Genomic DNA, 72089 nt, shown 5'->3' on the forward strand with positions numbered 1-72089 from the left:
TGAACTTTTGAGCAAGGAATTTTGCAAGAAGATAGGTAGGCCAGCCTATTGTGCTGACAATATGTCTTAAGGGGGCTCCATGCTTATGAATCTTCGACAGGCAATTGAGATTGAGAGGCATGCCAAAAACCTTAATAGGGATGATGGCTTGAAATTAAGTCAAAGCTGGATTTCGTCTCTCTCCTCTTGACTTTTCCTCCCTTCCCTCTCCTTTCTCCTCTTCGTTCTTTCGTTCCTTCTAGTCTCTCCCTTTTCGCCCTCGCACCCCCTCCCTTCTTCCCCCTTTTTTCTGGATTAACCTCCAAATTGTTAGCTTAGCTAATCTTGATTCTTATCTCGTTTTCCTTCAATTTTATTTCTCTTCTAAATTTTTTTATTCCAATTGAGTCCATTCATTCAGTTCCCCCCTTGTATCTATATTAACATTTAAATTCATCTTTGATTGATAGGTTTTCCTCTAATATTTTTATTTTAATTTATAATAATATTAAAACATTTTTAATCTATATTACTCCAAACATTGTGCCTTTAGCCTAATTTATTCGTTCCTAACAAATCACATCTCATAAATTTATTATGATATCAAAACTATTTTTATTTTTATTTTTTTCTGATAATATTTAAATAATCAATTGATGATACATAACGGCTAGTATTCTCTAAATATTAAACCATTAGATTAGTTAAACCCTAACAAGCAATAAGAATTAATTTTTCTAGATAATATAAAATTTGATATTGTTTAATAATAAATTTAAATTATTATGTAATAAATAATAAATATTTAACTACTATATAACAGCTAGTTTCTAAATAAATTATTAAACAATTCAACTAATTAACGGCTAACCCCTAGCAATGATGCATCCCTGTTATTTATTCATTGATTTCTCACCTTGCCCTGAGGATGAACCACATTAATTGGTTTGTCGACCAGCGATGTGATTAATCCAAAAGACTCATATCTACATTATGGATCACAAAAATCTTAAATCTAATAATATTTTATTTTCTTGCCTATTTATTTTTTATTATAACATATTCATTTTTATTATTATAACTACACTATTATACCTTTACTCATTGAGTTTTGCATTGATTAATCATTATTTTCAAAAATAAAAATAAAAAACTTAACTAAAATTTAACATTATAAAGTAAAATTTAATATTTTTAAATAATATTCAAATTTATTTATTCTAACTTCTTATTTTCCCATAATGATAAGAAAATTTAATGTATTGTATTTTCACAACAGATCAATTTTGTATATAAGACATTTTTTAATTTTATTTTTAATGAAATTCAATCTAGTGACGAATCATAAGTTTTTTTAAAGTCTTAGTACAGTCCCATTTTAATGAGATTCAATGTGCGGATTGACACGTAAGTGTTTTTAAAAAGTCGTACCAAGTTCCACCGGCAAATGGTATTAGCCATTCCATCAATTTTAACTTAATTTATTTAGTAAGCTCTATAAGATTCGTTTGTGTTAGCTTTTTTATCAATTTTAACTTAATTTACATAGTAAGCCATATAAGATTTGTTTGTATTAGCTTTTTTATCAATTTTAACTTAATTTATTTAGTAAGCTCTATAAAATTTGTTTGATGAGCCTCTCTTATAATAGTTTTTATTTATTTTGATTAAATTTTATCAGGACGTTACGGAAAATATATAAAGTAAAAAATATATATGAGTTGTTTTTAGTGAGATTTTTTGGAAGTTTTTCTCGAGGGTTTTTTCTTCTATTTTTTTTTAAATTCGACAGGAATTTATTGAAATCACAAGTTTGATGGTGTAACATCAAAACTTTACAAAAACCGAAATATACATAGTAAAAAAATAAATTATTTATGCTTCGCACTATCCCTAATCTGTTCATTAATAATTCTGCGTACATACAATATTTCATATGTTTAATGGCTTGTAATCTCGAGGGATATTCCATTTGCCTGTTGTACTTATCATTGAATGTAATTAAAGGTTACCACCACGGCAGGTCTATGTGCACATGGATTTACACGCGGTCATGTTGTGCTGGTCATGGTCTGTGCCTCCACGTGGTTCTTGTACATGTCGAGGGCCAAGACCGAGTTGTACATCTGTTGTGATCTCCACCCTCGATCTACGGTCCTTGATCCAACGGTCGAGATGGGTTTGCAAATTACCCTAACCACTTGCCCGCATCGATGCTGGCTCTCATTGTTTCAGGCTTACTCCGGCTTCGTGCTTGTCTGCAAGGTTTTCGGTTGTGGCTTTTGGCGAAGCTCTGCCAATGGCGCTCCACCAGGATTAAGGGCAAGAGGGTTTGTCCGTCATACCCAACAAGGTAAGTCTTTCTCTACTGTCTCAAAAGTCTTGTTTGCTCAAGGTTCACTGCTTGGGAATAACTGATTATAAATAGGAAAGAAATGAGGGTTTGGTTTTTGCCGATGTACAGAGATGACTGGAACGATTCCAAGGATGGACGAAGTCGACAAACCCCCCATCTCATTTGCCTTTGGTAAGTTGTTAACATCTGGTGAATGTTTGATTGGTTGCCCTCGTTTCATACCCATTCTAAGGTTTATGCTCCTACTAGATTGGCCTTCTGGTTGCTAACACAAAGCTCTCATTTCCTTTGCAGGTGGGCGACTTTACCGAAAGCGTGCTTCTATCTTAGGTAAACCTATTTCTATATCTTTTGTTATCTAGGTTATTAGAGATGATCCGTCGGTTTTAACCCTACAGGCCGGCCTAATCTTACCTTCTGTTGGCTTGCAGGTATGCAATACTCCGATGGTTATTGAATTCGATCCTTCGGCTTTTAAGTACCCAGACTCTTACATTGTGACCTCGGCGTTTCAGGTTGGAGCTAGACTCTGTCATAAGATTTAAAAAGGTTGGTTTTCTTTTTATTCGTGAATGAAGGAGTTGCATGTCTAGTCATGGTCTCTCGTGACAATCTGCATTTTTGGTTGAATGTACTGGTCTGGTTCCGATGGACTGTAACTGTAAATAACTTTTAACAGACTTTTGTGTGGTTAATCATGTTAGGGTTTTGTATGTAAAACTGAATTTTAAACCCTAAGGGCAGTACTATTGCTCAGCGGTTTGAGGTTTATCTTAGTACTCGTTATTGTATTTCCATTCACCGAACCGAATTAATTATATTTATATGAAGTTTGTAAGCAGTTTGGTCACCTGATCTTGCACATAATTTCTTCTAAATGTGAATAATTGGGTTATACTGTAGCAGTACTATAATGGGGTTTCGTATCTTACTGTTGGTTTTCGATCTTTTGATATACATATGTTTAGAACATTCTTGAGGCTATGAATTTCGATTGGCTTGCGATAGCTATGCTTTGGCTTTCTGTGGGTTCAATGGCTAAAATAAAGAATATATATATATATATATATATATATATATATATATATATATATATATATATATATATATATATATATATATATATATATATATATATACATATACATAGATATATATATATATATATATATTGCATCATGATTTTACCTTCAGGATTCTTCCAAAATTACAGTTATGATTGTTTAGCATATTCAGAGATTTTGACAAAATCCGAACTTTTCCTAACTCTGTTCCAGATGATAGTTTATGTTCCATATTAATTTAATCTTGTGACCGCTAACAGAGGGTCTGTATTCTGGGGACTTTCCCGAAACATGCAAACTGTTTAATAAGATAGTTTATGATTGTAATCACTTTCCTGTGCATTCCATGTTAATAGCTACAGTCTAGTATAAGTAATTGATTGCATATACATTAGTAGTTACTGTGAAAGTTATAATTACAGTTTGACAGTGATACTTTTGATAGCTTCTTGTTCTGTTTTCTAATTAACCTAGTAAACAGATATTAATGACTACTGCATATAATACTATTTATGATTCGACATTAAGTCTATTATGAAACTTGCTACCTCAGTTTGACCGTTAACCTATAAAAACAATGTTTTCTGAAAGGTCTCTCCTCCCAGCCGCGAGTCTGGCAATCACGTCCAGACTCTCCCCCGAGCACCTTCAATCTTTTCAATGTTGGATCTAGTCCAGTTATAGTTTGTACTAAGGCCTCAGGACTATGGTCCAACCTCCAATTGTACTCTTTGCTGACTGTATTGAGCAAGTTTCTCCCACTGGTTTATTCCACCCAGCTCTAGGAGCCTTTTCTGCTCCTTGCCCCTCTCTATATTACCTCTCTCAGGCAGAGGGTAACTACTTCTTGGCAACTATTCTTTTAAATGAACAAACAATTTTATTTAAAATATTACCAACTATAATTTAGGTAATTACCACATGTGTTTCTTGGCTTTTTCCAATAATAATTCCTATTCTTTATCAAATTTAATAACATTTAAAATATATTTTTAGTAAAAACAAACATAATAATCTTCGTGGAACTTTATGCAACTTGGGGGTGTTACATCTTCCCCCCATCGTGCGGAACATCGTCCCTGGTGTTCTCTTCCTCTTCAGGAAATAATGCGGGATAGGCCTTTCGCATGAATTCCTCCTCTTCCCAAGTAGCCTCTTCTGCACTAAAGTTCTTCCATTGCACTTTAACTTGGGTGATGGCTTGCTTCCGCAAGTTGGTTTCCCGCCGATCGAGTATATGAAGAGGTTCGGCCAGGAACTCTCCTTCTGATTTCACCTGCGCCAAAAAAAAATTAAAAAAAAATCTTAGTTATATTAAAAAAGAATGTATACATATATATGTCCAGTCTTTATCCCTTAATTGCTTTACCTAAAAATTACCCTAATCAATAATGTTCTGAGGGTTATACACATATTTCTTTAGTAAGGATACATGAAATAAATTTTGGACCCGAATGTGACTTGGTAGCGCAAGCTTATAGGCCACCGGTCCAATTCTTTCTAAGACCTGAAAGGGTCCGCAGTATCGGGGCGCTAATTTGGCACAACCCTGCCACTGCAAAGAACTTTTCTGAGGCTTCACCCTCAGGTAGACATGATCCCCTGGTTGAAATTCCCTGTAAGTTCTTTTTTTATCCGCATACATCTTCTGTCTATCTTGAGTTGCCCCTAGATTTTGTCGGACTTTCTTAACAACCTCCTCCATTTCTGCTAGCATGTCAGGACCTAGTGCTAGCTTATTTACTGGGTTATTCCAGTCTATGGGTACTCGACACTTCCTTCCATACAACACCTCGAAAGGGCTCATGCTTAGTGATTCGTGATGTCCGTTGTTATATGCAAATTCCACTAGATGGAGGTAATCCTCCCACTTGTGTGGTTGTTGCATCATGAACATCCGTAACATGTCTTCTAACAACTGATTTACTCGTTCAGTCTGTCCATCCGTTTGAGGATGGTAGGCAGTACTAAACTGGACTTGAGTACCTAGTCCTGCAAAAAGAGTCTTATAGAAGGTGGATGTGAATTTTACATCTCTATCTGAAATCACTACCTTGGGTATCCCATGCAAGCAAAATATCTCCTTCATAAATATTTCTGCAATTTCTATTGTTTTAAAAGTGGATTTCAAGGGTATGATGTGGGCTGTTTTACTCAACTTGTCTACCACGACCATAATAGAATCATGTTGCTTCCTTTTGCGGGGCAAACCAATAATGAAATCTAAGGATATAGTCTCTCATTTCCATTCCGGAATGGGTAATGGCTGTAACAATCCAGTGGGATGTTGGTGTTCTGTTTTAACTAGTTGACACTCCAAACATTTGGATAAGTATTTTGCAATATCCTTCCTCAATCTGGGCCAAAAATACCCCCTCTTAATTGCTGAAAACATTTTCTGATAGCCTGGGTGACCAGCACAAGGTTTCTTATGAAACTCATCCAAAATTAACAGTTTAATCGAGGTCTGATTTGGAATATAAATTCTGTTTTTAAAAGTGAGAAGATTATCGGAATTTATTCCAAGTTCCGATTTTTCCTCTTTCCATAATGCTTATTTTGTTTGTTGCCAAAGGAAAGTATATTCTGGATCCCTATTAGCTGCCTCCTTTATGATTTCAGGAGTATTTGAGATTTCTTGGCATATTCGGATCTCATATATACAATGCAATTTTCTGCTTACTGCGTCAGCCACACGATTTTCTTCCCCTTTAAATGTTTCATTTCAAAGTCGAATTTGCTTAAGAAATCCGTCCATCTAGTCTGTCTGGCATTTAGGCTAGATTGATTGAAGAAATTGGTAAGGCTACTATGATCGGTTAGCAGCAAAAATTTCTTCCCCAAAAGGTAATGCCTCCACATTTTGAGTGCATGTACAACTACTGTCAATTCAAGGTCATAAGCTGAATATCGTTTCTCGTACTCCTTCAACTTTTGAGATTCATAAGCAATCACTTTTCCCTCCTATGTCAACACCCCACCAACACCTTCCTTGCTTGCATCCGTGCAAACTAGGAAGGACTTTTCCAGATCTACTACTTTTAATACTGATGCGGTAGTAAGCAAATGTTTTAACTTTTCAAAGCTTTGTTGACAAGCTGTTGTCCATTGGAAATCACGTCCCTTTTTCTGCAAAGATGTCATTGGAAAAGCGATCTTTGAAAACCCCTCGATGAATCTATGATAATATCCGGCTAATCCCAAGAATGATCTGATATCAGCGACATTCTTAGGGGTTGTCCATTCCATGATTGTTTTGATCTTTTATGGGTCTACTGCAATGCCTTCCACAGATATGGCATGACCCAAACACTGAATTTGATCCTTGAAGAAGTCACACTTGCTAAACTTGGCGTACAACTGGTTTTCCCTTAATGTCTGTAGTACTATTCTCAAGTGTTCTTTGTGTTCCTCCTGATTCTTCGAATATATTAAGATATCATCTATGAAAATCAACACAAACTTATCCAGGTAAGGCTGGAAAATACCATTCATTAGACTCATAAAGGTAGCTGGAGCGTTTGTGAGGCCAAACGGAAATACCACAAACTCATAATGACCATAACGAGCACGAAAAGTTGCTTTGTAAATGTATTCATCTTTTATTCTTATCTGGTGGTACTCGGATCTCAAATCGATTTTCGAGAATACCTTAGCTCCTTGTACCAAATGAAATAAATCATCAATGTGTGGTAAAGGATACTTATTTTTGATAGTTAGCTTGTTCAATTGTTGATAATCAATGCACAATTTGAGGGTTCCATTCTTTTTCCGTACAAATAATATGGGAGCTCCACAAGGGGACACGCTGGGGCGAATATATTTTTTCATCTAGAAGCTCTTGTAACTGCATTTTGAGCTCTGTCAATTCAGGTATGCTCATGCGATAAGGAGGTCTAGATATGGGGGCTGCACCTAGAATTAACTCAATGGTGAACTCAATATATCGCTTGGGTGGTAAGCCAAGAATATTTTCCGGAAATACATCTATAAAATCCTGAATTACAGGAATATTCTCTAGCGAGGTCATTTTATTTTTATAGTTTGTAAACCCCACTTGCATGGCGTAAATTTGAAACCCTTTTGTAAACATTTTCCCAATTGGTTGGTAGTAATAGGACGGAGCTTGGTGTTGGTTTTTATTCCTTGTAATCCCCTCTTTGACCTGATTCTGAAACAAAACTTACAGTTTCTGTTTACAGTCTACCAGAGACCAACATTTTTCCAACCAGTCCATCTCGATTAGTATGTCATAAGAGCCCAAGGGTAATATATTAAGATCAACATAAATAGGCTGCCCAAAAATGGTTATGGGACAACGTTCTGTCTTGGCATTAACTTTCCTCTTTGTGCCAGTGGCTAGTTGTACTAGCCAAGGTTTTGAAATTTTTCTACTTACTAACATTTTTCAACCACTTTAGGACTGACATAGCTTAAGCTACCACCTGGGTCAAATAAAAAAGAAACAGGTTGCTTAGCAATCATACCTTCACATTCGATCATTGTGGGCTGGAATTTGGCTTGATGATTGTCAAGGCAGCATTAATTCTTGGTATGCTCCTTGCCACTTCATCAACTATGGATGCTTCTTGCATGTTTGATAACTGCTCTATTCTAGCTCTTTGTGGAAAATTTTTGTAATAATGGGGTTCTCCGCAACCCCAACATTTTAGTGGTGGTTTTGATTGCTGATCATTGGCAGATTTTGTGACCCCTTCAGTTGGCCTATTCTCAGAATATGCAGTTCTAGGTGGATTTCTGGCTGAAAACCTGTTGAACGCCTTTTGCTATGTATTCTTATGATTAACAAATTTCAGGTGTCCGCTTGGGATCGGATTTCTACCCTTCTTACTTGATCCCCCTTTTGGCCCTTCATTCCTTTGTTTCATTCGCTGATAGAAAATGCGAGCCTTCCTCACAGCATCATCCATTGTCTTAGGGTAGTCAAATTCTAGTTTCTCCTTCATAAAATTTGGTAAGCTACTAATAAAACGCTGAATTTTGGCCTTCTCCTCTTGCATATAAGGAACATAGCGGAGCAAGGATGTGAATCTGGTCACGTATTCATCCATAGTTAAGGTTCCCAATCTTAGCTCATGGAATTCATTCACTTTCTCATCATAATAGTGTTAATTTAGATATTTATCTTTGAAATATTTTTGAAATTAATTCCATGTGACTTGTTCTTCATCAATTTTCCTTACTGCCTTAATTTCTTCCCACCAGAGAGTCGCTTTCCCCCTCAGCTGGTAAACTGCCAATCGTGCCTTCAATTTTTCAGTATATTCATAAATCTGGAAGTATTTGCCCATATCGATTAACCAGGCTTCCACAGCTTCTTCAGATTCTCCCTCAAAAAGGGAAGGCTTAATTTTCTTAAACTCTCCTTGTAATTATGTCTGTGGTTCTGGCTTTTGTTTCTTATTTTATGTTGGTCAGATACATTATCTGAGTGCCCCTCATCCTCTTCTCTATTTCTTTCAGCAGATACAACGTTTTCTTCCCTATGTTGAGTGGTTGGGGTCTTTTCCCGATCCTCTACGCTGGGGTCTGGATGGTGCTGATTTTGTTGGTTGGAAAAAGTTCTTAAGATTCTTTCCTGTTCTACATGCAGACATTCATTATCTGTTCTCAAACTAGTCATTTCCGCACGCAACTGCTGCATTGTTTCGAGTAATACTGCATTGGCTTGTCAGGATTCCTCACCCAGCTAAATCCAAATATCCAGGTTAGCATTTACATAAGCTGCCCCGAGCGATTCAGGTGGTCCTGAGTTCCTCTGCATGTTGTACTTTTTGCTGGAGTGATTTTTTTCCTGTTATTTGTATTCACACATAAGTAGTTTTAATTAAAAGTTTTTAATCAAAAATTCAAGCACACAGTTCCTATACATAGCTTCTCCCAAAGGGCCTCGGTGTACGAACTTGGCTCTGATACCATTTGTAACATCAAAACTTTACAAAAACCGAAATATACATAGTAAAAAAAAAAATCTTTATGCTTCGCACTATCCCTAATATGTTCATTAATAATTATGCATACATACAATATTTCATATGTTTAATGGCTTGTAATCCTGAGGGATATGCCATCTGCCTGTTGTACTTATCATTGAATGTAATTAAAGGTTACCACCATGGCAGGTCTGCGTGCACATGGCTTTACACGCGTTCATGGTGTGTTGGCCATGGTCTGTGCCTCCATGCGGTTCTTGTACATGCCAAGGGCCAAGACCGAGTTGTGCACCTGCCATATGTTGTGATCTCCACCCTCGATCTACGGTCCTCGATCCAACAGTCAGGATGGGTTTGCAAATTACCCTAACCACTTGCCCACACCGGCGCTGGCTCTCCTCATTGTTTCAGGCTTACTCGGCCTTCGCGCTGCTCTGCAAGGTTTTCGGTTGTGGCTTTTGGTGAAGCTCTGCCAATGGCGCTCCGCCAGGATTAAGGGCAGGAGGGATTGTCCGTCATACCCAGCAAGGTAACTCTTTCTCTATTGTCTCGAAAGTCTTGTTTTCTCAAGGTTCACTGCTTGGGAATAATTGATTATAAATAGGAAAGAAATGAGGGTTCGTTTTTTTCCATTGTAGAGAGATGACTGGAACGATTCCAAGGATGGAAGAAGTCGACAGACCCCCCATCTCATCTACCTTTGGTAAGTTGTTAACATCCGGTGAATGTTTGATTGGTTGCTCTCATTTCATACCCATTCTAAGGTTTACGCTCCTCCTGGATTGGCCTTCTGGTTGCTAACACAGAGCTCTCATTTCCTTTGCAGGTGGGCGACTTTACTGGAAGCATGCTTCTATATCAGGTAAACCTATTTCTATATCTTTTGTTATTTGGTTATTAGAGATGATCTGCCGGTTTTAACCCTACAGGACGGCCTAATCTTACCTTATGTTGGCTTGCAGGTATGCAATACTCTGCCAGTTATTGAATTCGATCCTTCGACTTTTAAGTACCCAGACTCTTACATTGTGACCTTGGTGTTTCAGGTTGGAGCTAGTCTCTGTCATAAGATTTAAAAAGGTCGGTTTTCTTTTTATTCGTGAATGAATGAGTTACATGTCTCGTCATGGTCTCTCGTGATAGTTTGCGTTTTGGTTGAATGTACTGGTCCGGTTCTGATGGACTGTAATTGTAAAGAACGCTTAACAAACTTTTGTGTCGTTAATCATGTTAGGATTCTGTATGTAAAACTGAATTTTAAACCCTGAGGGCGGTGTTTAGTCAATTTAGTGTTCCTAAATTGATGTCATTAATTGTCAACCCGGGGCTCGTAAGCTGATGAAGTGAGGGTGTACTATATGTACTTAAGTAACTTTCTTAGAGCTTTTGTCGTTTTTGGGGGTGTTGTTTATGGTTAACTTATCTTTGATGGAGTGATGGTTATAAACAGATGAGTGCAAGTGTGTGAAAAGTGAGTTGTAGATGAGTGAAAGTGTGTGTGAGTGAAGGTGATTTCTAATTACTTGCTGAATTTGTAAAGAAAATAACTTGAAAGAAATGAGTAAATTAAAATGACTTGAAAGTAAATGACCACGTTCTAATGGCATTAGTCTCTATCCATACTGCTGCAAATAAAAGAAACAAGAAAATCACTTCAAGGATTGATGTTAATGATTATCTCCTCCTAACTCCCTGCTTCTACCACTTAGTACTGCGTAAAACACGATTAGGAGGTAGCTGAAAACAAATCCAAGAATTGATAAAAACTCTAATCTACTCTAATTGACAAATTGTAACACTACTAAGCCTTTTCCAACATACTGCTTCCTACATATGTGATTATGTGTAACAAGTGGAAAAAGTATTAGTATCACAAGCCAAGACTACTCAAATACAAGCTGCAATTAATTAGTGTTTTGTTCTCTTGAAATATAAGCCATTCATGATAAAGAGAGCATAAATGAATTAGCATCCAACTTGTAAAACTAAGCTAAAACTAGTCTAGAAAAACAGAGTCAAAAGGGCAGCATCATGAACAAGACAACTGCAACTACCATTAGAGTTTAAAGCAAACACAACACACTTAATCCCGGGTGAAAACCTGCAAAGAAGTAAACCTGATCAGTGAAAATAAAGGCTGCAGCAACAAAGAGAAATCAAGCTGTACATAACTCAAGAAAAGAAATCCTGTTTGTAAAATAAAGGAATTGCAGAAATATGAACATGAAAATACTTTACAAGGCTAATACGAACAGGGGCCCTCCATCCATATTATCCACAGAAAACTCAGATGCTCTTAAGACTTCAAAACAGCGTTTCCATTACTTTATATGCAAAGATACATAATCCAAAAGTGCTGGAACAGCTCTTATAAAAACAGAGTTTGAAAACGTGCCAAAATTCTCACAAATACATACACTACGGCATCTGAAAAGGTAACCTTAGCGTACGCAGACGCAATTATATATAGGCACCTGTAAGATGGCCTAATACGTAAACATAAAAACAGAAAATGAACTAACTGTCATGCGTATTAAAGATGCAATTAACACGTCATAGGCTTCGTGGTCAAGCTGGAGGTCTTGGTCGATATGGGCAATGAATCTAACATTAGATCATGTCCCCCACGGCTTTCAAAACATGGACAGGTCACCTTTTCCACCGACGTGATCAAACAGCTTACGTATCCACATTGAGCTGTCTTTATTTGACCGAAACTTGACCCCCTTTGACCGGAGGTACAAATGACGTGGCCGGCTGAACTGATGGCACAGGAACCTCGAGCATGTATATTCCAACATGCCCACGTGGCTCATTCTGCAAAATAGCACGTGGATCTTTGAGAACAACAAAATGGCTGCGGGATCATCAGATGGCTGCGGAATCAGCAGATGGCTGCAGAATCAGCAGAAAGCTGCGGAATACCTGCAAGTATGTCAAAAACTAAACAAAACAATTATCCATTAGCAAAGCTCACTTGATCATGTTTAATGACAACTAATGTAATGATCTGGGTGGAAAATGAGGTAAAAGAGAGAGGAAAGTGATGAAAACAGTAGGTAATGATAGAGGATAAGGTGTAAAGTAGGGACTCTACATACCCCCACTACGAGGGCATTGCATGTCCTCATGCAAAAACACTGATCAATCAACCTGCTGTGATGCCTTTGCCAAGACATCCAATCTCCTCTTCTTTCTCTGTGTAGACACATTCACCCTTGGCTTCTTTACTAAGCATCTGAACTTTAGGTTGATCAAGGCTCTGTTGAGCTTGTTGCATCTCTTCCTTAACTTCTTGTTATTTCTTTGCCACAGGCCCAAATGTAACATGGTGTTATCATGAATCATCTTATCCAATTTGGCTTGCTCTTTCAACTTCTCATTTTCTTGCGTGATATGTCGATTTAGAACCTCAATCTCAAAAAGTTCCTGTTTTAAGGAGTGGACTTGTTGTTCTAAAGGCTAAACATTACTAGGGCCAGCAGCTGCTTGCTCCAATGTTTCCAGATAATTATACACTTTTTGCTGCTCCGGGTCCACTTCAGGTGACTTTTTGGGACTTGGTTCATAATCAAATTCAGATCCATGTTCATGCTCAAGTTCATGTTCAAACGGACTTTCCTCACGTGGAGGAGAAGTCTCAATGTGCTCAGCGTGTGGAGGACTTGCAGTACCTTTTTGAGGTGAACTTAAGTCAATGAAGAATGACTGTTTACCCTTTGTGGCCCCTACTTTTCTATTTTGCAATCTGCTGCTCCTTCTTACAGAGGTGGCACTCTGTTTTTCTTTTGGTACCTTCTGCTGTTTTTCTCTTGGTACTTTTTGCTTCTGTTTTGTCTCCTTTTTGGAAAGAGCAGTTTTGTGAAGTTTGGCCATTCTCTGAGCTAAGGGTTGAGTGTCTTCCTCACTAGTATCTTCAGGGATGAGGGAAGTTTCTTGGACTACAGATTTACCCTTATCTTGCTTACGTTTCTTCTTCCCTTCTTTCCTTTTCTGAGCAAGTTCTGAAAGGGTTTCAGAGATAATTCCTTGGATTGCTTGGTTATCATCTTCAGCAAATCCAGGATCAATATCCTGTCCAGAATGTTGTATATCAGTTTCCTCATCAAACTGGTCTTGAACTGTTTCCTCTTGGGCAGTTGTTTCAGGCATAGTAGTATCAGGAACAATGGTTTCTGTTTGGGCAATGGTTTCTTGGTTAACCCCCTCTCCTCTTTTCCTTCTACTTCTTTTTGGCACTTGAGGGGATCCTCCAGAAGTTTCTCCTAACTCTTGAAAATGGTTTCTTATGAGAAACCTCTCCCATGAGTCTCTTTTTGATTTTAATTGTTCCTCTACCAGCAATTTCACAAGACCGTGATGACATAAATGTGCTTCAGCATTTCTAGGGTTCTTTTGGACCATTGCACACATTTTCTTAAGACTTGAAAAGAGAAAGTAAGGGAGATTAATGTCATCACCTAGAAAATGCATCATAACCTTTGCATGATAAACATACAAGACCCCAAATCTGCCTTCACAAGTGAAAAATTTCTGCACTAACAAGAGTAAAGTGGTCCACTCTTCTTTAACATAAGAAACCGGAATCCCTTTGGTAAAGATACTTGTGTCCATACCTGGGTTTTTCAAAATTCGTTTCCACTGCTGATCTTGGACTGCCCGGTTCTTAAACCACCTTTCTCCTGTCTGTGTAAGTGAGGTAGCTTGAGCTATGCTGCTTTCATTGACTGTGAATTGTAAGTCTCCTATCTCCACGTGACCATCTTTTTCTCTGAAGGACCTTGCAAAGGCCTTTGTCACCTCCTTATGGTAGCCTTTGAACTTCTGTACACATTGTAGCCAATTTGCCTTTTGTAGAGCCTCCTTGACCTGAGGATAACCTTCCAAAAACTTTGAACCTTCCGGTTCTGCCCTCAAGAGCTTTCCCATTTGCTTTTACGGCTCTGTTCTATTTGAAACACGGCTTTAAAAGGCTTCACACAGTCAATTCACGGCTTTGGTTTCAGGACACAGCTTCAACAAGGGTTTTACACAATAAATTCACAACTCTGTTCTGGAACACGGCTTCAACAAGGGTATTATACAGTGAATTCACGGCTCTGTTTTGGAGCTTGGATTTAAAATGGCCTTACATAGTGAATTTACGGCCTCAACACAGAGGAATATGGGTTCAACTTTGAATACAGCCATAACAGACCTCTACTGGTGTTTCGAATTAGCGGAGAGGGAAAAAAAACAGAGTATGGTGAATGGCAGCGTAGTGAGCCCAGCATAACAGAGTGTGGTAGCAGCGTAGATGGAATGAAACATGCGAGTGGAAATGGGAGTGAAATGATATGAGCGTAAGAGGGTAGAAGGGTTAATGAATAAACAACGGCTATGTCCTTAGATCTCGGCTTCGAAATTACACTTGGCTGCGTGAGTGGAGACGTAGTACATTAGGTTACGTCACCTAAGTACGAGATCTTAATGGAAGAAGCAGCCGGCAGTGGGATTTAAAATCATGGTAATCAAGGACTGATAGTCGTGGATGATACGTGGATATATGTTCTCATGGCTAGGCAATCATTACACTTAGTGGCAAGAAACATAATTTAGAGAAATTTACATAATGAAATAACTGTTAGCTTAGGATTTGAAACATACCTCAGATTCCCGCTTAGTTTTGTCTCTGATAACTTGCCACTTAACCCTTCACTGATTTTTGCATGACTATTATTGATGACTACTGCTGTAGAGAAATTTCAAACAGACTGTGTTTTTTATTTGTGCAGGTACAGAGAGCTGCAGAATCATTAGATGGCTGCAGAATCCTCAGATGGCTGCGGAATCTGCAGTAGTGGCCTCCAACTGCACAAAAGCACTTTAGTTGTAAAAAAAAATGACTTTATTGATGAGATGGAGTGTAGTGGGTGGATGGATGAATGAAAACAAATGAGGTGGAGTGGAAAATGGATGAAATGGTGGGTGAAATGGTGGTGATGATGAAATGAAATGAAATAAGGGAAGAAAGGGAATTTTTTTCTTTAGAAAACATGAGGTGTCAGGTGACCCTGATTTTCACCTCAAGTTTTCTGTATGAGACTGCCAATCAGAGATTGGTTTTCAGGCTCATACATTTATTCTTTTTTTTTTTTTTTTCAAAAACCAAAGCTTTAGGCTGATGGAGGAGAAGAATCCTTCTCCACCAGCCTGATTGCAGAATCTCCTTTGAACAATTTGACAAACTCTTCTTTTGAGAATGGCTTCTGATAGATTTTCAAGCGGTGGCCATTCACAATAAGAGGAGTATGGAATTCATCGATAGTTTTTACTCGAACTGCTCCATTGTTAAAGACTTCATCAATCTCATATGGCCCAAGCCAATGAGTTTGAAACTTTCCTTTGAAGTCTTTTAATTTTGAATCAAACAATAGAGCCCAATCTCCTTTCTGAAACTTTCTTTCTTTGATATGACGATCATGCCATTTAGATCTTTGGTGCTGAACTAGATCGGTCCTTAGAATTGCATCTTGTCTCATTTCATCTAGCTCATTTAGCTGGTCCATTCTGTGTCTTTGAGCTTCTGAGAGGCTCATTCCCAATTGGACTGCCATCTTGAAGGTCTTGATTTGGAACTCAATAGGAAGCAGGACTTCCTTCCCATAAACAAGTTCATAAGGGGAATGTCCTGTTGTGTTCTTCCATGTGGTCCTATAGGCCCATAAGGCTTCAGGGAGCCTTTCCGCCCAATCTCTTCTATGAAGATGAACAGTCTTGGTGATAATGCCTTCAAGAACTTTATTGGTAGATTCCACTTGACCATTAGATTGCGGATGGTAGGGAGTAGATGTTCTGTGCTTGATCTTATATTCCTCCATCATCTTTTCCATCAAATTAGATGTAAACCGGCTGCCTTGATCTGTCACAATTTCCCTTGGGACACCAAAACGAGTGAAGATATCCTCAAAAAGAAATTGAGCAACTGAATTTTCAGTGGCAGAAGGCAATGCTTTTGCTTCTACCCAGTTAGTAACATAATCAGTACAAACCAGTATATATTTCTTTTGCTTTGATGGTGGATTAATTGGTCCAACAAAATCTAGAGCCCATTTCTCAAAGGGTTCGATGCATACCTGAGGCTGTAGAGGCATTTCATTTGAAGGAGTTGGTTTCCCAACTCTTTGGCAGCTGTCACACCTTTTAACATACTGCTTTGCATCTTTAAAGAGAGAAGGCCAATAATATCCTAGAGAAAGGATTTTATAGGCTGTCCTCTTGTCCGCAAAGTGCCCGCCGCATGGTTCATCATGACATGCCTTAAGGATGTTAGGCCTTTCATCTTCCCGCACACATCTTCTGATTATACAATCTGGCCCTGTTTTGAACAATTCATTAGAAATCCAAGCATAATGTGAACTCTCCCGAATGATTTTCTTTTTCTCATTAGGAAATAAGTGTAGAGGAAGTTTCCCTGTAACAAGATAATTAGCCATATCTGCATACCAAGGTGTCTTGGTAGTCACTGCAAACAAGTATTCATCTGGGAACTTATCTTCTATTGGAGAATCCTCATTAGTGTTTTGGATTCTAGACAAGAAATCAGCTACTGTGTTTTGCTTTCCAGGTCTATCTAACACAGTAATGTTGAATTCTTGCAAGAGTAAAAGCCATCTTGTAACTCTACCATTAGTGACAGGTTTGTTCATTAAATATCTTATGGCAGAGTGATCAGTATGGACAAAGGTTTCATAGCCGGTTATGTAATGTCTAAACTTGTTGATTGCATGTACCACAGCTAAGAACTCTTTTTCTGTAACAGCATAATTTAACTCAGTAGGAGTCAAATTCTTACTTCTGTAATAAATGGCATAAGGGATCAAATCCTTTTGTCCCAAAACAGCTCCTAGAGCTGTATCTGAAGCATCAGTAGAGATGTGGAAAGGGAGTTTCCAATTTGGCCCCCTTAAGATGGGTGCTTCAGATATTCTAGACTTTAAAGCTTCAAAGGCAGATTGACATTCAGGATCCCACTTAAACTCACAGTCCTTGGTAAGCAATTTGAAAAGAGGGGACGCTATCCTAGTGAAGTTTTCAATAAATCTTATGTAATACCCAGTAAACCCAAGAAAACTTCTAACATCCTTTTGGCAATTTGGAACAGGTAACTTAGAGATGACTTCAACTTTGGATTTATCAACCTTGATCCCATCTTCTGAAATATGATGTCCTAAAACAATCCCTTCAGTAAACATCATAAAACACTTTTCATGACTTAAAGAAAGATTTGTTTCCTTACATCTTACCAGTACTTTTTCCAAATTTTCCAAAGCTTCTTCAAATGTATTACCATAAACTGTGAAATCGTCCATGTATACCTCTACACAATCATGAATCAGATATGAAAAGATTCCTAATACAGCCCTTTGAAATGTAGCAGGTGCATTGCACAATCCAAAAGGGAGTACTCGGTAGGCAAAAGTTCCCCAAGGACAAGTAAATGTGGTTTTTTCTTGATCTTCAGGTGCTACCTGAATTTGATTGTACCCACTAAAACCATCCAAGAATGAGAAATACTTTTTACCTGCTAAAGTGTCTAGTACCTGATCAATAAAAGGTAAAGGAAAATGATCCTTTAAGGTTGCCTTGTTCAATTCTCGATAATCAATGCAAACTCTCCATTTACCATTCTTTTTGGGCACTATAACCAAGGGAGAAACCCATTGGCTATCTGAGATGGGGTAAATGAAGTTTACCTTGAGCAATTTCTGCAGTTCTTCTTTCACAATTTCCCTAAGATTTGGATTCATCCTTCTTTGTGGTTGCCTAATAGGTCTGCTATTCTCTTCAATTTAGATGTGATGAATACAAGTCTTAGGATCGATTCCTTTCATGTCAGTGTATTCCCATGCAAAGGCGGTGGAATGTTTTTGCAACAGTTTAGTTAATTCTTCTCGTTGTGGTCTTCCCAAGTTTTTGTTAATGTTTAATGTTTTTCCTGGGAGGATTTCAACTGTAGAACTACCAAACTCTTCCATTGAGAAGAGAGACATTTGTCTAGAGGAGAGATATTCGATGTCTGCATCTATCTGAAAATGTTCAGAGTCATATTCTAAAGATACTTCAAAATTTTCTAATGTATTTAGAATTTGACTATCCTCACTGATCTCAGAGATGGTTAGAACTGGTTGTATAGTATCTTCATCCTCTACCCATTCATCTTCTCCTATTTCTGTTATGGCTTTTGTTGGGGGATACAAGTTGAATTTCTTGGTGGAATTACCATCTGATATATACATGTCTCCAGACCTACAGCTTATGAAAGCATCAGTTGTGGCCAGCCAAGGTCTTCCTAAAATAAGAGGATGTCCTCCTAGATTGTTCTTGGGAGTTAAAATCATAAAATCAACAGGATATTCCCAAGAATCTAGAGAGACTGGAATGTCTTCCAATACACCATCAAGTTTAATGATTGATCTATCTGCAAGCTGCAGTAGAGTGGGTGTAAAGAGAAGGTTAGGAAGCTTTAACTAATCCATGGTCTGTCTACTCATGATGTTGATCGCGGCCCCTAAGTCAATAAGAGTATTTGGGATTTCAACCCCATTAATATGAGTTTTGACAATAGGGCTACCGGGATCTACATACTTTTGCATGGTAATCTTACCCATCATTATGTCTGCAATTTTTCCAACTAGATGTATCCTTTTAGTATCTCTGGTTCTTTTTACTGTTTTCTTCAAACTCAACTCCTTTATTGTCTTCGCTAGAATGGGAATTTCCTTAATGGCCTGTAACAAGGGAATCTTGATACATACATTTTTCAATTCATCTAGGAAGTTATAGTCAGGAACCCATATCTGCTTTTCTACCCCTTTATCAATTTGCAATCTTTCAGGAAAGGGAGGTGTAGCTGTAGGTGTAGGTTGCTCAACTAGGGGAGTTGTCGAGATTGATTCTTTTTCTTTTTCTTTTTGGATATTTTGGGTTTGAAGTGATACTTCAGAACCTTTATTGACTTTGAGAGATTCTTCCTCAGAAATGCTTGGTTGTTGAACACTTGTGGAAGGTTGATCTAGGATTCTACCTGATCTAAGTTGTACTTCATTAAGAGGAACAACCATGTAGGTAGGGAATGGTTGACCTTCCATCATATAATCATTTTGAGGGTTCCTATTATTTGGATTCGGTAATGGCTGAGAGGGAAGTTGGTTAGATTTCTGCTGGGATTGAAGTGCTACTTAAGAATTTTGATTTTGTGGAGGAGTTTGTTGTTGTTGAGGGTATGGCAATGATAGTTGTTGACCTTGGTTTGGAAGTTGTGGAGCTTGTTGATTCTGAAATGATGAAGGATATTGATAGAATTGTGCAAATCTCCCATAAGGATTTTGCATGCTTTGCATCCATGCTTGGAAAGCATTTTGAGGTTGAGGCCAAGGTTGTTGCCAAGGATTCCAACTTGGTTGGGATTGAGAATTCATAGAGTTGTTAAACCCTTGATTCTGTTGTCCTTGCCAAGGTCTCCTTGCAATAAAACAGAGAGATTCGAGTGTATCTGGATCCTCTTGAAAGACTGCTTTGAGGCCAGGGATTGAAGGACAATCCTTGGTCTCATGAGTTTCTGAGAAAATTAGACATGTTTCTACAACGTGCGCATCTAAGGGACATTCCCTTAAAGCATGTTTCTTTCTACATTTCGGGCAAAAGATAGCCAAAGCTTCGGCTTCTGCTTTTTGTTTATTGTGAATCTTAAGGGTATCAAGTTGTTCACTAAGACTCCCTAAGATGTCAGTTTTAAACTCATCAAGCATACTGCCGATTTCAGCCCTACTCACTGATCCTGTTGCAGATTTATTTGCCCTAAGGAGAGAAGGATCTCTAGGCCCTTTTTGAGTTTTTGATTTGCCCCTTGAGAGATGGATACAAAGTTCGGCTATGTCATTGAGAGAAAGTTGAGAAATATCCCCTTTCCCCATCATGTTTAAGATGTCTATCCATTCATCCCTGATGGCTTTTAATAAGAGGGCTTTTAAGGTCTCTTCATCCAAGGTGTTCATTTTTGCTCTTTTCAAGTTATATTGAAACCTTTCAAGTAAATCTTCTAGACTTTCATCCTCTTTTTGTATCATTTTAAAAACCTCGTCCTTGTGATTAGTAGGCATGCAATAGTCTAAATACCTATCCAAAAATGTCTGTTTCATCTCATCCCAAGTCCTAATGGATTGAGTGAGTAACCCCATAAACCATTTCAAGGCTTGATCCTTCAGTGTTGAAGGGAACAACTTGAGTTTCTGAGAGTCATCCAGGTAGTCATAAGTTCGACACACCACTTCAAACTCAAATAAGAATGTTTCAGGGTCCTCAGTCCTTAACCCATGGAAGTTAGGGAGGACAGATGGTGATATGTTTTTCATAGTGGCTCGGGAATCCTCATTAACAATGGGAAACCCAAATGAATTATCCCCATTTCTATTTCCTCCTCCTATGGGACCTCTACCTCCATTATTGTTATTTTTGTTTCCTCCTCCTCCTCTACCCCTACCTCTACCTCCTCCTTCTTCCTCTGCCATGATGATTCTCCTAGGGATTTCAAAATCTTCTGGTTCCTCTACAAAAGGTGAATGAGAAGGGATTTCTCCTTCTTCTTCAGATGATTCCAATTCCTCAATTACAATTGGTCTTCCTGTAGGAGAAAGAGAAGAGTCTCCTCCTGGTTCAAACTCAATAGAAGGTGTAGGAGAGTCAACTCTTGGCTCTTGAATTTCAGGAATTCTAGGACTAGGAGTTTCGGTTGGAGATAAGGGGGGTGTCTCTTGTCTATCCCTTGAAGCAGATGGACTTGTAAAAATTGAACTTCGAGCTCTAGCTAAAAACCGTCCTCTAGAATCTCTAGCTCTATGCATGTCATTTTTTATTTTTTCTTCAAGTCAAGTTAATAGTTCTTTTTCTGATCTTCCAGTTCACTCTAGGTGCAAGAAGAGAGCATACTCAAGAGACTACTAAATCAATAACTTTCTCCTTTCTGATCCTCCAGATCACTTTAAAGTGCAAGAGGAGAGCATACTTGGATAGATTATTAACTTCTTTCCTTGAATTTTTTTTTATGTTTTTTTTTCTCTAAGTATGGCTACTTAATTTCACTTCCCCGGCAACGGCGCCAAAATGTTTAGTCAATTTAGTGTTCCTAAATTGATGTCATTAATTGTCAACCCGGGGCTCGTAAGCTGATGAAGTGAGGGTGTACTATATGTACTTAAGTAACTTTCTTAGAGCTTTTGTCGTTTTTGGGGGTGTTGTTTATGGTTAACTTATCTTTGATGGAGTGATGGTTATAAACAGATGAGTGCAAGTGTGTGAAAAGTGAGTTCTAGATGAGTGAAAGTGTGTGTGAGTGAAGGTGATTTCTAATTACTTGCTGAATTTGTAAAGAAAAGAACTTGAAAGAAATGAGTAAATTAAAATGACTTGAAAGTAAATGACCACGTTCTAATGGCATTAGTCTCTATCCATACTGCTGCAAATAAAAGAAACAAGAAAATCACTTCAAGGATTGATGTTAATGATTATCTCCTCCTAACTCCCTGCTTCTACCACTTAGTACTGCGTAAAACACGATTAGGAGGTAGCTGAAAACAAATCCAAGAGTTGATAAAAACTCTAATCTACTCTAATTGACAAATTGTAACACTACTAAGCCTTTTCCAACATACTGCTTCCTACATATGTGATTATGTGTAACAAGTGGAAAAAGTATTAGTATCACAAGCCAAGACTACTCAAATACAAGCTGCAATTAATTAGTGTTTTGTTCTCTTGAAATATAAGCCATTCATGATAAAGAGAGCATAAATGAATTAGCATCCAACTTGTAAAACTAAGCTAAAACTAGTCTAGAAAAACAGAGTAAAAAGGGCAGCATCATGAACAAGACAACTGCAACTACCATTAGAGTTTAAAGCAAACACAACACACTTAATCCCGGGTGAAAACCTGCAAAGAAGTAAACCTGATCAGTGAAAATAAAGGCTGCAGCAACAAAGAGAAATCAAGCTGTACATAACTCAAGAAAAGAAATCCTGTTTGTAAAATAAAGGAATTGCAGAAATATGAACATGAAAATACTTTACAAGGCTAATACGAACAGGGGCCCTCCATCCATATTATCCACAGAAAACTCAGATGCTCTTAAGACTTCAAAACAGCGTTTCCATTACTTTATATGCAAAGATACATAATCCAAAAGTGCTGGAACAGCTCTTATAAAAACAGAGTTTGAAAACGTGCCAAAATTCTCACAAATACATACACTACAGCATCTGAAAAGGTAACCTTAGCATACGCAGACGCAAGTATATATAGGCACCTGTAAGATGGCCTAATACGTAAACATAAAAACAGAAAATGAACTAACTGTCATGCGTATTAAAGATGCAATTAACACGTCATAGGCTTCGTGGTCAAGCTGGAGGTCTTGGTCGATATGGGCAATGAATCTAACATTAGATCATGTCCCCCACAGCTTTCAAAACATGGACAGGTCACCTTTTCCACCGACGTGATCAAACAGCTTACGTATCCACATTGAGCTGTCTTTATTTGACCGAAACTTGACCCCCTTTGACCGGAGGTACAAATGACGTGGCCGGCTGAACTGATGGCACAGGAACCTCGAGCATGTATATTCCAACATGCCCACGTGGCTCATTCTGTAAAATAGCACGTGGATCCTTGAGAACAACAAAATGGCTGCGGGATCATCAGATGGCTGCGGAATCAGCAGATGGCTGCGGAATCAGCAGAAAGCTGCGGAATACCTGCAAGTATGTCAAAAACTAAACAAAACAATTATCCATTAGCAAAGCTCACTTGATCATGTTTAATGACAACTAATGTAATGATCTGGGTGGAAAATGAGGTAAAAGAGAGAGGAAAGTGTTGAAAACAGTAGGTAATGATAGAGGATAAGGTGTAAAGTAGGGACTCTACAGGCGGTACTATTGCTCGACGGTTTGAGGTTTATCTCAGTACTCGTTATTGTATTTCCATTCACCTAACCGAATTAATTATATTTATATGCAGTTTGTAAGCAGTTTGATCACCTGATCTTGCACGTAATTTCTTCTAAATGTGAATAACTAGGTTATACTATAGCAGTACTATAATGGGGTTTCGTATCTTACTATTGATTTTCAATCTTTTGATATACATATGTTTAGAACATTCTTGAGGCTATGAATTTCGATTGGCTTGCAATAGCTATGCTTCGGCTTTCTGTGGGTTTCAATGGCTAAAATAAAGAATATATATATATATATATATATATATATATATATATTGCATCACGATTTTACCTTCAGGCTTCTTCCGAAATTACAGTTATGATTGTTTAGCATATTCAGATATTTTGATAGAATCCGAACTTTTCCTAACTCTGTTCCAAATGATAGTTTATGTTCCATATTAATTTAATCTTGTGACCACTAATAGAGGGCTTGTATTCCAGGGACTTTCCCGAAACATGCAAACTGTTTAATAAGATAGTTTATGATTGTAATCACTTTCCTGTGCATTCGATGTTAATAGCTACAGTCTAGTATAAGTAATTGATTTCATATACATTAGTAGTTACTGTGAAAGTTATAATTACAGTTTGATAGTGATACTTTTGATAGCTTCTTGTTCTGTTTTCTAATTAACCTGGTAAACAGATATTAATGACTACTGCATATAATACTATTTATGACTCAACATTAAGTCTATTATGAAACTTGCTATCTCAGTTTGAATGTTAACCTGTAAAAACAATGTTTTCCGAAAGGTCTCTCCTCCCAGCCACGAATCTAGCAATCACGTCCAGACTCTCCCCTGAGCACCTTCAATATTTTCAATGCTGGATCTATTCCAGTTACCTTCAATCTTTTCAATGCTGGATCTATTCTAGTTATAGTCTGTACTAAGGCCTCAGGACTACGGTCCACCCTTCAATTGTACTCTTTTTTGACTGTATTGAGCAAGTTTCTCCCACTGGTTTATTCCACCCAGCTCTAGGAGCCTTTTATGCTCCTTGCCCCTCTCTATATTACCTCTCGCACGCAGAGGGTAACTACTTCTTGGCAACTTTTCTTTTAAATGAACAAACATTTTTATTTAAAATATTACCACTTATAATTTAGGTTATTACCACATGTGTTTCTTGGCTTTTTCCAATAATAGTTCCTATTCTTTATCAAATTTAATAACATTTAAAATATCTTTTTAGTAAAAACAAACATAATGATCTTCATGGAACTTTATGCAACTTGGGGGTGTTACAGATGGGTAACCCTGCACAATCCAATTGCCCTAGGGATTTTTCATGGTGCTGAATCTATATCTACAATTAAAAAACTAATTTGAAAAACACAAATCAAGATTTTACCTCAAAATTTTCGGCTCATTCCAGCACGGGAAAGTCCAAAAAGTCGCACTAAAGACAACATACATACATATATATATAACTTTAATATGAGTAGAATTTCATAATGTTATTTATATAGTAGGCCACTTCAATTTTCATGGGAAAAATTTTAATGTACTTATTTTGACATAAACTACTAAGGGATAAAAATAATTTAATTAATGGAGTGCTATAACTTATGATGCTTGATATAAACAACAAAGGAACTGAAAACCTTATATGTAATTATATATTTGCAATATTTTATGTATTCTATTTTATTTTAACGATAAAGTAATTTAGCTAAAGCTAACTAATAATAACACACTATTCTTAATTAAAAACATGACAGAAAAAACAAAAACAACACACTTACAACAGTAAAAGAAAATGTTAAAATTTAACTTAAACAAAGAGAACTTAGCTAACATAATGTAATAAAACAAGTGCAACTATATCACATATCAAAAACACTAAAGTAACATAACGTAATAAAACAAGTGCAACTATATCACATATCAAAAACACTAGAAATTAAAAAATATAATTAAATTCCCAATGAATAGAATATTAAATATAGCAAATATCTAAAAACTCAAATTGAATAACTAAATTACATCATCAAATTTTAGAATATACATCGATTATATCAAATATTTAACTATATATAACTATACAAAATATTAAACAATTTTAATTGGTATATTATTATATCATATAATTTTAGGTAAAAACAATATGCAACATTTTGATATATATATATATATATATATATAAAAGCTATAACTTTTATTTTTGTTATTATAAAATTTTATAATAAAATTTTATTCTTATTCTTATAAATTTTCCTAAAATATTAAGCATTCATAAATTGTATTTTTATAGACATCTGTCTACTCTTTAAAATATATCTATTTATACTTTACATGAAAATGTAAAAACTTCTAAATGATCTTTTCAACAAAAACATTATCACTATAATATAAGACATTATTATTTGGTTGGGTAAAATTGGATTAACAAAATACCTCAATTTACCAATCAGTGAAAGCCTAAATTGACTAAGTTCCAAACCTAAAAACTAACTTGAATTATTAATTTTTACTTTAATTTAACTATGTTTATACTAAATAGCAGGTACTAGCTACTATGTAGCACTTGTTTTTCTATTTAAAACATAATTTATTTATTATTATTATTATAGCCAACATTATTTTTCTCTTTAGAGTATAATTTATTTATTTTTATTTTAAAAGTGACAAATAAACAAACTTACACATCCCCTCTTAACTCAAAAAAATAATTTTAAGATTAAAATAAAATTAAACATATTTAAATATTAAAATAATTTACCAAAATAAAATATTATAACAATATTTAATATTTAAAAATATATATATAATTTCATATAAAATTAAACTCTCTCTCCCTATATAATTAATTAATTAATTTCAAAACTGTAAAAACATTTTTTATGATTTATGACATAATGTTTATTCCTAACTATAATAAAAATGAAAAAAAAAAAAAAATCATTTTATTGATATTTAAATAAAAATTAAAAATTCATTAACCAGAAAACTTAAGTATGATCAAAATAATTTTAATCGAAAAACTTTGATTTAAAGAAAATGATTTTTGCTTTAAATTATTATTATTATTATTAAATACAACCTCCGAACTTTTACTGGAAGTAATTAATACATTAAAAATAAATAGAAAAAGAAGATGAAGACGACTTCCCTCATTCACGGTTATCTACAAGCAATTGCACTATATGTTGCAAAGAAAACGATGTAAGGCATAAATTCGAGGGTTGTGAAATGTGGAAATAGAAGCATTGAACAAGGTATGGCAAAATTTTGGCCTGAAATTGAAATGTTGTCTAAGCTTTGCCACTGTCCTCTAGTTTCTCTTATTGGATATTGCGAGGAGAATTATGAGATGATTTTGGTTTATGAATGCATGGTCAATGGACCTCTTAGGATCCATTTGTATGGATCAGATCTTCCTCCTACGTCATGGATGCAGAGACTTGATATATGCATATGGGGCTACCATGGGCCTGTACTACCTTCACACAGGCACAGAGCAAGGAATCATTCACCGTGATGTAAAGACAATGAACATTTTGTTGGATGAGAATTTTGTGGCAAAGGTGGCAGACTTTGAGCTTTCAAAGACTAGACCTGCTCTAGATGAAACCCATGCGAGTACTGCAGTCAAAGGTTGCTTTGGATATATTGACCCCGAGTACTTCAAAAGGCAGCAGTTGATAGAAAAATCTAATGTCTACTCCTTTGGAGTAGTGCTAATGAAGGTGCTATGTGGAAGGTCAACCATCAATCCTTCTGTTCCCAAAGAGAAATTCAATATAGCAGAGTGGGCAATGCATTGGCAAAGGAGAGTCATGCTTGGCCAAATTATTGATCATCATCTTGTAAATACAATCAATCCTAACTCCCTGGGAAATCTTGGGGAGACAACTGAAAAGTGTTTGGTTGACTAGGGTATTGACATGCCCACTATGGGTGATGTGCTGTGGAACTTAGAATATGCCCTTCAACTTCATAAAACTTCCATGCTAGATGATCAAATGAAAGCAGTGCTAATCACCTTTCAGAGATTCCCTTAAAATTTTCTGAGGAAGTGAATTTTGGTGATAGTACTATTGAGACGGGTAATGATGTTGTAATTGAAGAAGGTTCACAATATGCGACTGCAAGTACAATATTTTCACAATTAGTTAATCCTCATGGAAGGTGATCACATAAATTTTCTTTGTGGTAATTCATCCACAAACTTATGTGAGCTGGCCATTGTGATACAAATTAATAATCACCTTTAGAAAATCTTAATGTTTCATTGGTCTTCACTCCTAAGACTAAATCTTCAGTTTCTTTTTAAAAGCACTTGCTTCCTAGCTCACTGTCATCCAAGGTAAGTCCCATATGGATTAATTTTGCTAGATTTCCATCCTTATTTTAAGGTTTGAAATTCTACCTTACAAATATGTACTATTCAATGGCATTTCTTGTGTACTAGAATACTTTGGCGTTTTCAATTATTAGAAGCTTCCATTGGCTTAAGATTAAGATTCTTTTATTAGATTATGCATTGTGCAAGGGGAGATATCACTAGGAACCATCTTGAACTTTTCCCGAAGATATCAACGCCTTTATTGTACTTATCTAGTCAAATGGGTATGAAGTCCTCCTCCACTAAGGGCAAAGCACAGGCTGAAATAAATTTGAAGCATAATCAAGCCAAAATCCATACACAAAGAAATAATGCATTAGAGAAGATAATTTGTCCATTTAAAGAAAAGAATGCCTCGATCCAAAGAAAAGAATGTGTCACCTTAAATCGGTTATCTATGAAGTTAACCTTCTAATTCTGTGTAACTTGGGTTTATTCTAGGTGATTAGGAGGAATGATTGGGACCCTCCCCACACAGTTTCAATTCACTGATTTTATGGTTGTCCTATTATAAATTGATTTTGTTGTTGTCACATTAAAATTATACCTCTGAACAACATAGAAGAAACTTGTTGATTATTTGTTACTGCCTTATACACTACAGTTCCATAGTGGCTCTAATGTTGATTTCTCATTGTGATGTATTATTTAACAGATTCCTGCAATGATGTTTGCATAGAAGATTGTTGCATCAACACCAGTAATGATTCAATTGCAATAAAGAGTGGCTGGGATGAGTATGGTATTGCTTTTGGCCATCCTAGTTTCAACATTATTATCTGCCACATAGTCAGTCAAAGTCATACAAGTGCAGGACTTGCATTGGGCGGTGAAATGTTTGGAGGGATCACAAATACTCATGTAGAAGATATTCTTGTAATCAACACAGAAACAACTATCAGTGTAAAGATGTCTGCATGCAGAGGAGGTTATGTGAAGGGCATCTTTATATCTAACGTGACCATGAACAATTTGAAGTGTGTCATTGGTTTTACTAGGTTTTATGTTGATCATCTTGATGATCATTATAATCTTGATGCCTTCTTTGTTGTAGATAAGATCATCTTTAAGGACATTGTGGGTGAGAATATCACTATTGCGGGTGACTTTAATGGGATCCAGAAAGCTCCCTTCAGTAATATTTGTATGTTAAACATTTTCTTCAATGTCACCTCAGAAGCTGCATGGATTTGTTCAAATGTGAAAGGCTTTTCAGACTTAGTTTATCCTCAGGCTTGTGCAGATCTTCAACATCGTATCTCCAATGAGTCCTCAGTTTGTTCATTTTCACTTGTGAGAAATTCATTCAAAGACCTCTAGGATGAAGCCAATTGTTCAAATTACTTGTTATTGAGTTCAACCTTGGTTATTGCTACGTTAATGCAAGTTCCCATTTTTCAAGCATTTTTTGGAGATTACAATATCACTATCCTCGAGATAGTGGTTCATGTGCAATTCTTGGTAATGTCAAATGACTACCTTACTATTCATCTCTTTCCACATTTATTTGTATCCCTGCAGTATTCGCCCCCTAAGGCCTGATCCAAATTTTGCGAGATGGTTGGTCCAAACTTTCCCCATTTCTTTTTATCAGTGCAGTATTTCTCCCTCTATGGCATGATCCAAATTTTGCGATATGGCTGGTCCAAACTTTCTACATTTATTTTTATCCCTACAATATTCACCTTCGATGGCCTGATCCAAATTTTGCGAGATGGCTCGTCCAATGGAAAGTTGAACCATAATTACCCCTTACATGCAGTAGAAGGACTATTACTGATTGATTTCTAAACCTCAGGGTCTTTCGCTCATTCATTTGTTTATTGCCTATAAGAGAGAGTGACAGTCTACAATCCAGTTCTGGACATTATTGTTTAGGCATCCCATTTTCCAACCAAATGTACTCTTCCTTCTATCTATAGGACCAAAACATGTACAACTCTCTTCTCTATTTCAATAATTGTCATATAATTTTAGAAAAATATGACATCTACTCCATTGGAGTAGTGCTAATGAAGGTGATATGTGGAAGGCCAACCATCAATCCTTCTCTTCCCAGAGAGAAAGTCAACATAGAAGTGGGAAATGAATTGACAAAGGAGAGGCATGCTTGGCCAAATTATTGATCATAATATTGTAAATACAATCAATCCTAACTGCCTGATAAAGTTTAGGGAGACAGCTGAAAAGTGTTTGGCTAACTAGGGTATTGACATGCCCACTATGGGTGATGTGTTGTGGTACTTAGAATATTCCCTTCAACTTCAGGAAACTACCATGCTATATGATAAAATGAAATCAATGCTAATTGCCTTTCAAAGATTCCCTTATGATTTTTCAAGGAAGAGAATTTTGGTGATAGTACTATTGAGAGGGGTAGTGATGCTGTAAGTGAAGAAGGTTCAGAAGGTGCAACTGCAAGTACAATATTTTCACAATTAGTTAATCCTCATGGAAGGTGATCACATAAATTTTGTGTGGTGATTCATCCACCAACTTATGTGAGCTAGCCATTGTGATACAAATTAATGATCACCTTCAAAAAATCTTAATTCTTCATTGGTCTTCACTCCTAAGACTAAATCTTTAGTTTCTTTTTACAAGCACTTGCTTCCTAGCTCACTATCATCCAAGGTAAGTCCCATATGGATTAATCTTCCTAGATTTCCATCCTTATTTTTAAGGTTTGAAATTCTACCTTACAAATATGTACTATTTAGTGGCATTTCTTGTGTACTCGAATAATTTGGCTTTTTCAATTATTAGAAGCTTCCATTGGCTTAAGATTAAGATTCTTTTATCAGATTATACATTGTGCAAGGGGAGATATCACTAGGAACCATCTTGAACTTTTCCCGGAGATATCAACGCCTTTATTGTACTTATCTAGCCAAATGGGTATGAAGTCCTCCTCCCACAAGGGCAAAGCACAGGCTGAAATAAATTTGAAGCATAACCAAGCCAAAATCCATACACAATGAAATAATGCATTAGAGAAGATAATTTGTCCATTTAAAGAAAAGAACGCCTCTATCCAAAGAAAAGAATGCATCACCTTAAATCAATTATATATGAAGTTAACCTTCTAATTTTGTGTAACTTGGGTTTATTCTGGGTGATTAGGAGGAATGATTGGGATCCTCCCCACCCAGTTTCAATTCACTGATTTTATGGTTGTCCCATTATAAACTGATTTTGTGGTTGTCACATTAAAATTATACCTCTGAACAGCATAGAAGAAACTTGTTGATTATTTGTTACTGCCTTATACACTACAGTACCATAGTGGCTCTAATGTTGATTTCTCATTGTGATGTATAATTTGATAGATCCCTGCAATGATGTCTGCATAGAAGATTGTTACATCAGCACTGGTGATGATTCAATTGCGATAAAGAGTTCCTTGGATGAGTATGGTATTGCTTTTGGTCGTCCTAGTTTCAAGATTATTATCTACCACATAGTATGTGAAAGCCATATAAGTGCAAGACTTGCATTGGGTAGTGAAATGTATGGAGGGATCACAAATATTCATGTAGAATATATTCTTGTAATCAACACAGAAACAACTATTAGTGTAAAGACATTTGCGGGCAGAGGAGGTTAGGTGAAGGGCATCTTTATATCCAACGTGACCATGTACAATGTGAAGCGTGCCATTGGTTTTACTGACTTCTATGGTGATCATCTTAATGATCGCTATAATCCTGATGCCCTCCCTTTTGTAGATAGGATCATCTTTAAGGACATTATGGGTGAGAATATCACTATTGCGGGTGACGTTAATGGGATCCAGAAAGCTCCCTTTAGTAATATTTGTATGTCAAACATTTTCTTCAATGTCACCTCAGAAGCTGCATGGAGTTGTTCAAATGGTCAAAGGCTTTTCAGAGTCAGTTTATCCTCAGCCTTGTGCAGATCTTCAGCATCATATCTCCAATGAGCCCTCAGTTTATCATTTTCATCTGTGAGAAATTCATTCAAATACCTCTAAGATGAAGCCAATTGTTGAAATTACCTGTTATTAAGTTCAACCTTAGCTATTGCCAGGTTAATGTAAGCTCCCATTTTTCATGCATTTTTTTTTAGATTACAGTATCACAACCCTCAATATGGTTCATGTGCAATTCTTGGTAATGTCAAATGGCTACCTTACTATTCATCACTTTCCACATTTCTTTTTATCCCTGCAGTATTCGCCCTCTATGGCCTGATCCAAATTTTGTGAGATGGTTGGTCCAAACTTTCCCCATTTATTTTTGTCCCTACAATATTCCCCCTCTATGGCCTGATCCAAATTTTGCGAGATGGTTGGTCCAAACTTTCAGCATTTCTTTTTATCCCTACAATATTCACCCTCTATGGTTTGATCCAAATTATGCGAGATGGTTGGTCCAATGGAATTTGCACCATAAATACCCCTTAAAAAAATACAAGGATTATTGTTGATTGATTTCTAAACCTCAAGGTCATTTGCTCATTCATTTTTTTATTGCCTTTAAGAGAGAGTGACAGTCTACAATCCAGTTCTAGACATTATTGTTTAGGCAGCCCCTTTGCCAACCAAATGTAGTTTTCCTTCTGGCTATAGGGCCAAAGCATGTACAACTCTCTTCTCTATTCCAATAATAGTCAAATAATTTTTATAATGATTTCATTTATGAGATTTTTAGAGTTCAAGTTTTGGATGGACTTACTCAATTTGAACTATGTATGCCTTCATCACCATAGGATCCTATCATTTTTCACTATTATACATTGTTACATATGTTTTTATGAGACAATATCGTCTTTTCTATGGAATTTAGTCCAGATATTTTAGATGATAAGATTTTCCACTATCCTTTGGTTTCTCTTATTGGTCCACCGTCCTCTAGTTTCTCTTATTATCTATTGCGAGGAGAATTATGAGATGATTTTGGTTTATGAATACATGGCCAATGGACCTCTTAGGAGCCGTTTGTATGGATCATATATTCCTCCTACCTCATGCAAGCAGAGGCTTGATATATGCATAGGGGATGCCAGGGGTCTGCACTACCTTCACATAGGAGCAAAGTAGGGAATCATTCACCGTGATGTAAAGACAACGAACATTTTGTTGGATGAAAATTTTGTGGCCAAGGTAGAAGACTTCGAGATTTCAAAGCCTGGACCTGCTCTTGATGAAACCCATGTGAGTACTGCAGTCAAATGTTTCTTTGGATATATTGACCCCAGGTACTTTAAAAGGCAACAATTGACAAAAAAATCTGATGTCTACTCCTTTGCAGTAGTGCGAATAAAGGTGCTATGTGGAAGGCCAATCATCAATCCTTATCTTCGGAGAGAGAAAGTCAATATAGCTGAGTGGGAAATGCATTGGGAAAGGAGAGGCATGCTTGGCCAAATTATTGATCATCATCTTGTAAATACAACCAATCTTAATTCCCTGAGAAAGTTTAGGGAGAGAGCTGAAAAGTGTGTGGCTGACTAGGGTATTGACCCACTATGGGTGATGTGTTGTGGAACTTAGAATATGCCCTTCAACTTTAGGAAACTTCCATGCTAGATGATCCAAATGAACGTAGTGCTAATCGCTTTTCAGAGATTCCCTTACAATTTTCTGAGGAAGAGAATTTTGGTGATAGTACTATTGAGAGGGGTAGTGATGTTGTAAGTAAATAAGGTTTAGAAGGTGCAACTGCAAGTACAATATTTTCACAATTAGTTAATCCTCATGGAAGGTGATCACATAAATTTTGTGTGTGGTGATTCATCCACCAACTTATGTGAGTTGGCCATTGTGATACAAATTAATGATCACCTTCAGAAAATATTAATGCTTCATTGGTATTCACTCCTAAGACTAAATCTTCAGTTTCTTTTTAAAAGCACTTGCTTCATAACTCACTACCATCCAAGGTAAGTCCCATATGGATTAATTTTCCTAGATTTCCATCCTTATTTTTAAGGTTTGAAATTCTACCTTACAAAGATGTACTATTTAGTGGCATTTTTTGTCTACTAAAACACTCTGGCTTTTCAATCATTAGAAGCTTCCCTTGGCTTAAGATTAAAATTCTTTTATCAAATTATACATTGTGGTTGGGATGCTTCTTTCTTCACACAGTGTATGGTTGCTATTTTAAAGATCATCTATCTTTATTGGACAGTTAAAAAAAAAGGTTTATTACAATTCCATATTTCTTATTGCCTTCAAGATATGAAACAATGATCATGACATGATGAGATGAAATTAACAATGCTTGAAACATGTATATATGAAAACACAAGCTACAACCAATGTAACAAACTAAAATTTCAATATTTCTTGGTGCTTTACTATGGATCCAGACTACAAATACTTCATTCGATTAAATCCCATATGGATTAATTTTCCTAGATTTTTGTCCTTATTTTTAAGGTTTGAAATTCTATCTCACAAATATGTATTATTCAGTGGCATTTCTTATGTACTGGAACACTTTGGCTTTTTCAATTATTAGAAGTTTTCCTTGGCTTAAGACTAAGATTATTTTATCAGATTATACGTTGTGGTTGGGGTGGTTCTTTCTTCACAAAGTGTATGGTTGTTATTTTAAAGATAATCTATCTTTATTGGACTATTTAAAAAAAAAAGTGGTTTCGTACAATTCCATATTTCTTAATGCCTTCAAGATATGAAACAATGATCTGACATGGTGAGATGAAATTAACAATGATTGAAACATGTATACATGAAAACACGGGTTACAACAAATGTAACAAACCAAAATTTCAATATTTCCTGGTGCTTTACTGTGGATCCAGACTACAAATACTTCATTCGGATGCATTTATGTGATGTTGTGCGTACCACATTGAATTAGCTATACTTCAATGTATATGCCATCTTTCACTTCATTTTCTTCCCTCAATCTCAAGAAAAGGTCTTCAACAAGGACGGGAAAGGAAGCAGTTTGACTTATTTAAGTCTCTAACTCTCCTCTTTCTTTCAATCTATACTAATCAGTTCTATTATGATAGCCTTTCTCTTGGCTTGAATTGGAATTTGAATCTGTTTATTCCACCGAGTTTAGATTTAGTTGAGGATTTCCTTATCCCTTCATATTAAGGTAAAACTGAAGAAAGTTGAAGAATGACCGTACTATGACTAATTCTTAAAATGTAATTATATAAAATTCTTTGAAGAGGAACTAAAAAAAGGAGATAAAATACCTGCAACATAGGGATGTTGCCAAATTCGGAAGGAATATTTCCTATGACCTTGTTGTAGCAGAGATTAAGGTACTCCAGATTCTCATAATGAGTCCACTCTTTTAGAGCACCACCAGAATACATCCTCATGAAATCATAACTCTTTAATGTCGAAACTTGCTGAAGACGCTCCGCCTTAATTCCAACGAATTCCAACAGCCCACTTATGCCTTTGCATGAATTCCCAATGTTTCAAATAAACATCAGTGTGTTGCGAAACAGTATCCTGTTAAGCGCATGAGCATCCATAGTACAATGGTGTTCAAGTCCAGCCATAGTACATTGGTGCAGTTGCATAGCTCTGTGGGGATTTTGTCTTTGAGACCATTGTTCACGAGTTCCAGAATGGACAGACTACTCAACCTGCCAAATTTCCTGGGAATCCTTCTAGTGATCTTGTTGCTCATCAAAGAAATCCCTTCTAAATTGTTGTAATATGCAAGTTTTTCTGGTATGTCCCCTATTAGACAATTGTTGTTGAGGATCAGATTCTTGATGTTGGAAATAATACTGAGAGGGGGGGTGAATCAGTATTATCAGATTAATCAAACTTTTTAAATGCTCAGAAACATATACGCTACTTCAGTTAAGTGAACCAGCGTGTACACGCTACTGTGACGAAGTAAAACAGCGTATAAGAAGAAAACTCACAATTTAATTAGCTTATTCTTCAATTAAGTGCATCAGGACATTATTCACCACATTAACAGTAAACATGTGCAGTATAACAGAACAGATAAAAAGCCACACACATGAACACCAAGATATAAGGTGGAAACCCAATGTGGGTGAAAACCACCTGCTGCAAGTTGTCTCTATCTTTCTTTAATATGAAACTTCAGTTTACAATCTTTTGTACTGGTGCAGCCTTATACCAGTACGCAGGCTACAACCTGCAGAAGGCTACAACCTTCTCTCGTTCTCCAAACTTCCTTGGAAGGGAGCTCCAACCCCCTTTGCTCTTGTACTAGCCAAGATACTAGTACGTAGGTGCTGACCTACAATCTTCCTTCTTCCAGGTATCACTTTTCATACATTTTCAGACTTGGATATTCCTGAAGCACAACATTACAATCTGAAGACCACAATTCATTCAATTTCCACAACAGATCATTGAAGCATAAAACAACCAAACTTTGAATCACTGAACCACTGAACCCTGTCAATCACCAGTTACCAGAACACAGAGCAGACTACAGAACTCTGCAATAACAGTCAGACCCCACTGTAAACCCAAAATCAAGCTTCAAAAGATATACGCTACTTCAATGAGCAAAACCCGCGTATACACGCGCTTTTACCGAAGCCAACCTGCGTACAGATCTAAAAATAAACTTTCTCAATTTGCAGCTGTACCAGACATTAGTTAGACCCAGAACGTAACATTGCGACAATATGCAGATCTAGAAATACGCATAATCAACCATATCATGATAGTGCATTTCAAACCATTAGATCCCGATCTATCCTTAGATCTAGTCTTCCATCAACCGATGTGATCTCTCCTTGGCTTAGATCAAGCAACTCAGAACCTGCATATCAGATCTCTTTCTCTCTTAGATATTCAAGCCTTGTCGAAAGATGATTTTGCCTAATGATCTTCTTCTCCTTATATAGCCTTAGGCCTTTCTCAATACCAAGAGCCAAAACCATAGTAACACAATACCATCAACTTTAAAACTAGGGATCGACACGCCCGTCGAGACATAATGGTCCGAAATCATAGGCACAACTTCCAAGGACTAACCACCATGACCAAAGGAACCTTTCCACATACACGCGCTTTTTCTGAATCGAACTAGCGTGTACACGCGACTTGGGCTTAACGAAACGGCGTGTATGAGCTTCCTTGGCATGCTGTACTGAGATCTGTCTTCTGATTAAGTTGCCATCACCTGTACCAACCTCTGAGCACCTGTACCATCCTCTGAGTGAGTTGCCATCAAGGACAACACTTGAATCATAATGCCAACAATCTCCCCCTTTGGACTTGATGGCAACCACCACACCAAGTCACTCTCCCCCTTTGACATCAAGGGCAAAGGGCTGTGCTCCCCCTGAGGACATGCTGATACCTCTGCTTGGCTGTGCTGACTCGTGCTCCCCCTGACAGTAGGCCAGATCTGCAAAAGATGTTCTTCAACAAGAACCAAGACTTATACACCATAAGGGACCTTCCTATCACCAAAGGACTCAATACATACATCCATAACATATCAGAAACAACCAATTATATTACAGCATTCATCCCAGGCATAGTGGGGAAACCAACATAGGCCGTTACATGACCTTGACACCATAAAAGAGATATGACAAGAGAGATACATGACATAGAGACAACAGATCTAGACCAAGACTTAGGAAAGGCACCAGCAGCATCTGATAAACATCTTGTTAGATCAGCAACCAGAATTTCTTTCTGAGCTCCTTCTCCTGAAACCAACAACCAAAACATCTGAATGCCAACAATGCTTTATGAGACTTTTAAGCTGCTCCCCCTGAACCTGTGCCTGTTGCACTCCCTGAAACTGTGCCTGAAGAATTCTGACATTCCCATTGCTGTTCAGAACTTCAGAGTTTTCCCTTGCTGTTCAGAACTTCATATACGCGATTTTTCCTGTATAAAACAGCGTATGTACGCGGATATACTTTCTGCAACAAGCGTCCAACATACACGCGACTTACCCATCATGAAACCGCGTGTATACGCGTATATCCCTTCCGTAACCTGCGTATACCAACTTTTCTGTAGAACAAACAAACTTCAACAACAGGATGAAGCATCAACTACTCCCAGCTTTTGTCTGAGATATTCAAAAGTTTCCCTGGGCAGTGGTTTTGTGAGAATATCAGCAACTTGCTCCTTAGAAGGAACATACTCCAACTTGACCTTCTGCTCAAGCACTTGTTCCCGAAGAAAATGGTACTTGATTGGTATGTGCTTGGTCTTTGAGTGCATGACTGGATTCTTTGAAATGCTGATTGCACTTGTATTATCACATAAGATAGAGACAGGTGGAGTGCAAGTGATTTGAAAGTCCTGCAAGGTCTGCATCATCCAAAGAAGTTGTGTGCAACAAGATGCTGCAGCCACATATTCTGCTTCAGCTGTAGATAAGGCAATCGAACTTTGTTTCTTGCTGAACCAAGATACTAATCTGGAACCCATGAAGAAAGCACCTCCACTTGTGCTTTTCCTATCATCCACACTTCCAGCCCAATCTGCATCTGTGTAAGCATGAAGAGTGAGATCTGTATTTCTAGGATACCATAAGCCATAGTTTTGGGTCCCTTGAAGATATTTGAAGATTCTTTTGACTGCCTGAAGATGAGTTTCCTTTGGGTTGGCTTGAAATCTTCCAACCATTCCTACTGCATGTGTAATATCTGGTCGAGTACCTGTCAAATAAAGCAAACTCCCAATCATGGATCTATAAGTGGGTTGGTGAACTGCTGCTGATTCATCATTTGCACTGAGGCTGCATCCTGTAACCATGGGTGTACATACTGGCTTTGACTCTTCCATGCCATACTTCTTCAAGATCTGCTTGAGGTATTTGGTTTGAGACAAGAAGATACCTCCTTCATTTTGTTGGATTTGCAATCCAAGAAAATATGTCAATTCTCCAAGAAGTGACATTTCGAATTCTTTCTGCATAACCAAGGCAAAGTTTTGACTCATGGTCTCTTCATTGCTGCCAAAAATAATATCATCTACATAAACAACAAGAATTAGCAATTTGTTATTTTCAACTTTTATATAGAGATTGCTATCTGCTGATCCTTTTGAAAAGCCTTGTTGGTGAAGATATTTGTCCAACCGATAGTACCAAGCCCTTGGAGCTTGTTTGAGCCCATAGAGTGCCTTTTTCAATCTGCATACAAGGTTTGGATCATTCCCAAGAATGAACCCATCTGGCTGCTCAATATATACTTCTTCTTCTAAGTCTCCATTCAGGAAGGCTGATTTCACGTCCATTTGAAATACCTTGAAGTTTTGAAAGCTTGAGAGAGCAAGGAACATTCGGATGGCCTCTAGTCTTGCCACAGGAGCAAAGGTCTCTTCAAAATCTATTCCTTCTTGCTGTGCATACCCTTTACAAACAAGTCTGGCCTTGTTTCTAATTACTTCTCCATTTTCATTTAACTTATTCTTGAAGACCCATTTTGTTCCTATTACATTCTTATCTTTTGGTCTAGGAACTAATTCCCAAGTGTTGTTCCTTTCGATTTGCTCAAGTTCTTCATCCATTGCTTTGACCCAACATTCATCTTTGCATGCTTCTTTCACATTTTGTGGTTCAATGGAGGAGAGTAGAGCCAAGTAGCTTGAAGCTTCTGCAAGTGTCCTTCTTGTTTGTACTCCTGCTTCTTTCTGCCCCACAATCTGAGTTTCTGGATGATTCTTTTGGACATATCTGGATGGAGTCTTCTCTTCTATTCTTGTCTGCTCCTCTGGTTCTTCTTGAGATTCTTCTTCTTCTTGAGGTTCTTCTTCTTCATCATTTCGCCTTTGAGAGTAACCTTCATCTTCTTCAATGTCTTCATGATGAACTTGCCTAGGAATATATCCCTTCTCATCAACCACTATATCAATACTGTCAACAATTCTGCCAAGTCTTTTATTGTAGCACTTGTATGCTTTGCTATGTGGAGAATAACCAAGAAGAATGCCCTCATCTGCTCTAGGTTCAAGTTTGCCAAGTTGCTCATCAGTATTCTTAATATAACATTTGCTCCCAAAGATTTTGAAATGCTTCACGGAAGGAGTTTTACCACTCCAAAGCTCATGAGGTGTTTGAGTGCTGTTTACTCGGACATTTGTTTTGTTAAGAATGATAACAGCAGCATGTGCAGCTTCACCCCAGAAGGTTGCAGGAGTACCTGATTCATCGAGCATAGCACGAGCCATTTGTTGGATAGTTCTGTTCATTCTTTCCACAACCCCATTTTGCTGAGGAGTTCTAGCTGTAGAGAATTCTCTTCTTATCCCATGTTCATCGCAGAAATCAAAAAATTCATTTGATGTGAACTCCCCACCTCTGTCAGATCTGAGGCACTTAATTTTGTGTCCTGATTCATTTTCAGCCAATGCTTTGAAGGATTTGAATTTTTCGAATGCTTCATCTTTGTGCTTCATAAGCCCTAACCAAACAAACCTTGAGAAATCATCAATGAATAATATCAGATATTCTTCTCCTCGAGGTGTCCTTTTCCTAAATGGACCACATACATCTGTATGGACTAGCTCAAGAGGCAAGCTAGCTGATCCTTCCTTCTCTGGAAAGTTAGTTCTGGTTTGCTTTCCAAACTGACAAGATTTGCATATGGTGTTGTCTGGAATTTTGATATCTGGAAGATCGCGAACTGCCTGATATTTGCATGCTTTCCTTATTTGTGAGAAGCTTAGATGTCCCAACCTTCGATGCCATAACCAGTGCTCTTCATCCTTGCTAAGATAGCATTGTTGTTGTCCTTCTTCAAATATGTACAGATTATTTGGAGTTCTTTTGCCTTTGAGAACTGTTTTACCTGTATCAAGATCACGAACAAGACATCCATTCGATCTGAAAATAACCTCGGTTTTTTGATCACACATCTGGCTGACACTTAGAAGATTATGCTTCAATCCATCAACATACAAAACATTTCCAGCCTTGACCTTTTCTTTCAAAGGAGCAATACCTTTTCCTTTTATAGTTGCAGGAGTATCATTTCCAAAAGAAACTTTCTTTCCCTTTTCTAAAGTAGAATAAGATTCAAGTTTTTCTTTATCACCTGTCATATGTTTCGAACATCCACTGTCAATGTACCATAGATTTTCCTGTCCTTCTGCATAAAACGCTATCCCACATCTTTCTGTCTGAGGTTCTTTTATTCTCCATTTTTGGTGCTCGTGGCTTGTTCCTTTTTCTCCTGAAACCTGCTCCTGCATTCAGATTCTTTATGACCAAAATTATTGCAAATAGAACATTCAACTTCATTTTCAAGAACCGAAAAGTTGTTATAGGTCCTCTTTGTAATCCCTGTCATACTTCTTTGTTTTTGAGCTTCCCTAGTCATGATTGTTTTATATGCAACACATTGAGCTGCTTTGTGACCAAAGTTATGGCAAGAAAAGCATTGTCCATTGAAGAAGCTTCTGCGGTTATTGAATCTACCAGCCAACTGATTGTAATTTCTATTTTCATCTATTCTTGTGCCAAACTGAGAAGATTTTACCTGTGGTTGGTTGTAGCTTTTGTTCACCCTTAAGAAGGATTGTCCCTGATAGTTTCTGTTTGTAATTCGTCCCTGCTTTACCTGATTATCTTCATTGTTCTTCTGCTCATTTCTTCTTGCTGCATCAAGATAACTTTTTGAGGTGGATGCTTGAGAGGTTTCTCCATTATAGCCCAAACCTGTCTTGTTTAGAGGAGACCGCTGCACATTGATAATCTCATCCAAAGTTTCAGATCCTTTGACAAACTTAAGATTAATAGCTTTTGTTTTCTCAATTTCTTTTCTGAGACCAACAATTTCACCTTCTAGTTTTTCAAGATGTTTTTCCTTTTCATCAATTTGAAATTGCAAAGTATCAATGATCACACTCTTTTCTTCTATGCATCTCTTGAGTCTAGTAATTTCATTATAGAGATTATCCACATCTACAGCATCCTCATAATCATCATCTTCAAATGCCATTAATAGCTTATATTTATTACCTTGTTCATCTTCATCACTGTTTGATAAGCCATCACTATCTTCATGGGTGTAGTAGCTTTTCTTATTTGCACTTTGTTTCTTATTCCATCTAGCAGGTTCTTTTCCTTTATCCTTATTAGGACATTTTGCAGCATAATGACCTACTCTTCCACAAGCAAAGCATTTGAAAGGTAGCTTACCTCTGAACCTTCCAGCACCCCTTTGAAGATTTCTGACAAAATTTGATTCTTCTTCCTCTTCTTCTGGAACATGGCTTGCTTCATAGTAATCTTCTTTTCTTGATGCCTTAAAAGCAGCTTCCCTTCTGTCTGATGGACCTCCCTTTCTCATTTCATAAGCAGTTAGAATTCCATGTAGCTGAGACATAGTGAGAACTTTGAGATTTTCCTTTTCTTCTATTGCAGATACTTTAGATTCAAACTTGGGGGATAATGATCTTAGAATCTTTTGAACTACTATAGTCTCTTTTATTTCTTCACCCAAATTTTTCATACAATTAACAATCTCATCTACCCGAAGAAAATAATTAGCCACACTTTCATCATTATACATCTTGAGGGTCTCATATTGAATCCTGAGAGTTTGAAGTTTAGCTTGCTTTACCTGTTCATCTCCTTCATAGCTAGTGATCATTTTGTCCCATATCTCTTTTGCTGATTTGAAGTGCATGACCTTCATGAATTCTGTTTGAGATATACTTCCTAATAGAGTACTGACTGCTTTTGCATTTGTTTCATATGCCTTTTTCTCAGCTGGATCTGTAGGAGTAGCTGAAGGAAAAGCATAGCCTGTTTCTACAATGTCCCAAACTTCTGTACCAAGAGATTGAAGATATGCAGTAACTCTTACCTTCCAATAATTGAAATTTGTTCCATCAAAAACCGGTGGCCTGATTGATGCTTCTTTCTCGTAGTTGCTCATGATGAATGATCTCCCTTCAAGCGATCAAGCTTATCTGAAGGACCTGCTCTGATACCAATTGTTGGAAATAATACTGAGAGGGGGGGTGAATCAGTATTATCAGATTAATCAAACTTTTTAAATGCTCAGAAACATATACGCTACTTCAGTTAAGTGAACCAGCGTGTACACGCTACTGTGACGAAGTAAAACAGCGTATAAGAAGAAAACTCACAATTTAGTTAGCTTATTCTTCAATTAAGTGCATCAGGACATTATTCACCACATTAACAGTAAACATGTGCAGTATAACAGAACAGATAAAAAGCCACACACATGAACACCAAGATATAAGGTGGAAACCCAATGTGGGTGAAAACCACCTGCTGCAAGTTGTCTCTATCTTTCTTTAATATGAAACTTCAGTTTACAATCTTTTGTACTGGTGCAGCCTTATACCAGTACGCAGGCTACAACCTGCAGAAGGCTACAACCTTCTCTCGTTCTCCAAACTTCCTTGGAAGGGAGCTCCAACCCCCTTTGCTCTTGTACTAGCCAAGATACTAGTACGTAGGTGCTGACCTACAATCTTCCTTCTTCCAGGTATCACTTTTCATACATTTTCAGACTTGGATATTCCTGAAGCACAACATTACAATCTGAAGACCACAATTCATTCAATTTCCACAACAGATCATTGAAGCATAAAACAACCAAACTTTGAATCACTGAACCACTGAACCCTGTCAATCACCAGTTACCAGAACACAGAGCAGACTACAGAACTCTGCAATAACAGTCAGACCCCACTGTAAACCCAAAATCAAGCTTCAAAAGATATACGCTACTTCAATGAGCAAAACCCGCGTATACACGCGCTTTTACCGAAGCCAACCTGCGTACAGATCTAAAAATAAACTTTCTCAATTTGCAGCTGTACCAGACATTAGTTAGACCCAGAACGTAACATTGCGACAATATGCAGATCTAGAAATACGCATAATCAACCATATCATGATAGTGCATTTCAAACCATTAGATCCCGATCTATCCTTAGATCTAGTCTTCCATCAACCGATGTGATCTCTCCTTGGCTTAGATCAAGCAACTCAGAACCTGCATATCAGATCTCTTTCTCTCTTAGATATTCAAGCCTTGTCGAAAGATAATTTTGCCTAATGATCTTCTTCTCCTTATATAGCCTTAGGCCTTTCTCAATACCAAGAGCCAAAACCATAGTAACACAATACCATCAACTTTAAAACTAGGGATCGACACGCCCGTCGAGACATAATGGTCCGAAATCATAGGCACAACTTCCAAGGACTAACCACCATGAACCAAAGGAACCTTTCCACATACACGCGCTTTTTCTGAATCGAACTAGTGTGTACACGCGACTTGGGCTTAACGAAACGGCGTGTATGAGCTTCCTTGGCATGCTGTACTGAGATCTGTCTTCTGATTAAGTTGCCATCACCTGTACCAACCTCTGAGCACCTGTACCATCCTCTGAGTGAGTTGCCATCAAGGACAACACTTGAATCATAATGCCAACACTTGAGTTGGCTAGGCCCACCGAGCTCATGAGGGATCTTTCCCTCCAACCCATTGAACCACAACATCAAATATTTCAGATTCTTCAGACGACTGAGCTTAGGAAGAATCTGGCCTTTGAAAAAATTGAGACTTAGGTTTATGGTTTTCAACGTGGCGCATTGCGCTAATGTAACAGGGATTTTCCCTATTATGAGGTAATTTGAGAGCCTAAGCTCTTTGAGAGTAGATGCACCTGGGAAAATTATAAGCGGCAATGTCCCAGACATTCTATTTGAACTCAATTCTGCAACTCTCAAATTCTTGCAGCTTGAGATTGATAGCGCGAAGGGTCATGTATTCTAGTTAATACTGAGAAGCAATCTTTCAAGGGCCTGGAGATTTCCCAGAATCAGATTTCTCTTGAAAATAAAACTTGTGTAATTTTTAAGGATAAAATCCCAAATCAAATTGCAGTTGTAAAAAAATCTAATTGAGTAGAGTTTCACATCCAAGGTCGCAATCTGGTATCCATTGGAAGAAGAAATTGTATAAGAACCTGTGGATTCAGAGTCAAGCTTTCTTTTAAATAAATAAAAAAGTATTGATATAAAGTCCTTTCTCTTTATAACTGAGTGCATGAATCTCTCATACCTGCAAGGGAATGGGATAACAAGGTTAGTCGAAAGTGGTTCAGGGGTTATTGTTAATAACGAGTGGTTCAGAGGTTACTGTCAATAACGAGAAAATACAAGAGACCAAGAACTTATCAGGAAGGATTATCTCTATATACCTATAATAGTTTTTGTGGTGCGGCCATTGTTCCCACCTGTAAGTAGGCACACCAAGAGTATTGTGAGAAAGCGCCCCCTCATAAGATGACCAGTCGTGCCATGCAATCCAGCAATCACATCATGGAGTCTGGACTATGACATGTAAAAACCTATTCCAAGTCCATTTGACCATTTGAGCGTGCTTCTCTTCTATCCAACCAAACCTCATCCGACGACAGATTGATTAACTAGGAAATGCGCAACTAACATACCCTAACCAACTCATCCTAACATACCCTAACCAACTCATCCAACGGTGCATAACATTTCAATCGTCTAACACAATATCGACGACACTAAATGGTACACAGTGGTAACTAAGGGAGTTCTTCCTAGAGGGAAATGCCTTACAGGTAATTAGATTTTAGGAGCCTAATGCTCTGTTAAAAGTAAAAAAAATTCCTCAATATTTTATTGTTTAAAAAAGTAATATTAATTTTAGTAATTAAAAATCATTTCTTAAAATTAAAATCAAAATTTATTTTGTTTGATTTTTAAAAGAGGACTGAGGATTTCTTGTTTGGACAATGTTTACGTGACGATATTGGCTGCTCATTCACATATATAAAAAAGAGTCATTTGGTGGATGTTTTTGTTTTTGTTTTTTGTTTTTTGTTTTTTTTCATATTGTTTCTATGTTTATTTTGCAAAAATGACATGTTCTTATGTATGAAAATAAACTATGAGTTATAGTTTCTTTTTTGTAAGCTTTTGCAAATGGTTTTCATTAATAAAAAGATGGATTACAGTGAGTAGATATAGTTTTCCAAATTCAAAAAAGACAATCCTTGGAGATCATATCTTCAACCACCTGTAGAAACACCATTACTAATTATTCAAACTAGGAAACTATGCATTACTGAGACAAAGGACAAAAGGAAGACCAAACCATATCAACCAGATATATCCATGGACATTGTTAGTAAACGTTTCCAAAGTAAAAGGGGATGACAAGAGCAGAAACATGATCTTCCAGACTTGCAAACCGTTAAGTACATTAGAAAGTGACATCAGGTGAGGAGTCATCATAAGCCATCATTGTGTGAGAAAAAACATGATTCATGCGACGGGAAAATTTTAAAGAGTTGACCACCGAGATGCCAAAGAGAATACCGACAACCTCCAAGAGTTTCATGCGTGCACCTACCTTGGAGCGTTGAGGTGTAGAAGTGCCACTAATTCAAAGGTTGGACCCATATTTGTGTTATAAAGAAACAATATGAAAAACATTAACCCTGGTCGATACTCCCCAAACTGGTGGAAAAGGACTAAATGATTGTCGTATTGACAGTAGAACAAGAGCTAATGATAAATTGAACAAGGGGAGGAAACAAAGATCCCCCACATCCACATAATACCATAAATGAGAACTAAGAGCAACTTGATGAGGAGAGTCCCTCTTCACCACCCCAGGTAACGTTGCAATGTTTCCACCTTGGTAAAAAACCCATGCATTTATAATGGGAGGACAAAGTCTCATGACCCAATGCTTGAAGGCATTTACCATAGTATGTCAGATCCGAGAATGGACATGTGCAAGGTATGGCACACACTTTAAAACCCACATTCCTCCATAGATCATGCGCTCATCAATAAGATAACAAAATTGTTTGTTAAGGTGTCCCGAGACTAGGGCAAATCTGTCGTATGAAACCTGATACAAATCAACTGCGGAATGATAAACAAGGATGTGAAACATAGCATCACACCTCTTCACAAATTCAACTCCCGTCAATAATTTAACATGAAGGGACTAGAGTTGGTGACCCCAACCCTAGGAACGACGTTTATGCCACGTGACAAAGAGGAATAGACAGGTGTAGGGTGTGGTACGCGTTTCAAATATTGTCAACCCATGCTCCACTCGCGCCCTCAGCATGTTAATCAATTATAATATGTCATTACAGGAGTCTTTAATGTCACCCCCATCATGGATACTGTCATCCCAAGAAGATTTTTCATACTCCACCTAATGTTGTATACCTAGAACTTCATCCCTCATATAATAAATTGACCATTCTTCATCCAAAGTGAGATTTTGATACTGGCACCCCAAATTAGCCAGTGCGTCTGCCACCCTATTACCTTCATGACGAGTATGTTGGACTACAATATAATCAAACTTGGGTAATAGGCCATTAATATTGGAAACCATGTCCTCTAGATGCCAATTGTGAACCGTTTTATGAACAGGTTGGCCATTGAACAACTTGTGGATGCATTGAATGATAAGTTGTGAATCGTCGTGAGCTTGTATTAACTGAAAACCTTCTCTAACTGCAATATGTAATCTGCTTTTGATTACTAGAAACTCGACTAAATTATTTCTTGTAATCCCACACGAACACACGTAGATTCGTAATGGTGAGGACATCTCATCCCGAAAAATTCCTCCACATCCAGTGACTTTGGGATTTCCTTTGGAGACCCCATAAAAACTCAATTTAAGAAAGGAGCTCGGGAGCGGAGAATATGATTTTTCTATATACTGACAAGAATCTTGCACCATAGATGAAGAAGAAGTGGACATAGAGGAATCCAAATAAGGTTCTAAAAAATAGACCTGTCGGACTCCTCCACCTGCCAATTGTCGGGAATCCACGGAGATGTAAGGATAGTTTCCCAAATATTCAAAAGGATCACCTCTTTTAGGACTGATATCGATCTGATCTTTGTACCAAAAACTCTGAGATTTTGTTCTTTCCATATATTCCAAAGGAAAAAAACTAATGCCAACTGCCAAACATGTGAAATGGTAGGGTTTTTGAATTTCTAACAATACCATTAATCCAATACAACCTTTAGATCTCCTGAAAATAGTTAACTAAATCTAAAGACCTAAGGAAGAAGTTCCCAAATGCCACCTGCAAAGGGACATGAGACGAAAATATCCTATGTTGACTCTTCCGCCTGAAAACAAAGGTGACATAAAGACGATCCCTCTTATCCCTTTCTATAATATCATCCCAACTGGGAAGTCTCCTCCAAGCAATTAACCACAAAAACAATGAAAGTTTATGCCACCATGAGCCTGCCCAAATCTGGGTCCACAAACTACCTTCTCCATGGACAAAAAAACCAAAAATTAAAGAGTAAGCTTCTTTAATAGAGAAAAAGCTAGACTTAACCCCGTGTATAGTTTTAGATGTGTATATATAGTAAACATTAAATACCATGCGGTGTTTTAATGATTGACTTATTGTTTTTCTAATTAAATACAAATAATATAACACCGAAACCAATCATTCGCCATATAATCATTAATATATATTATTTTGATTTTTCAAATAAATACTTGAAAATTATGAATTTCACAAATAAATGAAAGAAATACATAAGAAGTTTCTTAATAATATATTCATAATCAATTTAAAATATTGAGACTTTATTTATTTAATACATACATATATATATATATATATATATATATTATATATATATATATATATATATATATATATATATATATATATATTACTTTATGAGAGATGAGTTTATTTTTCTTTTTTCTATAAATAAATAAATTTTATATACTAATTTGATTTTTAAAAATATTTAAATAAGATAGTTAATTTCCTAATATTATTTTAATTATAATCAGACAAAATTTATTAAATTGTTTTATTTTATTAAAATTAATTTATTAAATCCCTCGATTGGGGTGTGAGCCGGAGGGCGACCCCATCAAGTCAGATTTAATGCCAATTAAGTTGAGGTACACAACCACTGCCCCCCACACGCTCGAGGAAATGGGTGCAGTGGCTCCCTGCATGCATAAGCATATCAACGTAGTGGAAGGTGGTAGAGTTATTTTGTTAAGGTTTGAGTTTGGTGGCAAGTGTTTTGAGAGGTCTGTAGGTTGTTTCCACGCCCAAATGATTATAGTGCAATGATTCTAGAGGAGGGACTCCGTGAACAATGAAGTGAAGCGATTCTAGAAGAGACAGTGGACTCTTCAGCTCCAGGTGAGGGTAATCTAGTATGTAAAATGTTTTTACTCCCCCTCCTTCATGCATTTGAGTGTCTGGTTTTGGGATTGGGTTCTTCATGGGGACAATTTGTCTACGGGTGGGGGTAAATTGGGATGTTGGAAGTATATGGCGTTGGTAGTCTGGTAGCAGTGTGTTATCCTCACCAGAATAACCTTGGTGTCGGGTTGCTATGAAATTCTCCTCACCTGAATGGGGTTATTTTGGATCTGGGATAGGGGTGTCAACCTTGGGGAATTTTGTTTTCTGGCTTGGTTCAAAGATCAAGGGGTCTGGGATTGGGTTGTTGTCAATTTTACATTTAGGGTCTGCTTTATTGCTTTTTATGGGATTGAATAGAAGCCTGCTTCCCTGCATAACTAGTGGTATCGTCATGGTAATGACTTGGCTAGATGTCTTTCTGTGATTTGCACCTATGGCCTGTGTCGAAGCATTTGCGGGGTTGTTATTGAGGTGTTGCTTCACCCTGGGTTTGGGAATTTTTATAATGTTGCTGGAGTTGGCTATGATGGGCTCGTAATTTTTGTTTCTGGTTGTTATGCAAATGGGCTTGGGGGTCAAGAGATTGAATGCTTGGGTGGGTTGGAGGACTTCGATTGGCTGCAAGGTCTACGAGTGGTAGAGAGACAAAGTTTAATTTTAAGTCAATTACGATTTCTTTCTCCCATCGCAGGTGCGCGAGAGGTAAGGTCTCCTGGGAGTGAAGGGCTTCTAGGCTCGCACCCTCACCTGCACAAGGATTTTCCAACACCCATTTCATTACCAAGCATCGAGATTATGTTTTGATGGCAATGGCAGTGAAGGCTAGGGGCTGAGGTAGGAGGCCTCAGGTGGCTGAGCAAGAGGAAGAGCCCAGTTCCTTGGGCAGGAGACGTGGTAGGAAACCAGTCGCCAACCTCATTAATGAAGCATCCATTGCATACCGTGAGGGGACCAGTGAAAATATTAGAAGTTTGATTGAGGAATGGGAAGTCGACGTGAACCACCAGGCGAGCGCGCCAAAGATAGAGATGGAGGATTAGTGCATGATGGTCCCTGACCCTGGGCATACCCGAGGGTGGGTGACCTAGTTCAAACAGACCTTATACATGTATTGGATTATGAAAAGCCTCCTGAGCAAGGCCCTGGAGCAAATTTCAGTGAGCATGGTGACAACAGTGCAAGACTTCCCTAATTACAAACATGATTTCCAAAAGCTACAATTCCAAATGCAAAAATAGGATGGATGCCTTGGCCGCATCGAGAAACACTTCCCATGTCTTTTCTCACAGACAGTGTTGTCTGGTACCAATGGCAAGGATCTGGCTCCGATCGAATCTGCCTCTGCTGAGCAAGATGATTAGTATGTTAGCTAGTTTTTAATTTTTGATTAACACATATGCAGATAGCTTTTACTTTTTAGTTTGAAATCATATATGTTTTTAGGCAAATAGAGTATGGGCAAGGACATGATATACAAACTTTTATAGCTTGGGTAGAAAGACTTATCCCTTTTTTCTACTGAATGACTTATCATGAGGTTAGGTGGCCAACAAACTTGGTTTCCTGCAGGGAAAGTTGAGGCCACCTAACCAGTTTTATATGGTTGTAACTTGCTTATATATTAATGAAAATGGAAGGATCTACCAAGCTTACAAAAAAAAAAAACAATTTAATAAAGAGAAACAATAATCTTAGTCATCAAAATTTGTATCTTGATAAATAATTTTATAACAAACTTAAAAAAAAAAAAAAAAATTAATACATCATGTAAAAATAAATAAAAAACAAAAACAACAACAACAACATATTCCTAAATATTTTTGAAGTTCCTAACGCGTGTCAAGGAAAATGTCATTTTAGTATTCAGTTTTGGTCCAAATGTAATCTCCTCCATATCCTCCACCACTAGGAGTGCTTATCACCTTATTCCTTCCTATCTTAATCTTATTCATTGTTTAATTTATTTTGGTTGCATGTTGTGTCAATGATGTCTACTAATGAACAACCCATTGTATATTCAAATCACATTTTTAGGATTATCAATACAATTTCGAACAAGTTACATAGTAGCAAGTACTTGCCGCCTAGATTAAATATAGCTAAATTAAAGTAAAATACTTTGAAAATTTGTCAACATGGTAGCCTATATAAGTGCACGCGGAAACCAGAAACCAAAACTAGAAGAAAAAGAAGTGGCTATGCCTATTTAGTTGTTCATAAATATTCATCAACTAGTTATTAAATGGTTCATGAGTTATTAACCATAAAATCTAATAAATAATGGTAACACAAATTGAATAAATAGTTATGAAACTTGTAATATGAATATATATGACATAGATATTTTTCTTAATTTTATAATTTAAAGCCCAAAACAAGACTCACTTCAATTTTAGCAAAATTCTTAATTATATTAAATTTAGTATTTTGTTGTTATATGAAAATTAAGTAATATTTAAATGGTTATTAACTGTGTAAATTTAAAATCTAACATATTTTTCAAAGTTTATATTCCAAGTTGTCTATTTGGGGTACCTCAATTGGCAATGGTTGTGGAAATGAAGTCTCACTGAACCAGAAGCCTTGGGTTCAAAACTTGTGCTATCTAGACAACTCATATTTTTATAATTAATATGAGTCTGTTATTGTTTAAAAACAATTATTGATTAAGAAAATACTCTAGATATCTGAGTCATCAAAATTATTTGTATCACATTTACTGAATTTTTAGGATAATTATAGTAATTGAATTAGATCTAAAAAAATAAAAACAAAATTAAAAAAATCATGGTTTTCTACCATTAATTCCAACTCATTTAAACTATAAAAATCATTGCTATAAAAATTAGATAGTATCATAATGTTTTTCCAAAAATTATACCATACTTGTCTAAACCAATTATGATCATTCTATTGCATATTTAAAGCTCATGTCCAGATTTTCCACATTAATTCTTTAATACACAATTTTTGTTAAACTAACTATTTAAATTCTGTTTTCTGAAAATGTACTTTGTATTTGATAGATTTTGTGATATATTCCGAAAATATAGTGTCTATTTGATAAAGCTTCTTTGATATATTCCAATATTCTGTAGGAACTCTTCCTTTCAAAAACGCGATTAACAAATTGATTGATGAGTAGTGAATTAAATTAATCCATTTTGTTGAAATTTTTAAGTATGACACGTTAGAAATCCCTACTGCATTATCTGGTTTATTTCACCTACTTGTTTATTCCATTAACAAGTTATTTATACATATAAATACTGAAAATAAACACAAGTGCAACCTTAACTCATATACAGATCATCAATTGAAATATTGGACAAACACACAAGGGACACCATTATTTTTGGACAACACGTCCCCAGAAAAACCCAGTGTGGGAAAATCGGTGCAGCAGTTCTGAGGGTTTTATTATTATGCATATTTCTTGGTACAACTAGGGTGCCGAACTAGCTCACCCAACAGATATTTTTACACTACAGTAATACATCTTCTCGGAGACAGATATTCAACTTCTCAGCACTAGTCTGTCCCACGAAAATCCTTTCGGCGCTTCTCCAAGGCTCTGCGTCAGCCCTGCTAGCCTCTGTGTAGCTTCTGAACCCTATGTGTCAACCTTCTGCGTATTTTCATTAGCTATTTGGCCTTCTGTGTCACCCACGCATGCCTCTCAGCCTCTGTGCAGTCTCTAGTTGCCTTTGTGTGGCTCTTGTTGCCTCTGTGTATCTCTGGCTGCCTCTGTGTCAACCTTTTCAGTCACTGCGCTGACCCTCGGGCACTATCTCTGCCTCTCTATTATGTACTCACTGCTCCTTCCTGCAAAAGATCACTTGTTCGAATTTTCTCAACAAACCCCGCTCCAGAAAATTGAACTGACTGATCAATCTTGGTGTATCTCCAACTGACTCTCAAGCCTCCTCTTATACTTTTCCTGTTGAGTCTTCAACAACCGAAATTAAGTCTCTAATCAACGGCTAATATTAGATTTGACTTGGTCCATGTCATTTAGAAGATTCTCACCCAGTTTTATATTAATATCCATTAATATTTTAATTTTCCTAAGTTTAGACTTAGGAACCCCATTAAAAATATTAATTATTTTAATATCTCTCCAACCAGATGGAATTTCCCCAAACCAGTTATGGGTCTTGGAGATCTCATGTGCTTTAGCCTCTCCGCCAATTTTCATGGCTAGAGAACATCCGATGCTACCACAAATCAACACTCTCTCTTAGCGAGGAATGTGCTCTAGTAATGTTCCACCACTGAACATCACATTGATTCTTTCGCACCGATACCTATGGTGATGCTTGGCCTGCTGCCCAAAATCCACTGCACTACTGCTTCCTATATTGCTACCCATGACCCTGCCACTGCCATTGCTACCTCTGTACGACAACTCCCTCTCAACATGCTACCCATGCTGCCCATAACACTGCCACTGCTAAATGTTGCACTGCAACTCAGTTACCGAGAAGTAAGTCACTGATCTACCCAAATTCTGATATCCTTATCAGTCTGAAAGCCTCCTGATGTTGAAGCTACCTCTGCTGCTATCCTGTGCTCCCTTTGATGCCTTTGCGCTACTGCAAACACCTCTGTGCCTCTCACATTGTTGAAACTTCCTTTGTGCCTTTCTCACTGCTGCAAACACCTCTGTGCCTCTCGCACTACTGCAACCCCCACTGTGTTGCTACAGAACCCTGCACTCTAGCACTGCCTTGTCGCTTCATCACATCTTGCTTCTACCGACATCCATCATCCTGCTACTGTCACTCGGGGCTCTCGTAGCCAGATATGATCCAAGAGTTTGGGTACCTCAAGGATCCTGCCCCTCATCTTCTGTAGTCCTCCTGACTACAGCTTGATGTCACCCCACCTCTTATCTAGAGGTGCATGAGCACTCATAGCATAGTCATTATCAGTCTTGACTTTTTTCTACGCCTTAGGCGGAGCTGCCTTGGAGTTAGAAGCCTATCCCTTGTTCTTCTTCCTATTACACTGGGTTGCATAATGACCCAGCTCCCCACAATGGAAGCACTTCACCTTGGAGATGTCCTTCTTCTTCCTCTTCCCCTATTGTCTCGTAGATCCCAGAGCCGCATCCTCCTCCTCTTTCTAAATTCGACCTCATTTATTGGTACTCCCCGCCTTCGTTAACCGTCTGATCTCTTCTTGGCAAAGAGCTGCCCACATCTCTTCCCCTCCTAGAAGAGTAGCTCTGCCCAAAATGCCTTGGACAAATGTCTCCCACTCCTCGGAAACTGCATTTAGGGCGGTCCTCACCATGAACTCCTGATCCAGCGTGGCCCCCATGGAAGTAAGTTGGTCCCGAATCTCCTGCAATCTGAGGAGGTATAGATCTATCTACTCCCCCTTCTGCATCTGATACGATCGAAACTGATTATCTAATAGCATCTTACGCTGCACGGAAGTGCCTTGATACAATGTCGTCAAAGTATCCCACATCTCCTTTGTCGTGTTATTTTCGGAAATATGTGGTACGACATGATCCTTGACTCCGTCATGGAGTATGCACTTTTCCCTCGCCATTGCATCCTCATACTTCTCATTATTAGTTGGGTCAACTAGGATAACCACAGTTCTGAAGGTGAAGCCCTTGATGCGATGTCTATCCAGCTCTGATAGGATCCAAGCCTTCCAGATGATAAAGTTGGAAGCCCCATCCAACCTGTCATGATCCCTCAGTCCATTCACTGCCATCTCCGCTCTTCTTCTGGACTCCCTTTGAGTTTCGACTTCCCTCCTGGAAATCTCCCTCTAAGTCTTGATTTCCCTATCGGAAATCTTCTCGCCAACTGTCAATCCGCTCCTCTCCAATCCTCTTTGCAACTACAACTCAGATCTGAATACTTGGCTAGATATTCGTCAAGGTAGCGACTCCCTCTACCTCGGTTCTGTCCCATTAAGTACTACTCTGCTCCGACAGAAACAACACCCCACCAGCTTCCCAATCACAATCTGCCCACAACTCTCTAGGCCCCGACAACTGAAGAAACTGAGCCTTCCAGATCTGCGCAATCCTGGCAAAGACTAAATCGCTCCTCTGGCCAACTGCGTCAAGCCTACCTGGCTAAGTAGGATTATGTGGCTCTTCGTGAGCCTCTTCTGCCTCTCTCTACCTCTGCGTTGGCCCTCTCTCTGGCTCGAAATGATGACACAGGCCCTCTGCATCACTCCTTCTCTATTACCTTCTACTTAGGAGCATCTCTGTCTCTCGAGACAGCGGCTACTGCTGCAAATTTCTGATATTTGTTAGTGCCTTCAGTTATCCTGTGATCTACGATCCTCTGATACCATGTTGAAATTTCTAAGTCTGACACGTTAAAAATCCCTACTACATTATCTGGTTTATTTCACCTACTTGTTTGTTCCATTAACAAGTTATTTATACATATAAATACTAAAAATAAACACAAGTGTAGCCTTAACTCATATACATATCATCAACTGAAATACTGGACAAACACACAAGGAACACCGTTATTTTTGGACAACACGTCCCCGGAAAAACCCAATGTGGGAAAACCGGTGCAGCAGTTCTGAGGGTTTTATTATTATGTAGATTTCTTGAGTACAACTAGGGTGTCGAACTGGCTCACCCAATAGATATTTTTACACGACAGTAATACCTATTCTCGGAGACAGATATTCAACTTCTCAGCACTAGTCTACCCCACGAAAATCCTTCTGGCACTTCTCCAAGGCTCTGCATCAGCCCTGCTAGCCTCTGCGTAGCTCCTGAACCCTCTGTGTCAAACTTTTTCCTCTCTGTGTTAGCCTCTTCAGTCACTGCGCTGACCCTCAGGCATTATTTTTGCCTCTATGCTATGTAATCACTACCCCTCGCTGCAACAGATCACTTGTTCGAATTTTCTCAACAAACCCCACTCTAGAAAGTCGAACTGACTAATCAATCTTGGTGTATCTCCAACTAACCCTCAACCCTCCTCTTATACTTTTCCAGTTGAGTCTTCAATGGCCAAGATTAAGTCTCTAATCAACGACTAAGATTAGGTTTGGCTAGATCCATGTCATTTAGAACATTCTCATCCAGTTTTATATTAATACCCATTAATATTTTAATTTTCGTAAGTTTAGACTTAGGAACTCCATTAAAAATATTAATTATTTTAATATCTCTCCAACTGAGTGGAATTTCACCAAACCATTTCTGGGTCTTGGATATCTCATGTGCTTTCGCCTTTCCACTAATTTTCATGGCTAGAGCACATCCAAAGCTACCACAAATCAACACTCCCTCTTAGCGAGGAATGTGCTTTAGTAATGCTCCACCATTGAACATCACACTAATCCTTCCGCACTCGTACATGCGCTGATGCTTGGCCTACTGCCCAACATCCACTACACTACTAATTCTTGTATTGTTGCCCATGACCCTGCCACTGCCACTGCTACATCTGTACTGCAGCTCCCTCTCAACATGCTGCCCATGCTACCCATAGCATTGCCACTGTTAACTGTTGCACTGAAACTCAGTTACCGAGAAGTAAGTAATTGATCTACCCAAATTCTGACATCCTTGTCAGTCTGGAAGCCTCCTGATGCTGAAGCTACCTCTGTTGCTATCATGTGCTCCCTCTGCTGCCTCTGTGCTATTGCAAACACCTTTGTGCCTCTCCCATTGTTGTAACCTCCTTTGTGCCTTTCGCACTGTTGCAAACATCTTTATGCCTCTCGCACTGCTCCAACCCCCATTGCGCTGCTACAGACCCCTACACTCTAGCACTTCCTTGTCGCTTCATCACATCTTTCTTCTACCGACATCTGTCATCCTGCGACTGTCACTCGAGGCTCCTATAGCTGGATATGATCCAAGAGTTTGGGTACCTCAAAGATCCTACCCCTCATCTTCTGTAGTCCTCCTGACTACAACTCAATGTCACCCCACCTCTTCTCTAGAGGTGCATGAGCACTCATGGCACAGTTGTCATCAGTCTCAACTTCTTTCTCCACCTTAGATGGAGTTGCCTTGGAATCAGAATCTTCTCCCTTATTCTTCTTCCTATTACACCGGGTTGCATAATGACCCAAATCCCCATAATGGAAGCACTTCACCTTGGAGATGTCATTCTTCTTCATCTTCCCCTGTTGTCCCACAGATGCCAAAGTCGCATCCTCCTCCTCCTCCTCCTCCTCTTTTTTGATTCGAACTCCTTTGTTGTTACTCCATGCCTTGGTCAACCGTCTGATCTCTTCTTGGCGAAGAGTTGCCCACATCTCTTCCCATCTTGGAAGAGTAGCTCTGCCCAAGATGCCTTGGACAAATGTCTCCCACTCCTCGAAGACTACATTCAAGGCGCTCCTCACCATGAACTCTTGATCCGGCGTGGCCCCTATGGAAGTAAGTTGGTCTTGAATCTCCTGCAATCTGAGGAGGTATAGATCTATCTACTCCCCATTATGCATCTGATACGACCGCAATTGATTCTCTAATAGCATCTTCCACTACACAAAAGTTCCCTAATACAATGTCGTCAAAGTATCCCACATCTCCTTTGCATGTTTTTTTCGACAATATGTGGTACGACATGATCCTTGACCCTGTCAAGGATTATGCACTTTGTGCTTGCCATTTCATCCTCATACTTCTCATTATCAACTGGGTTGACTGGGATAACCATGGTTCTCAAGGCAGAGCCCTTGATGCGATGTCTATCCAGCACTTACAAGATCCTGGTCTTTCAGATGACAAAGTTGGAAACCCTATCCAACCTGTCCTGATCCCTCAATCTGGTCACTGCCAACTCAGCTCTTCTTCTAGACTCCCTTTGAGTTTCAACTTCCCTCTTGGAAATCTCCCTCTAAGTCCTGATTTCCCTACTGGAAATATCCCTGCCAACTGTCAATCCACTCCTTTCAGATATTCTTTGCAACTGCAACTCGGATCTAGATTTCTTGGCTAGAAATTCGTCAAGACAATGAATCCCTCTACCTTGGTTCTGTCCCGTTAGGTACTACTCTGCTCCGACAGAAACATCACCCCACTAGCCTCCCAATCACAATCTGCCCACAACTCTCTAGGCCCCGACAACTGAAGAAACTAAGCCTTCCAGCTCTGCGCAATCCTGACAAAGGTTGAATCACTCATTTGGCCAACTGCGTCAAGCCTACCTAGCTGAGTAGGATGACGTGGCTCTTCGTGAGTCTCTTCTGCCTCTCTATGCCTCTGCATTAGCCCTCTCTCAGGCTTGAAATGATGACGCAGGCCCTCTGCATCACTCCTTCTCTGCTGCCTTCTGCTTAGAAGCAGCTCCGTCTCTCGAGACAGTTGCTACTACTACAAATTTATGATATCTGTTGGTGCCTTCAGTTTTCCTATGACCTGCAATCCTCTGATACCATGTTGAAATTTCTAAATCTGACACGTGAGAAATCCCTACTACATTATCTGGTTTATTTCACCTACTTGTTTGTTCCATTAACAAGTTATCTATACATATAAATACTGAAAATAAACACAAATGCAGCCTTAACTCATATACATATCATCAACTGAAACACTGGACAAACACACAAGGGACACCATTAATTTTGGACAACACGTCCCCAAAAAAACCCAATGCGGGAAAACCGGTGTAGCAGTTCTGAGGGTTTTATTATTACGCAGATTTCTTAAGTACAACTAGGGTGTTGAACTGGTTCACCCAACAGAGATTTTTACATGGCAGTGATACCTCTTCTCGAAGACAGATATTCAACTTCTCAGCACTATTCTGCCCCACGAAAATCCTTCCGGCGTTTCTCCAAGGCCCTGGGTCAGGCCTGCTAGCATCTGCGTAGCTCTTAAAACCTTTGTGTCAGCCTTTTGCCTCTCTGCGTCAGCTCTCTGGCCTTCTGCGTCACCCACGCAGGCCCCTCAGCCTCTGCGCAGTCTCTAGCTGCCTCTGCGTGGCTCCTGCTGCCTTTGCGTAGCTCTGGCTGCCTTTGCGTCAGCCTCTTCAGTCACTGCGTTGACCCTCAGACACTATCTCTGCCTTTGCTGTAGAATATTAAACACAATTAACACACATAAAAAATACTAGATACATAGAAATGGCAGAAAAGGCTTCAGCCTTACTGTGTTCCTCTCATGATGCAATCTAATGTACAAAGAATGATAATAGTACAAATAAATACATGAGGAAGTTTGTCTCAAGATAGTACGTCTATCTTGGGCACTATGGTTGAGAAAATATCTCAACAAAACACTAATCTAGGAGCCTAACTAGTTGGAGAGAATCTCTCAACCAATTAAGCCTAAATTGGCTCCTAACCATGAGGAACAAACTCAATTTAGAAAGGTAGGATTAAATCCAACTTTCTTGATTTTAATTAATTTAATTTTTTTGGACTTATAATTGTTTTCATCACATGAGAGTGAGGCTAACATTCCCCCCCTCAATGATAAGTGTAAAATAAGAACTAGGAACCATCTTCCAAGTTCTCACGCTGAAACTGTTGATCCTCAAAAAACACTGCCTGAAAAACCATCAAAGATGGATGCTGAAAAAAACTCTAATCTGAAGAGAACATGAATCAGCTGCAAGTCTAATTCATCTCTGAATTTTTCTTGACAACTCCATCACGTGCCAAGCTACAAAACGATCCATCTATCCTTTGCTTGCAATCAACATCGTTTGTCCACTGACAAAATGTTGATGACGCCCACTGGCGAATTTGCTTGATGTTGAAACTGCCCACTGGCTAATTTGTTGTTGATGAACGCCCACTCGCTATTTTGACGATGCCCACTCGCTGATTTGTTGATGTTGTCGAGACTTTTAGTCTGATAACCATTGTGAATTTCATTGACATTTCCCCCCCTTTGTCAGCTGAAAGGAGAGACAATCTTCTTCAAATTATTTCTGAACTCCCCCCTTCAGGGGTTGGAGTGTTTCACTGGTGTACTCCCCCATTCAACTGCACGAGTGTACCATCTTCATTTTTACTGTTGGCTGCAATATGTGTGAATGAATTCGATTGTAAAACTTATACAATCTTCTGACCATGGATAACCATTCCCAGGGATCAATCCATGAATAATTGATCTTCAATCTAGTTGATTGTTGTTGTTTGCTGCATTGCGCTAATGAATGATTTGACTTGCCACAATGGTGACAAGGATGGAGATAAAAACATTGATCTTCCAAATGACCGGGTCTTTGACAATGAAAGTATTTTGGTTTGACTGCAACTTCAGTTTGTGCGTATGTCTGTTTGTCTGCAACTTCAGTTTGTGTGTATTTATGTTTGTCTTTAACTTTCTTAGAACTAGCCGATGTGATTTGTGCAAGAAACCCTGCACTGACAAACTTAATGGGCCTTGAATAATCTGGGATATGCAAGTTGGCGTCATCGTTGACATATCCTAAGCCTCGTTGATTTCTATTACTTTGAATTTCTTCCCATGGCTTGATGATTGGTTTGGAAGAAAGTTGAACTGAATCAGGTACCACTTCGACACTTGAAGTTGGTTGGATCAGTGACTTGGAATCATCAGTTGTATTTGTATTGTTCAAAGACTTGGAAGCATCACTCTTCTCTAGCAACTCAGTTCTTTGTAGTTGCGACTTCAGTTGAAGGAACTCAATCATTTCATGTGCATGTTGAAGGTGCACTTGAATATCAACAAGATTTTGTTGATGCTCACCATGTCACCAGCTAATGATAAAATCAAATTGTTAAGAATTTGGGACAGTTGAATGTGTGTCGCCATGTTAGCTTGCTTACTTTGAATTCAGGATCGCTTGTACTGTTGCTTATCGATGATGCTTTAAACACTTGCTAGAGTTTTATAACTTGGTTGCTTGAACTCTTTATTCACGATCGCTTTGCTTGAATACTTCACTAACACTTTGTGAATGTTTCAATCAACTTCACACTGGCTCGTTTGTTGTAAATGTCGTTCTTTGAACTTTCACACTTGATTTTGACACACTCGCTTGCTTGGTTGTTTGAATGACACACTCACTTTCTTTGTTGTTTGAATGACACGCTCCCTTAATTTATTGCTTATTGTACTTGCATTAAACACTGGCTTGATTTGATGCTCACTTGAAGAATAGAATACTAGAATTCACACTCGTTTGATGATAATTTCTTGCTAGATGGCTTGCTTTAACTTGCTTGATTGATTATTGATACTTTGTGCTTTCTTGAATTTACTCACTAAATGTGCTAATTTTAAAAAAGGAAAGGTGTCAAACACTGTCGAAAATGCACCCAAGAGACAAATGACAAGTTCAATCTTGATGACTCAATTGAATACTTACTTGACTTAATGTATTCACCTTAACAATTCAAATTAAAGTGTTGGTTACAACCGAGAATGCACCCGTACAATTCAGTTAAAAAATGTTTATCTGCAAGTGATACAAAAAGTGTTGATGATGTTGATGTCGTCTTGGCTTGAAATGCTTGATTTTGTAGCGTCCTTAACTTGATTGATTTGATTACATGATGTGAAATGTGCTTGCTTGGAAGATCATCTTATCAAGTTGATGATGTGACGCTTTGTGCTTGTGTACTTAAGCTTGATTACAAGAGCTTGATTAAGCGTTCTTATACTTAAGCTTGCTTATGTGCATGTAGTTGTTTAAGCATAATACAAAGAGAGCGTTTTGATAATCTGAACACAAGTCATGCACACGCATTCATTACACACGGTGTACCTAAGATCCCCTTATTCCATTTCTGTTGGATCTAGGACACTTCAACTCCACAAAAAAATTATGTCTTTATTAAGTATTAAATACATAAACAATCAGTTGTCCCTTATAACTCCTTTTGTTGACATTGTTTAAGCACAAAGCTCTATCTTCAAAGTTAACTTCAATTTCTGCTCCACTTAAATTTCACATCATCCCTCACTTTTCTCACTTGAAATTATGACTTCTTAGTTACAATTTTAACTTTGACTTGACTTTGAAATGAACTTAAGCTATCTCAAAGTAAAATATTACTTTGGATTACAATAATAACATTTCAAATTTATTTTTTTTCAACAAGAAAAATGGAGAAGCGGACATAATTCACAATTTCACTCACAAATCAATTCATATTCCACATCAAAAACAACTTATACTCTAAAAAAAAACTAGTAATTTCAAACTGCCCCTCGCTGCCATATCTCCCTGACACAATGCAAGTACCTTGCTAAATATATAGTCCTCGTATTGAACATGAGGAACAACCACTTACCAAATTGCAAATGAGTGGCAGCTTCAATCTTTGACATCGACACTCATACCATGGACACCATGATCCAATGGTGTCTTGGTTGCACGAGGTGTCGCCACTCATTGAAGTCAACTTTGAAAGATGATGACAGGGTTCAAAGGTAGACAAACCCCTAAGAGCGCAGTTGCAAACCCACTTTTAGCCCTTCTGCCATGCAAAAATACCATTTCGTGGTAGATTAATGGGACTCCTTGCGTGGCCTCACCAAATAATGCCCACTAAAGTGCAAGCATTGGAATTACCTACCCCGATCGAGGCTCTACACGTAGATGGATTCTATGCTCAATGAAATTTCTATTTCTCATGATCTGCAACAGATATTTGCGTTGAACTGCACAATACAACTCCCTATCGACGACAAAGATAGTTAAGACTCTAGTCAATATTTTGAACACGGCTGGAGGAATCGACAATCCTCGTAAACTAGGGAAGACAGAGATTCATGTTATTCGATCACACATGCTAAAGGATTCAAACTAAGGGGTTACACAAGATGTAGCGTAGCCCGGTTAGCGCATTTTGGAGAGCGTCATTCAAATCTTAGGCAAGGCTTCGAGCAAAAAAACAACAACACAAGGCTCCACTTAACTTTCACATCAACCCTCACTTTGCTCACTTGAAATTATGACTTCTCAGTTACAATTTTAACTTTGAATTGACTTTGAAATGAACTTAAGCTATCTCAAAGTAAAATATTACTTTGGATTACAATAATAACATTTCAAATTTATTTTTTTCAACAAGAAAAATGGAGAAGAGGACATAGTTCACAATTTCACTCACAAATCAATTCATATTCCACATCAAAAAACAACTTATACTTTAAAAAAAAAACCAGTAATTTCAAATTGCCCCTCGTTTCCATATCTCCCTGACACAATGCAAGTACCTTGCTAAATATATAGTCCTCATATTGAACATGAGGAACAAGCACTTACCAAATTGAAAATGAGTGGCAGCTGCAATCTTTGACATCGACACTCATACCATGGACACCATGATCCAATGGTGTCTTGGTTGCACGAGGTGTCGCCACTCATTGAAGTCAGTGTTGAAAGATGATGACAGGCTTCAAAGGTAGACAAACCCCTAAGAGTGCACCTGCAAACCCACTTTTAGCCCTTCTGCCATGCAAAAATACCATTTCGTGGTAGATTAATGGGACTCCTTGCATGGTCTCACCAAAGAATGCCTACTGAAGTGCAAGTGTTGGAATTACCTGCCCCGATTGAGGCTCTACCCGTAGAGGGATTCTATGCTCAATGAAATTCCTATTTCTCATGATCTGTGACAGATCTTTGCGTTGAATTGCACAATACAACTCCCCGTTGACAACAAAGATAGTTAAGACTTCAGTGAATATTTTGAACATGGCTGGAGGAATCGACAATCCTCGTAAACTATGGAAGACAGAAATTCATGTTATTCGATCACACATGCTAAAGGATTCAAACTAAGGGGTTACACAAGATGTAGCGTAGCCCGGTTAGTGCATTTTGGAGAGCGTCATTCAAATCTTAGGCAAGGCTTCGAGCAAAAAAAACGACGACATAAGGCTTTCAAATTCCCATTCCCACTTTGATTCACAAGGCTACACTATGCAGTCAACACTACAGAAACAGGATCCATGCAAGCTTAGTAAAGCAACGTCCACATGATTTCTCACATGATTGCACAAAAATCTTGTTGAGGCAGCGTGATTTGGAAGGAGAAATAGTACGAGTGGTATCATTGTAGAACAATTGACTTATGGATTTGGAGTGATTTCTTCCAAACATGAGTCTTTACGGGCCAAGAGAATAACATTGTATGCTTGCCACATAATTTTGATTTGGAATTTGACTCGAAAGAACAGGAAATGTGAGCAGCAATTTGGAAAAAAATCTTGTGAATGCTATTTCTTATAGTGCATTGCTACCATCATCGAAGAAACCAATGCTTCTCTTGTTGAAATATGTTGCAGTGTTTAGTCCAAATACTATCCAATCAAGCTTAGAGTAGAATAGAACCGCATAATCATTCGCAACCATGATAATCCAACTCGATCTACAAAGCTTTACCTTCATGGCTTCGCCCATAGAACCATCTCGCGCACAGGATATGAAACATGCATGCACTTCTTCGTCAATTTACTCTTCTTCATGGATGATGGACAAACTCGTACTCCAAACAGACAACAACTGATGCATAACAACTCACCCAGGTAGGAATCGTCATGCTTAGAAAAAGCAGCCACACCACGATCAAATGCCACATTAATGCTTGGCTCTCTCAATCGGCTCTGTGGCTCCACACATAGGCAACCGCACTAGTTAAGACTTACTCAGCGACTCAAGCTCATGACGCTCACATCTCTAATAAAGATATATCTGTCACTTCTCTACAAACCGCAGCCCATACCACTCTGATACCACATGTAGAATATTAAACACAATTAACACACATAAAAAATACTAGAGACATAGAAATGGCGGAAAAGGCTTCAGCCTTACTGTATTCCTCTCATGATGCAATCAATATACAAAAAATGATAATAGTACAAATAAATACATGAGGAAATTTGTCTCAAAATAGTACGTTTATCTTGGACACTATGGTTGAGAAAATCTCTCAACAACACACTAATCTAGGAGCCTAACTAGTTGGAGAGAATCTCTCAACCAATTAATGCCTAAACTGACTCCTAACCATGAGGAACAAACTCAATCTAGAAAGGTAGGATTAAATCCAACTTTCTTGATTTTAATTAATTTAATTGTTTTGGACTTGTAATTGTTTTCATCACATGAGAGTGAGGCTAACATATGCGTAGCTCTGGCTGTCTTTGTGTTAGCCTCTTCAGTCACTGCGCTGACCCTCAAGCATTATCTTTGCGTTTCCGCTATGTACTCACTGCCCCTCATTCTTGATCTCCAACTAGTTCCCCAACTCGCTCTGTTAGTTTCTCATGTTTCCATTACCTTAGGCCAGCTTCTCAGCACTAGTCTACCCCACGAAAATCCTTTTGGCGTTTCTCCAAGGCCCTGGGTCAGCCCTGCTAGTGTCTGCGTAGCTCCTAAACCCTCAGTGTCAGCCTTTTGCCTCTCTGCGTAAACTCTCTGGCCTTCTACGTCACCCACGCATGCCCCTCAGCGTCTGCACAGTCTCTAGCTGCCTTTGCTTGGCTCCTGCTGCCTCTGCATAGCTCTCGCTGCCTTTGCGTCAGCCTCTTCAGTCACTACGTTGACCCTCAGTTACTATCTCTGCGATTGCGTAGCTCTCGCTGCCTTTGTGTCAGCTTCTTCAGTCACTGCTCTGACCTTCAAACATTATCTCTGCCTCTCTGCTATGTACTCACTGCCCCTTGTTGCAACAAATCACTTGTTCGAATTTTCTCAGCAAACCCCGCTCCAGAAAATCGAACTCACTGATCAATCTTGGTGTATCTCCAAATGACCCTCAACCCTCCTCTTATATTTTCTCTGTTGAGTCTTCAACGGCTGAGATTAAATATCTAATCAACGACTAAAATTAGATTTGGCTTAATCCATGTCATTTAAAACATTCTCATCTAGTTTCATATTAATACTCATTAATATTTTATTTTTTCTAAGTTTAGACTTAAGAACCCCATTAAAAATATTAATTATTGGAATTTCCCCAAATCATTTTTGGATTTTGGAAATCTCATGTGTTTTAGCATCTCCACCAATTTTCATAACTAGAGCACATTCGATGCTACCACAAATCAACACATTTTAGTGTCAATTTTTCCTTCAATAGATGTTATCATTAATATTAAGTTTTTTTTAATAAAAATTAACAATAATTATATGATAAAGAATGTTTAAAATATTAATAATAATATTAAAAAAATAAAATAAAATATTTATTATAATATATCACTTGTAAGAATTAAGATGGAGAGGATAAAAAACATTTCTCTCAATCACAAATTAAATCCTATTCATAAAATTTACAATATTATTATCTTAATTAAAGATTTTAGATTTATTTTTATAGGTTAACATATTTATAATGATTTTCGTGAAATTTATAACATGAACATGTGCGAGGATAAAAAACATTTTTCTCAATCACAAGTTAAATGCAAATGCAAGTGGTAAAATTCAAAAATTTAATTTCTTATTAAAAGATTTTAATTTTGATTTTATATATTAATATATTTATAATTAATTAATTCACAATTTAGTAATTAATAAATCTTAGGGAACAATATTATGTTGTTTTGTATATTCGGCCTGGAGTATGTCGTAAAACGGAGTTGTCGATTCTTTGGAGATTCCGATGATGGAATCCGGCGGAAGAAATTGAGGTTAAATCTTGATTTGTTGCAGTTAAAATGGTTTTTTAACTGCATATTTGGATTCAGCACCCTCAAAAACCCCTGGGACGCTTTGATTGTGCAGAAACTAGCTATCAAACTTGCGATTCCAATAATTGCTGCCGGATTTTGATCGGAAAAACCCACTCAAACTTGCGATTCCAATAATTGCTGCCGGATTTTGATCGGAAAAACCCACCGTAAAAGCTTCCAAAAATTCACATTATAGACAACTGCCCGTAAAACTGCTTCTGCTTGGCTAAGAGCTCGTTTTCCTCGGACGTAAGGAAACAGGTTAACGGCCCAAGACCCAGAGGCATCTGGCAGGAGTGAAAGCCTGCTCCCTTGAAAGCCTGCTCCCTTACGGACCACCAACGGGTTATTACAGGTGGCGTGGTTTTCCTTGATAACAGTGATGAGTCAAATCGACATTCGCGGATAGCAGCCAGAGATGGTTGTCCTCACTGTTGGTTTGACACTTGAGTTTGATAGGTTTTGCCACCTTGGGAAAAAAAAAAAAAAAAGAAGAAAGAAAGAAAAGAAGATAAAAAAAAAAAAATTGTTTCATATTACTTGGTTATTTAAATTTTTAAATAAATTTGTTTTATAAAAATCTTTAATAAGTTGTTTTAAAAATTGGTTATAAGTAGCAAAATAATTTTATAGTTACAATATTTAGTATAACTTAAAAATAATTTTATAGTTACAATATTTAGTATAACTTAAAAATATTTTTAAATTTGTAAATGAATTTAAAATAAATAAATGAATTTATTCATTTAAATTTAAAGTATTATAAAATATGCTTGGAATATTTCAAAACATCTTTTTGAATTTATTTATTTTGCAAATTAATAAGAGAAAATAGAAGAAAACAATTTTATGAATAATGAACAAAATATCTAAATTGTTTGAAATTACAATTATTATTAAATTTAGGTTTTTGTCAAATCCTCAATAATTTGAGTCAATTTTCTATAGAAAAATGAAAAACAACAAAAATAAAATTGATGATATACTCTGTTGCAATCAATATTTTTGTGTAAACTAAGAATAACACTTTAATTACTAGATTTTCCAAAAGAAAAAATTGATGATAATTCTTTAATTAATGCAGTCAACGTGAATCTCCATCTCCATGTGTAAACAAATTTTAAGCCCAAAAAAACTCATTCAAATTTAATGTATGATACAAACAAATTTTATGCCAAAAAAACTCATTCAAATTTAATGTATAATACAAATATGCATTGAATATCTCAAAACACCCTTTTGAATTTTTTTCCTTGTACAATTTCACAAGACAAAATAGAAGTAATGGATTTTATGAATAGTAAATAAAATACTTAAATGGTTTGAGATTACCATTATTGTTAAACCTAAGCTTTTGTCACATCCTTAATAACTTGAATCAATTTTTTATAATAAAAAAATGGGAAACAACAAAGACAGAATTGATGGCATGGTTTGCTGCAATCAATATGGATGTGTAAATGAAGAATAGCACTTTAATCAACAGATTTTCAGAAAGGAAGAATTGATGATAATTCATAAAGTGCAGTCAATATGAATCTCAGCTTCCTCATTGCCAATAAGAAGTTAAACCGCTTCCTCATTGCCAATAAGAAGTTAAACAGCTTCCCCATTGTATATAAAAACACTTTCCCATTGTATATAAAAAATTCAACATTTAAAAAAGTGTATCTTGTTTCCAGTTAGTATAGAATGTATTAAGAATTGAGATACTAAAAAGAAATTTGATACTTAATGGATCCAAAATTAAGTTATTTATACAAGCACAAATTTCTCCATTTTAAATTTTGAAGTTATTGTTAATTATTTTAATTAAAATTTTAAAAATTATAATAAATTTTTAAATATTCTATATTATATTTTATATTCAAAAAAATTTATTTAGCTAAACTTAATTTTAAATTACAAATCTATTGACCAGAACTTAAAAACTTGCACCAAAAAGAACAACAAAAAAGCTAATTCCATCCCCTTATAACATGTGTGAGAAATAGAATTAAAGTAAAACTCAACACATTAACCCTTTAATTTAAAAAAGTTTAATCACTCTGTAAGAGCATATATATTGAAATACAAATATTAAGTTCATTTAAGATCTACAAGTCTACCTTCTACCTAATCGAAGAGAAACCTAATTTGAAAGCATATCTGAAGATGCTTGCTAGTGTTCCAATCTATATCTAAGCCCTAAACCCTTCACAAATTTTAACGATATCTATAATACCAAGTAAATACAACATGAGCCTACACTCCTTCAGGAACCTGTCTTATTTTACATGTTTTAGGTAGAATAGGAAGACAGAAAGCCCTCATCCTCTACGAACAACTGAAGATTTTTGCTCTGAAGCATGAAATCCACTGCTTCTGAGTTAAAGTCAAAAGCACATCCCAATTTAATTAACTCACATAGTCCTCCAACCAAATCTGGAAATTCTGCTAACAGACCTTGTGAGATTACCTCAGCAAAATTAGTGACAAACATCATCTTTGCCTTTTGGTTGTTTCTATCAGGAATCTGCATCAAAAGCCTCTTGGGGCTTTTCTCCCATCTTACCATAGCTGTTGTGTTTACTTTAATATTCTGTCCTGATAATAGAGAATATTCTACACTGAGTGGTTCTACCACTCCATACACAGGACACTCCATGAGAGGCTTGACAAGTTGATGTCTCTTTTGAGAGTGCAAATTGAAAGAAGGCTTCGCTAGATATGCAACACATACTCTGCATAACCCCATCCCCAATATCCCCTCCCCAAACTTAAGCTTCTGCCAAGAGATCCTCTGTTGCATAGAAATCTCAGTTTTGGTTACAGCTTGAGATATATTACAAACGCCCAGATGGTTATAAATGGAGAACAAAGAGTCCAAAGGTATTTGAGGATCAGAAGGGTTCGGGTGCCAAGTAAAATTTACCATTGGTGAACGTCCTTTGAATAATTCTTTAAGCTGCAAGTCGTCTGGGATATATGCTTGGGTTGCACTACTAACACGGATATCTCCATTATTTGTGCAGACAGGGACTTTACAGCCGCTTCCAAGATATTGTTTTGTGAGAGAGGAGGAACTCGACCACTTATGCACAATACGTTTCCATACCAGACAACACACTGATTCAGTTATTCCATGGTTACCATTTTCTCCCCAATCCCGCCACAGCAAGCAGTAGTCTTAAATTTCTGGATAGTTGGGTACGCGAAGAGACTTTGAAAAGAAATTGAGCAATTCTTCATCGTACCAGTTTTCCAGGATCTTCAACCTCGATTTGAAAAGCCCATTTACGTCATGAATCACACAAGATTCTGTCGGCGCCATTTTTGCTCATTTGGAATCCAAATTGGTAAAACGCTAAATACGGAAGGCTCCCACTCTGAAACCTGGAGATAACTATATAGCCTTTTTATGGTTTTGAAATCTGTATGCATCTGAATATGATGATCAACAATAACATCGCATCCTCCTCCTTCCTCAGTGACCACTCCTATCTTTTCAAGAGCATCTTTGAAATTATGAATAGCATACCCATAGAATGCCTCGTCAATACAAGGAACATCATCCTCTTCCAAATGCTGAGCAAGCCTCATTTTCGAATCAAACAAAAAGGACTTAGCAGGAGATTCGAAACCCCTGCTCGTTTTCAGCCATTTGCAATCTAATACACTCTGTTTAAAAGAGGGAGGTAGCTTCTGGGAACTTATCCAATCCAGCAGAACAAATGCACTCTCCTTATCTAAATGATTGAAGGGAAAATGGGCATTTGGAGGGATTAGCTGTGGAATATCTAATGCACCAAGCTGTTGCTTAACGAATGAAACTAAATCTTTACCTGCTTCTGTAAAACCCCGTGCGCAACGAGGTAATGTAAAGATAATATTCTGAGAGTTCAACAAAGTTTTGCCCAGTCCATTGTTGACTTCTCATTAACTTGGCCCACTTACTTATTGATGCAGGAAGGAGGATATTTACAGAACCATGTTGTCTGACAGTACCCCACCCATCCACGAAAGGAATAGTCGAGCAAAGATCAAACAAATCTCGATCTTCGATGTACCTATTTACAGATGAAAAATGGAAAAAATGTGCAACATTGATAACAAGCTTACTATCTGTTGAAGATTTTACAACGTCCTGGAGCTGCTTGGCGAAACTTGAGATTGAAAGCTCTGTAATTTTAGGATACTCTTCAAGCCACTTACGCAGTTTCTAACCTTTGTTACCAGGCAACTCTACTATGGCCTTCTGAATAGGTTCAGGCATAAAATAGTGTCGGGCAGCACTTTGAAGCTCTCCAGACCATTGTGCCAGCCACGCTATGTGCGACCGCTGTGAAGAAAAATATATTCTTGTGCCCGGTTGATTATTTGATACCTTTGCCAAAGCTGTGTTGTTGGCAGACTTTACATACTTCAGGAAGGGAGTATTTTGTAGGTGACTTGAAAATTCAGACTTCCAATGTTCAGCAATGAAACAAAGAAGTTCCACATATAAGTTTTCCGACAGACCATTCACCCAACCAGATGACTTAATGCAACCAGCATACCAATGATATGAAACATTCTCCACATTCAAGAACTTCAAGATATTAGAAAACTCAGGCTTATCAAGGCAGGAATGGACTATTTTGTCTTCTCCAGCCACGAAAGCGTCCAGGCTGCTCTGCCGACCTTGTTTTCTTGCTTTCTCCAGAATGCTTCTAAATGCTGACAGTACTGTCCGAGTTTCTGTTGGCCTACCGAAATCTTTGTCAACAAAGCTGGAATCGCATAAAATTATTTCGTCCATCCTTAACTGGGCCTGAATGCCAGTTCTTACTTGTTCCAGCTGCGGGTAATGAGGGGCTTCAACAGGGATGTATTTATAAAATTGAGATTTTGATGAAGGGGGCGAATCAGAGTGGACGAGAATATGAAATGCTGAACGAAAAGCTACCGGAATACAGTCTAGTATTCCCTGGTTCCATTTGTTGTCAAAAATAATACTCTCTCTGGAAGAAACCAGTAAGAAATCTGCTTGTATTAGAAACGGAAAACAGGTGACCATTTCTGTTGGAAGAAAAGCATAAATGCTGGGAGCTGTCATGTTTTCTCTTGTAAGGCGTTTATCAAAGGGGAAAGCCAGAGTAATCGCCAATGTTTCCAGGTCTTTCCTCTGCTCAACCTTGTACTTTTCTTTTACAGGGAAACGTTGCCTCCACATGTAATAGCTGGATTTCCCCATGGAATGTTTATTCTCTTCACCTGACAAATGCAGAGTGAAAGATTCACTGTCATCACTCTTAGAACTCTGAAATTCCGTCTCCCGTGAAACGGAGATTGAATTAATTTTGTTCAGGCTGGGATCCACATGAAATTCACGAACTGAAAGCTTTTTTATCTTAGACATGAACAAAATAACTTCAGGATGAATATTGGAGAGCTCTTGCTTCACAGCTTCAACCTTCTCAGGACGCAAAGGTAGAACTATAACAGTATTAGGAAGCCGGCGCCCATAAATTTCTTCAATCTCAGCAAGGCTGGTTTTTTTTTCAATCC

At 37.6% G+C, this 72089-nt stretch overlaps 2 protein-coding genes across 2 annotated transcripts in view; one reads left to right on the plus strand and one right to left on the minus strand.

Moving 5' to 3' along the window:
• Positions 1–2154: 2154 nt before the first annotated feature.
• Positions 2155–29067, plus strand: LOC149200999 (putative polygalacturonase). Its single transcript, XM_089401157.1, has 3 exons — positions 2155–2332; positions 2444–2506; positions 28403–29067. The coding sequence occupies exons 1-3, from the start codon at positions 2155–2157 to the stop codon at positions 29065–29067; spliced, it is 906 nt and encodes a 301-aa protein (XP_089257283.1).
• Positions 29068–69848: 40781 nt separating this feature from the next.
• LOC149201000 (uncharacterized) overlaps positions 69849–72089 on the minus strand; it is a 4565-nt gene continuing 2324 nt past the window's right edge. Inside the window, exons 2-4 of the mRNA XM_089401158.1 lie at positions 70767–72089; positions 70497–70664; positions 69849–70390 (exon numbers count right to left, since the gene is read on the minus strand). The exon at positions 70767–72089 is cut by the window's right edge and continues 123 nt beyond it. Coding sequence (XP_089257284.1) covers positions 69849–70390; positions 70497–70664; positions 70767–72089 — 2033 coding nt within the window. The remainder of the gene's footprint in view (positions 70391–70496; positions 70665–70766) is intronic.

Source organism: Pinus tabuliformis, chromosome 2_1 (genome assembly GCF_031772625.1).
Source record: "Pinus tabuliformis cultivar Carrire ecotype Pingquan chromosome 2_1, CPIR1, whole genome shotgun sequence".
In the NCBI taxonomy this organism is placed as follows: domain Eukaryota; kingdom Viridiplantae; phylum Streptophyta; class Pinopsida; order Pinales; family Pinaceae; genus Pinus; species Pinus tabuliformis.

Excerpts from the sequence above, each read along its gene's own strand:
- LOC149200999 (XM_089401157.1), top strand. The coding sequence starts at position 2,155 with ATGGGTTTGCAAATTACCCTAACCACTTGCCCGCATCGATGCTGGCTC. Across the intron at positions 2,333-2,443 it reads TGTCCGTCATACCCAACAAG|AGATGACTGGAACGATTCCA; the intron begins GTAAGTCTTTCT and ends GCCGATGTACAG. Across the intron at positions 2,507-28,402 it reads CCCCATCTCATTTGCCTTTG|ATTCCTGCAATGATGTTTGC; the intron begins GTAAGTTGTTAA and ends ATTATTTAACAG.